The sequence below is a fragment of the Ochlerotatus camptorhynchus genome, unplaced genomic scaffold, assembly GCF_037179485.1.
Source record: "Ochlerotatus camptorhynchus isolate MF236.1 unplaced genomic scaffold, CSIRO-AGI_Acam_v1.1 ptg000853l, whole genome shotgun sequence".
NCBI classification, from domain to species: Eukaryota; Metazoa; Arthropoda; class Insecta; order Diptera; family Culicidae; genus Ochlerotatus; species Ochlerotatus camptorhynchus.
The window spans coordinates 19,847-91,935 of record NW_027041312.1 but is presented as its reverse complement, the minus strand read 5'-3'; the positions used below and the strand labels follow the sequence as shown (position 1 = coordinate 91,935).

At 37.7% G+C, this 72,089-nt stretch overlaps 1 protein-coding gene across 1 annotated transcript; it reads left to right on the top strand.

The window, feature by feature from the left end:
• Nucleotides 1–55,761: 55,761 nt before the first annotated feature.
• On the top strand, nucleotides 55,762–56,403 carry LOC135715325 (putative autophagy-related protein 11; the record flags this gene model as incomplete). The annotated part of the gene is made up of 3 exons (XM_065238641.1): nucleotides 55,762–55,770; nucleotides 55,813–56,016; nucleotides 56,144–56,403. Coding segments are annotated over exons 1-3 (473 nt in total), but the record flags the coding sequence as incomplete, so codon positions are not given.
• Between the last annotated feature and the right edge of the window lie 15,686 nt (nucleotides 56,404–72,089).

Sequence of the window (72,089 nt, the reverse complement as noted above, 5' to 3'; positions counted from 1 at the left end):
ATTCGACAGTCAACATGGTTTGAACGTCTTGTTAACATCTTTTTCTGGATATTTGTGAACCTCAATTTTCATAAACTGATCAATTTGTTTATACTGGTTAACGGCAATGTAACAAGCGTGAGCCGTACTCAGGATATTTTGTAGGTGGTGAACTCTCATTTTTTACGGCCTTCCACCCTGGGGAACTGTGACTGTCAAATACGAACAATTATCGCCTACCTCGTATAACTGGTTCCAAACGACAACAAAGGCATAAGCAACGATGGTTTGTTGATGTTTGGAACCAAATTCCCATATGGAAAATCAATGAGCGTAAATAGGTGAGGCCCAGTAAATTTGTCGTCTCTTTCGTTCTCCGGCTCATTAAATGGATGAAGTTAGTTTGACGTCACACTCCTTCAACCGTTTAAACAGCGGGAGAACGAAAGAGATAACAAATTCACTGAGCCTTACACATTTTCATCTCTTTGATGGACTTTCAGTAGGCCGATTTGACAGCACATCCCGCCCCTGCTGCCACCCTGCTCATGCCGTTGATCACATTTCATAAAGAAAGCGTAAAAGAGAAAGAGATATCGCAACAAATTCTCACTATCATACCTGTTTTCTAAGACATGAAGTGGGAGTTGTTCCACCAACGACCCGATGAGACAGCTTAAAGAAGTTAAATACATTCAAATTCATATCCCTGTTCATTTGGGTTTTCCTTGATTTCGTTGAACTTCGATGAAATTCTTCAATTTTTTCTGATATTCTTAGAACTTTTTTTAAGTTCTTAGAACGTCTCTGAGTCTCGTGAGTCGCAGAACTTATCAGAAGGACATTGAATTCCCCTGAAGCTCACAGAACGTCCCTGAAGTTGGCACAATTTTTCTGAAGTTTATAGACCTTCTCTGAAGATCGAAACACATCTTTAAAGTTTGAAGAATTTTCCTGAACTGAGATCAATGAACTTCTCTGAAGGTTGTTAAACTTCTCTGATTCTTTTGAGGAACGTCTTTAACCTTCCTAAAATTCATTACTGTTTCCCATAGTTCCCAAAATTTCCTAGAAAGTCGCTGAGCCTTCCTGAATGTTTCCTTAGACAAAATATAGGAACTGCAATGAAGCTCTAGCAATTCTGTAGTAATTAAAGGTGAAGGCTACCTAAACTAACTGGGCAAGAGTAGCTAACATCATGTGAGTTTCATTCTTGTATTATCGGCATTATCTGTTAACCGATTTTCAAACAACTTCGTCATGGGTTCCAAAAATCCAAACTAATTTTCTATCCCTCAGGGTTGTAAATGCCACCTTCGTCACCAGCTGAGTACGGGACACAAACATTTCAGATACCTACTAATTCCTTTATTGAACTCCGATAAAAAATCTTTCAACGAACGTCGCTACTAAAATGGCGTGATTTTATTTTTTTACAGAATAGCTTTTTCGAAAAACAACAAGCGAACTCTCTATTTTCTTCGAGAGATTAAAAAAACACTCGAAACAGGCAGAAAATCAATGCCTACTATGATTACGTGGCTGTCTTGGACTGTCATGCTCGTTTATTTCTCTTTTACTCTTATGAGGGAAGAGAAATTAAACAAGAAGTTGTTCTAGCAACAAATATTAATTGATTTTGTGCAAAGTCGACGTAATCAATACGCATCTTGCTTGAGAGTCAGAGGGAACTCTTTAATGCCATCTGGGTTAATTCAATCAATTTTGAACCTGATTTAACTGCATTTGTTCAATTCGAAATAGTTTTGTATCGTCAATAGCCCAATATACGCCTTCGTTATCGGCGTTGTAAACTTCAAAACACCTTTTCTAAAAAAAACCCCAGATGAAATATTTTCAAACCATCACAGAGTTGATTGATAGGATCAGTACTAACATCCTGTGGTACATGAATGTTGCAAAAAAAGTGCCTTCAGACATAGCGTGTGTCATGATTTTGTAACTAAAAACAAATATATATATATCTGATACAGGTTGTAAGAAAAAAATCTTTATATATAAATATATAAATGTTGATAAAAGCCAACGAAATTAGATCAGGGGCTGTTCATAAACTGCGTAGGCAGTTTAGATGGGGGGGGGTATTATTATTAGAGGCCCATACAAATTTTAAATTTTTTGTATGGACAATTGTCTACGCAGGAGGATGGGGAGGGGGGGTCAATCATCTCAAAAAACTGTCTACGTAGTTAATGAACAGCCCCTCAATTGTCATAATTCTAAGACTACGATAAAATTGAGATCCTTCCTAGACAGTCATTTCACAAAAAAATCTAGTGCATGAATATTTAAAGCAAATGAAAGATATTTTTTAATTATATTTTTGTATAATTATGTTTAACCTAATCAAAAGTTTCATAAAAACTCCACAACATTAACTACGTTGACAGTATAGGAGGGGGGGGGGGTAGGTAATTATCCACGGCCCATACCAATTTTATGTGCATGGACAATTGCCTACGCAGGTGGTGAGGGGGGGAGCAAGAAACCCAAAAAATTGTCTACGTAGTTAATGAACAGCCCCATAAATATGATTGGAAAAAAAATCGATGAAATTTTTATTAAAATAAATTTTAGGTATTAAAATAAGGTTTTGCTATCATAGGCTTGGACAAGCTTTGAATCTCCTGGACTTCAAAATTTGTAATTCAAGATCTCGGGAAACTTATTTAGATTCTGAGAATTACAATATTTTTCAAGGGAAAAATTCTTGTAGATAAGATAGTAAAAAAAAAAAACTGAAATGCGAAATGCTATTGAAAATTTAGTCGATTGCTGAATTTATATATGGGCCCAAATTAGGGACACTTAGGCCGACATTACAAACATTTCCCCTAATTTCATTTTATAAGGTTTTTAAGATACCAGACTTCGAATGTCATTAGCATTAGATTCAACTAGCTGGAAAACTTTTGAATACTTCCTGAACAATTTACAGTCTTGAAAGAATATTTCAAAAGTTGGAGATCCTCAGAACTTGATCAACCTGAAGTCTTGGAAAAATGTCCAGAAAGCTTTACTAATATCTTCGTCTGTATGGAGATCTTTTCAATATTTCCTGCTGTCTAGGAAGGATGGCTCGAAAAATATCCTGTAACTTATACAACGTTTTCTGAACATCTCCAAAACTCCCTTAAGTTTTATAAGATTTCCTAAGCTTTATATATGAAGAATATTATGAAAATATTTTGTTCTAACGATTAACATACTTTTGGTTTTATTATGTTTTCAAAAAAAGTTCATTTCTAACTAATTTTCTCATCAAGATGGCTCACTTTATAACGTCCTTAAGAGGAATGTTTACTTACATTTTCAAAGTTTTTGTGCAGTAAAATACTACTAAAAGATGCAGCATGCATACATTTTATTCTAAAATTTGAATATTTGACAAAATTCCTAATTTATATTTGTATCATGGTTGGACCTAGTTAATTCCTGCATTGTCCGTCAGGTATGCTTCAGTTTGTGTACAATTTCCTTCGCGCGCAACAACATGATTTTCAGTTTACTTTCCTAGTCACAACTGTCTTAAACAGAGCATAGAGTAAGTAGGTGAATTCTCATGTGATTTGAGGCATCGCATAATGGATTTTGATCCAAGTTTAAAACTGGGTTTCCAGAAATTGATTGGATGCTGGCTATTCCTAATAACTGCCATTGAACTGGTTGTTGAATTTTAATATGATTCAATGGTTTTTTACCATATTCTGAAACTGGCCACTTCTTCAGAAGGATCAAAACATGGCCATGTATGGCCCTGGACCCCCCAAATGACTACCATTTAACTAGTTCTTTTAATTCTAATGTGATTTGAGGTTTCATATTATAAGTTTTATTTGTTTGAGGTCGCAATTAGCCTCATGCCTCATATAAACCGTAGCAAGTTGGGGTCATATTTCCGGAACCGGTTGACCGATTCCTCAAAATATGTGCTCTATGTGATCATAATACCTTTTATTTAGCGGCTATTGATTGGTTTATGACACTCTGCCCTGTGGGTGCTTAAGCATACAATTGTTACCATATATAAAAGGTGCAACCATGATTCAAATTCATTGCTGAATAAAAACGTTCAATAAAATCCTATTATGGGAACATTATTCATCTTTAGTATTATTAGAAACTATAAACGTAGAGTTTTTCACTTAACACACATTTTCATGTTCGTATGTTATATTCATAGAAAAAACACGGTATAAATTTAGACGCAGTGTGAAAATGACATAAACAGGTTCACAAAAATTCATTACCCTACACCGAGGCATGTTGAAACGCGTGGGAAGTTGAAACGGTAGATATATTTCTAAGCGAAAGTGAATAATTACTGAGATTATTTCGAATATAGTAGTTTGCGGTAGTGCACAATGCCTCCCAAAAATAATTACAGTGAATATTCACTTCCACTAAGAAATAAACGTACCATTTCAACTTACTCCGGTGTACCTTAACTATGATGCTTACTATCAAAACATTGAACAGGTGGAGAAACTGTATACGAGCTTTTGCTCTGAATTTGAAATTTGATAACTGAATCCCCCTTATTTTCAATTAATGTTGTACTAAGTACCTACTTGTTGGATACCAAACGTTTGATTTGAGAAAAGTCACAGTAATCTATTTTGCATCCTTCTACGAACACGCTACATAATGATGATGCATGATAATTGTATGTCAGGGTTGTTCTCCAAATTGGAGAACAAAAAGGTGCTTTTGCCTCGTATGATTTTTAAACCCGTTCCTCCCCTTCTTCGATGGCATATGAACCGACATTTTGTTCAATATTGTTTTATACTAATGATGGAGCTACTGAAAAAAAAAAGTATTTTTTCGCAATTGTTTTATCCCACAACATGCATGGCGTCTTTGTGGACTATACTGGTATGCTACTCCTGCATTTTGAATTTTCATAACTTATTATATTCCTGGAAAAATACTTGAACCTACATTGAACCATAACCGAAACATTGAAATACTTGAAAAATTAAAAATACAGTATTATAGCCAAAAATGCATGACAAACATCAATTGTGCGTAGTTCTACGTCATACTGCGGTCGTGTTTACACTGAAAATGTATTTTAGTTACTTCTCTGAAACCAGTTTCGTAGAAATGAAGTACATACAACACATTCTTTCATACAAAACAATGGTACGAAACATCCGTTTTTCCTGTCATCTGGCGAAATCTCAATATTACGCCTTATTCGTATAATATACAAATACATCTTCATACAACCAAACCAACAACTGCGCTTATTGGTGCTGATTGTGTATTGGAAATGGGATTTTTTTTTTAGAAATATTGTCGGTTTGACCAATACATGCAAGCTACCACAATAAATCAAATTATTCAACGTGGTGGTTTTATGTTAGAGAAAAAAATTCATGCAAGCAGCAGAAAAAGCAAGCGAAATCGAACTACCGTTCCATGAGAGCTTTTTATTTGCCTTTAGCTTTATCATTTGTCATAGCACAGATAGAGCGATGGATAAAGTTCAGCTCTGACGATCACAAGGTTCATGAGTTAAGTCCGGTCTGAAGGCTATTTTTATTTTTTGTCATATTTATTCCTTCCAATGATGAAGTTATTTTTACCCATCCTCACTAACACACTCCACATTTTTCGGTTTCCACAACCAACACTTGTGGCCCGCTGGTTGGGTGTAGCGATAGCGAGTGTGGCAGTTCTAACGAAACTAGCTTCATACAATGTACAAATCCATTTCGTTGCAGAAAACAACGAATAAATTCGTAGAACAAACGAGCGATTTTGTTGTATAAAAGAAATTTTATTTTCAGTGTAGGACACAACTCTTTTTTCTGCTACTTTACAGCACAACGCTGGAAAAGTTAGCCTATAAAGCTGAAAATGCTAGTTGGGCAGTCAATTCCCTTGCGTTTGACGTTTACACACTACCGCCATCTGTTCAGCGTACTGAACACCACTGTGTACTCAGCAGATGGCGGTAATGTTTTGGCGATGATTTTAACAGTGGGAAATATTAAATGCGTCATGTCTGTTTGTCTGTGGTTATAGGGTTTTATTTTTCTCTGTTCGGGACCTAACACCACTACGACAAGCAATTTGATCTATTGCAGTATATCCTGTGTCCTCAGTTTAGTGCATGTCGTATTACTCATGAGAAATGATGAAGTATTCGTTTATGATACAGATGTCATTCTTGCATTTATCGCCCAGAGGCACATCACCCCTTTGTCAGTCAAAATTGGATTCCTTAGCGACAACATTAAGAAATGACACTGATAAAACTGTGAACTGCAAAGCTTAAGGAATTTAATTGGGCTTTTCGTTAAATATATTTTCAAGATTGGACATTCACGAATAACATCTCAAAGGGTGAAAATTGCTCAAAATATACGATTAGTGAATTTTAACCTTTTAACGAGAATCTCGAAAATAAAAACTTTGGTAAATTTCCCAACCCGTAAAAAAAATCCAATAAAAATACAATGATATTTGCGGTCAAAACATTGGACATTTTTGTCCATTACCATAAAATCACAACGAAATTCATGGTTAACAACAATGAAAATCATGGTATTTGAGAAATTTACAGCAAAAAAGGGGGGTTGTTAAACATCTTAACAATATAAAAAAGTGATTTTTTTCCGAACAAATTTGATCTCATCACACTTATTTTCGTTGTTTGAGGATTGTATCGTTAAAAATCTAAATTTATTTTTTCTCCCGTACAATAATTTAACAACAAATTTTAAAGTACTCAAAATTCAACAGTAAAAATCATTGTAATTTCGTTGTTTTATTATAATTATTTTTTTTCGGGAAGAGCTTTTTAGTTGTAAATTAAATGTGATTTAATAATAACGCAATTTAAAAAATATTCGATAATTGTAGGTAGTATTTTGGAAAACAGTACTTTTTTCAATAATTCCCAACTTTCTTCTTTATGAATTGCCCAGCAAATACACATTGTCAATAGGTATCACCTAATATAAACTATAAAACAACTATAAAAAAAAAATATAAAAAAAAATGCAGTTTGGGTAATTTTATTTTTTTTTCATAATGTTGATTTTTTCGCAAATAATAAACTTTGCAACTTCACCCAAGACACCATCTCGATCAAACACATCGTTCGCGAGATATATGCTTTTCTATTGAAGTAATGGAATTGGGTAGTTAGGGGATGAGTACTTAAGGGGGTTAGATTTTGAATAGTTCTTTAGTGGGAATGACACTTTTTTTTTTTTTTTTTTAACTCTTTATTTGTTCCAAATTCAAAATAAATTACATTTCATTTTAACCTAGGTGCTCCAGTTACTGCAGTAACGTACCAGCCTTAATTGTTATGATATATATCTAAGTGTTTTTACATTGTTCATGTCTTGGCAATTCAGTATTTTAAACAGGTTTTTTAACCTGCATGTCAGTATAACAATTGATATCTTAAAACTAAAAACTAAAACTAATCTTATCTAAGTATAAAGGGAATTAATCGTTGCAATTGAGGATTGCAACGACTTTTGCCTGAAATTATTAATTATTTTGTTGGACATTTGTTCTAAAGTCTCAACATTCGAAATTCTATGTACTTCGGTAGTACTGTACCAGGGAGGCAACTTCAAAATCATTTTCAGAATTTTGTTCTGAATCCTTTGAAGTGCTTTTTTCCTGGTAATGCAGCAACTAGACCATATTGGCACAGCGTAAAGCATGGCCGGTCTAAAAACTTGTTTAAATACTAGAAGTTTATTCGTCAGGCAAAGTTTGGATTTCCTGTTTATAAGAGGATACAAACATTTTATATATTTGTTACATTTGGCTTGAATGCCCTCAATGTGATCTTTACAAGTTAATTTATGGTCAAGTATTAATCCAAGATATTTCACTTGGTTTGACCAGGAAATTGGAACTCCGTTCATAGTGACTATGTGACTACTACTAGGTTTCAAAAAGGAAGCCCTGGGCTTATGTGGAAATATTATAAGTTGAGTTTTGGAAGTGTTGGGAGAAATCTTCCATTTTTGTAAATAAGAAGAGAAAATATCTAAACTTTTCTGAAGTCTGCTGCAAATAACACGAAGACTTCTTCCTTTAGCGGAAATGCCTGTGTCATCAGCGAACAAAGATTTGTGGCAACCCTGAGGCAAATCAGGGAGGTCCGAAGTGAAAATGTTATACAATATAGGCCCAAGAATGCTACCCTGAGGAACTCCTGCTCTAACAGGTAGTCGATTAGATTTGGAATTTTGATAATTTACCTGTAGAGTTCTGTCAGTTAAATAATTCTGAACTAATTTCATAATGTAAAGTGGAAAATTAAACTTTTTCAATTTAGCAATCAAAGCTTCATGCCAAACACTGTCGAATGCTTTTTCTATGTCTAGAAGAGCAACTCCAGTTGAGTGGCCTTCAGATTTGTTTAAACGAATTAAATTGGTAACTCTTAAGAGTTGATGAGTAGTTGAATGCCCATGGCGAAATCCAAACTGCTCATCTGCAAAAATTGAGTTCGTATTGATGTGAAGCATCATTCTATTCAAAATTATCTTTTCAAAAAGTTTACTTATTGAAGAAAGCAAACTTATTGGACGGTAGCTAGAAGCTTCAGCTGGATTTTTATCCGGCTTCAAAATTGGAACAACTTTTGCATTTTTCCATTTATCAGGAAAGTATGTCAAATGGAAACATCTGTTAAATAATTTTACCAAGAAAGACAAGGTACTCTCTGGGAGTTTTTTGATGAGGATATAGAAAATTCCATCATCACCTGGAGCTTTCATATTTTGAAATTTTTTAGTTATAGACCTTACTTCGTCCAAATCAGTCCCCCAGGAATCATCAAAAATATTTTCCCGAGAGAAAATATTCAGAAAATCCCGAGCAACCTGATTCTCAATAGGACTCGTAAGACCCAAACTGAAATTATGGGAACTCTCGAATTGCTTAGCAAGTTTCTGAGCTTTTTCCAAATTTGTGATCAAAATTTTACCACCTTCTTTAAGCGCTGGAATAGGCTTTTGAGGTTTTTTCAAAATTTTTGTGAGTTTCCAAAAGGGTTTGGAACTCGGGTCTAATTTAGAAATATTATTTTCAAAAGTTTTGTTCCTCAGGGCAGAGAATCGCTTTTTAATTTGTTTTTGCAAATCCCGCCAGATAACTTTCATGGCAGGATCGCGTGTTCTTTGATATTGTCTCCTACGGACATTTTTAAGACGGATCAAGAGCTGAAGATCATCGTCTATTATAATTGAATCGAATTTAACCTCGCATTTTGGTACTGAGGCAGCTCTTGCTTCAACTATAGAAGTAGTCAGAGATTCAAGAGCATAATTAATTTCATCTTTGGTTTGCAAAGGAATGTTTGGATCGAAGTTATATTCCATAAATGTTCGATACTGCTCCCAATCAGCTCTATGGTAATTGAAAGTAGAGCTGTTGGGATTACAAATTATTTCTTGGGATATTTCAAAAGTTACTGGAAGGTGATCAGAACCGAAGTCAGCATGGGTAACCAATTGGCTACAAAGTTGACATGAATCAGTTAAGACCAAATCAATAGTGGAGGGATTTCTTGCAGAAGAAAAGCATGTTGGGCTGTTTGGATATTGAATAGTGTAATACCTGCAGAACAATCATCAAACAGAATATTACCATTGGAATTACTTTGAGCATTATTCCATGAGCGGTGTTTTGCATTAAAATCACCAATAATGAAGAATTTAGACCTATGACGGGTAAGTTTCTGGAGGTCACCCTTGAGAAAATTCTTTTTCTGGCCTACGCATTGGAATGGCAAATAGGCAGCTATAAACGTAAGTTGTCCAAATTTTGTTTCAACAGAAACTCCCAAAGTTTCAAAAACTTTGGTTTCAAATGAAGAAAGAATTTTATGTTTGATTCGTCTATGAATAATGATGGCAACGCCACCACAGGGTCCATCAAGACGATCATTTCTATAAATCAAGTAATTTGCGTCCTTCTTAACCTTATGGTCAGGTTTAAGGAACGTTTCAGTTATAACGGCAATATGGACGTTATGAACTCTCAAAAAATTAAATAGCTCGTCTTCATTATCTTTAAGAGATCGAGCATTCCAATTTACAATATTGAATGCTTTAAAATCCATTACTGAATTTTAAAGTCATGACAATATTATTTGCAATTTTTACTCCAGTTTGAATAGCATCAAACATGGAGTTAGATTTAAGCATATCAGAAATCATGTCAATTAATGAATTCTGTAAAAATTCCATTTTGGGGGCAGTAATGCTTCCTAAGTCAAAATTGTCAAAATTTCCGTTAGAACGTTGGTTAGTATTTTGATTTCTACCCGTTGCAATAGCAGCATAGGTAGCTCCATTAACTCGCTGAACATTGTTAGCAGCGAGGGGAGTAGGTACAGATGAAACATTTGAAGCAGGGGAGATATTTGTACCTACGGGTACGAATGTAGAATTTGTTCCTCGCTGACCGTTGTTAACAGCAGAGGAATTTGTACCTGGTCGGAAACGTGGAGCGTTTCCTACCTGACGGTTAGAACGAGATTGTTGGATCGCTTTGCGAGTCTTACATTCCCAAAAATTGGATTTGTGGTTTTCACCACAATTTGAACATTTAAATTTCTTAGGATCTTCCTTCACAGGACAGTCGTCCTTTGCGTGCGAGGAATCACCACAATTCATGCATTTAGCTGGCATGTAGCAATTTTTAGTTCCGTGACCCCATCCCTGGCACTTACGGCACTGGGTGAGGTTTTGGAAATTTCCTCCAGTCTTCCTGAAGTGTTCCCACTTCACTCGGACATGGAGCATAAGGCTAGCTTTTTCTAAGGCCTTAAGGTTGTTTAGTTCACTAGACTTGAAGTGAACTAAATAAAAATCATTAGAAATCCCGTTGCGCGAATCGCCAGGACGGGATTTCATTTTCATTTTGATTACTTGGAGTGGCACAACTCCAAGTAATTTTGCCAGTTCATCTTTGATCTGATCCAGGGATTCACCACTGGGCAGTCCTTTCATGACAACCTTGAACACACGTTCAGTTTTGGTGTCGTAAGTAAAAAATTTGTGCTTCTTCTCAGTAAGATACTTGAGAAGACATTTAAATCCGTCCAAGGTTTCAGCCAATACACGGCATTCACCCCGACGTCCAATTTGTAGTGAAAACTTAACTTTCACGAAATTCAAAAGTTCCATGCGAAGAGCATGGAAATCGGTAGTGGTTATCACAATAGGGGGAATCTTTTCCTTCTTGGCATTAAGCCGGGAAAGTTTACTAGAATTTTTCTTGGATGATGGATCATTCTCATCATCCGTGAGCAAATCAAATTGATTACTCAAATTAATTTCTTCAGAAGGGGGGTCAAGAGTTTGCCCCTTTCTTTTGCGTTTAGGCGCCATGGCGGCAGTAAATTTTTTATCCAAATCGAATTCCATGCAGATTACTATAAGAATCTGAAGGATCGAAGAGGAATTTTCCAAATCGATATCCAAGAAGGATTACGTCGGGTAGGGTCCAAACAAGGATCGAAGAGGAATAAGAGTTGAACAAGGTAGAAAATTTTTACAGGTTGAGCACTGAAAAGTGCTGTTTAAATTTGTTGTAGCTTTAGGTAGTAGTAACACTTCCTTAAGCAAAAAGCAAATAGATCCGCACGGCAAGAGAGCACGATGCGGACTGGATCTAAAATCATTAATTTACTGCATTTCATATAGTTGCAGAGAATAATCAAGGCCTACTTTGATCAAAAATATATAATCCAGATTAAGGTTGATCCAGGTCATCGGAAGGCCTTCCGGTGGACGCTCAGTATTTAGAACCAGGTTATGGGTTGATTTTGTTAAAATATTAATCAGCACTACCCATATATGCCTGTTGCTGGGGATTTCCAGCACCACTTTGTTCTAGACGACTGGTACCTTTTCTCCCCCCGATGGCCTCTCGAAAACCCGGAATAAAACCGGAACCACTTGGCCAATCTGTTCCAATTTTTAGTAGACCATAATTTCGAACATTTTTCTACTTACTGTGAAAATTTCAACCAATTTCATGGTTAAACAAAAAAGTTATACCTATGCAAACATTGCTATTCGTATACCTGTTCGTAAAAATAAAAACTGCACAAGCGCGTTAGGCCCTCCCCAGTAGTAAAGCAGGTGGTGTTCGTTTGAAACGCTAATAACTTTTCGGAGGTAACTCGGATTCACATCCGGTCTTGAGCCAAGATGTTTCCAATACTTCAAAGGTGCTACATTTTGTACACGAAGAAAATCGACCCACTACAGCGCCACCTTGAGCCGCGAATGTGAAAGTGGCTCGCTCCCCCATACATTTTGTCGATTTTCCCCATACAAACTTCAAGCCGTTTGAGCGAGGGGTTCCCGTGAACCAAATGACTTCAAATTTTGGCAGGGTGTTTCTAACCCCCAAAACTACCATTCGAGAGGATAGCGTTTGATATTCCAGACTTTGACTTTTTTCCATATAACGCTGAAACACTCTAATGAGCATTTATATTTGAGTAATTGATAGTACGATTGTGTCTGTCTCATAGGAGTCGTATGAGAAAACGGGATTGTTGTCTTTTTAATATGTTGCTTTGACTTTTGGTTTTGAAAATGGTAAGGTTTAAACTGCACACTAAGGTTCCTAAGGTTCCAATTGAGGTAATAAAATCACTTAAATTTGATCTCATCTCTTAGAACTTCATCTAAATATTCTGAAGTTTGCATCTATACTCAATGTGGGTTCACTGAAGTTATCTGTATATACGGTGATAAATTTCTTCAAATGTGTTTTTTTTCTTGATTTGTTGTCCGTCGATCTTGTTTTCCGTACTGAGTACCAATGCTACGTGGAAACTGCGTTTGTGTAAAATAAAAATCAAAGTGAATAATGGGGGATATTTTGGAGCAGCTGCAACACCAAGATGAGAAATTCGTAGATATTCTCCGAAAGTAATGAATTTTTGTTATCTAAATAACTACGTTATAATAGGCGTAGCCAGAGGGGAGCGGGGGGGGGGGGGAGGGGCGAGTGCCCAAATAAACTCAGCAACACAAAGGCTTTCGGGAAAAGACGTTCGGTGAAATGGCAATCGGCCAAATTTTCCATAATAAATTTTGTTTCACCCCTCCCTAGCTCGAAACCTGGCTAAGCCCTTGTACGGTATAGATTGCCGATGCTATTGGTTATTTTTTTCTGTCAGGCACGATATCCAGGTTATGTTACTGAACTGCATCGATACACCTACTAGTCTTAGAGTTACCTCTACACAGATAAATATTCTGAATTTTAATTGTGATGTAAACATTCATTCACGTAAACTTAAATTTAATTTCACACAACCGAGCAACTTGTAAACAATGTTGTTTACAAAGATGGGTATTTGTATACAATATTTGCTACATTGCATGAATTGTGCTAGAACTTTACATGATATATAATGTAAACTTATATGATATATGACGCTCCATTTGTGTGCATCATATTGAACAGAAATTTACACTACTTTTCGAACTGTGTATGATCGATATATCAATAACCACATAAAAAAGAGGTTTTTTTTTCTTACTGTATTTAGGAGATTTTTAGCCGTAGGCTAGTTCATCTCCGTAAAGGGTGGGAAGCCTTAGAAAGAGGTCCCCCAGCCACATTGCTTGAGTATCATGCTACTTTAACCTTTGATGATCTACTTAGCTAAAACATTTAAACAACTAGTACAGTAAACAGCATACGAAAAAGACAGACTAAAAGGATACAAAAAAAGAAGAACAAAATATAAAATGAACAAAACAAAACCAATAACAAAACATAGGTCCACTGTAGGAGGTCCTTGGGGGCCCCGTCCAGTAGGGGGATGTCCGGACGGCCGAAAGAATCGATGGTGCTAAATCTTGCGGTATAGCTTCGCCGCCTTCAAAAAGCGCAGTACCGCTGCTTGAGTTGAGAGCACGTCTGCTAGCGTGTCCCGTACGTTGGCAGGCAGACCGTGGAGGCAACGAAGGTGCTCGAATTGTGGACATACGCATAACACGTGCTCCACCGTCGAAGGAATATGGCAGAACTCACAGGTCTTCCTGAAGGATCCCCCGCTGAAATCTTGTGAGATTAGGGAGTGTTCTGTCCGGAGTCTGGAAAAAATCCTCTGATCTCGCAGGTTTGCAAGGTCCGTCCACTTTCCGATGTCACCTTTAATTTTTCTAATAAACGGAAGTCTGGCACTGAACCATTCCGTTGCCCACGCTGTCCGCACTGTGCAAGTGATATATCTCTTTACGTCCTGCAACGGTACCTTGTGCGAGTACCGAGGACCTGATGGGCCTGACCCGGCTAGGTTGTACACCTCGATGTTCCCTGGAATCCCGCAGTGTCCGGGAATCCATGCGTATGTAGTGTTTGGTGGCGCAACCTTCAAGATGCCCTGGATCCGGGTCCTCCGACGAAAGGGCCTGAATAACACTGTGGGAGTCCGACAGAATCAAGATTGGGCGATCCGCAGGAACCGTGATGGCATGAAGAATAGCCACTGCTTCTGCCGAGAACATCGAACATTGTTTTGGCAGACTTCTACTCGTTGGAGAAATGTCACCAGCGATTCCCATTCCGACTCCAGCTCTAGATCTTGACCCGTCCGTGTAACGATGCATGTAGTTTGGGTACGATCCGGTCAGCTCTGCTATCGATCTCCTAAGGGCTACGAAATTGTCCTCCGGAATTCTCCTTTATCCGGAGAAGTTCAGAGCCGGGGACAGAGGGATTTTATACCGGCAAACACAAATTTTGATTGTACATATCGAAAAATGTGATGCAAGATATGGAAACTTCTATTCTCTCAAACGCCACATCATAAAAAGCATCCAGCCGGTAGTACTACGAAGGAAAACGGTGGAAATTTTGCATCCGCCATGAAATGTTAACTCAATGCGACGAAGCAAGTTCTACCCGTTTTTTTCTCCTCTGTTCGGGACATACTGCGACCAGTAATTTGATCTATTGTAGTATATCCTGTGTCCTTAGTTTAGTGCATGTCGTATTACTTCATCACTATTGAGAAATGATGAAGTATTCGGTTTTGATACAGTTGTCATTCTTGCTATTTATACCCTTCGGAGTGTTGAAACACCCTCTAAAGGCGCGCCCCTTTGTCAACCAAAATTGGATTCCTTAAAAACAAAATTATAGAATGACACCGATAGTGACCATGCATCAGAACCCTAGTCTTAACCACTTCAAACTAGGGAACAACGAATAGAAGATTAGGAATCACATAGATGAAGACTAACTAACTCATTTTTTCCTTGTTTCAAGATCATCCTCGGTCCAGGCAACCCGAGGACTTATCACTATCAACAAGGCATAAAAAGTAACAAGGACTAAGATGTGTTTTTTTTGATTACTGAAAAATCGTGTTCCCCTAGTTTGAAGTAGTCAAGACTAGGAATCGGTGGTAGATCTTACATCCCGTAACGTACCACGTAAAGTTGATCTACCCACGTTACAGGGCAAAGTTCTACCCGTTTCTGTGAATCATAAATGTCAATGGGTGCAGATGTACGTTAGAGTTACATAAAATAACGATTATGAAAAAAAAATAATTTTATTTCATTGTTAAAACTGAGAAAATACCTGGAAACAATAAATAACAAAATCTCGAATAAAATTACAGTACTGTCGGTGAACTTTTAAAAAAATTGTAGATCTTTCGGTTATTTTTGATTTTAAAATTACAGTTCTCCGGTAAAGCCGACTACAAATCAAGCTTGCTTTTTCGGTAAACGTTACCGATCGTTCAATAAATAAAGTCTGTTCCAGTTAGTATTTAGCCGCTTCTTTTTAATTACTGTAGCGCCTCTAGTTGTCGTAGCAAGAAACTGTTGACAGCGTTTTAATCCGGAAGTATTGTTAATAGTAGCGAAAATTTCATCAGGTTTTCATCACTTTGAATGGACAACATTACAGAATAATGTCGATTTTATTGAGAAAAGTATCGATCCAGAATTGTTCAGATTTTCGTCCCATTGAAAAATTTTGGGCAATTATCAAGCACAAACTGTATAAATGTGGCAAAACAATAAAAACACCATCTTATTTGGAGAAGTGGTGGAAAAGGATGGTAGATGAGGTTGACAGTACTACTGTGCATGATGATGATGAGAGAGGTATTCCGCGAAAAGTTCAAAAATTCATCCGTTCATTCATTCATATTTTTTGTTGTATCTTTCCCTTAAAGCTTAATGAAAATCCTACAAAATGATACCTTTAGCGTTTTTTTACTTTATTTCCCATTGGATAAATGACCTAATTTGTGCGGTCAAATTCTTAATGGAACAGACTTTATAACAACTAATTTGACTGATTCAATTTACAGATTTTTTGGCAATGTTATCGATTACCGAAGCCATTACCGACCGTTGAAAATTAGTTAAATAAATTACCGAAGTCGGTAATTTTTTCCAGGTGTGTATATTACGTAATATAGACTGTAGTGTAAACACAGAATTATAGTTTATGAATAAACGTGTATTAACTTGTAGTAGTATAAAATACTCCTTATCGTAGATTTTCACATAGAATTGTGTTTAAAGTACGAAAATGTGCGTTTAAAAGAATTTTCAGCTTCATATTTAACGATCCAATATTAATTAGAATAAGATATTTTGCCGAACATTGTATCATTTGTTTGTAATACTTCATTTGTCAGGGTTGTCTTAATGAAGTTTGACAGGGAAAAGTCGAGGGAAGCTGAAATTGGTTTAAAATCCCTGTTTACTTTCTGCAATTTAACGCAGATAACCAAAAACTAATAATTAACATTAACACAGCAAATATAAAACAAAATACAACAATTAATACAACATAAATTACGGTCAGGATGGTTAAAGTATATCAGCAAAAAGTTTGTCAAGAAAGAAAAATTGAACGGTGTCTTGGTAAACTTCGCGTCGTTTCACAGGACCATTAAAAACAAACCATTTTTGTTGCAGATTAGATTATACCGGTAATAAATAGCTGTAAATACATTTGGGTTTCCTAAATCCAAATCAAATGTTGGAAGCGTTGTGTGAAGTGAATTTCAGCAAAATTACCAAAATATATTTATTAAAATATGTACACAGTTACGACTAAATGTAGGCAATTTATTTATAAATCTTACAAAATTTGACGAAAACCCTCTTATTTCTTGATATTGGAAACATATCTTTCAAACTAATAACAACAGTCGATGCAGCGCTATAATCGTTTATTTGAATGATGACATTGAAAGCTTTTTAATGCCAATGAAATAAAATTGAAATGTATGCAGTAAAATATTATTTTACGTTGACAAAAACTCATCAAAACAATCATTAGCGTCCCTTGATGAAATATTATCAAGATTTCTCTTGATATCTATTATGGAAGAAGCATAAATTGTGTAGCATTTTAGGATGACCAGCCATGTGGAAAAATACACTACAAGGGGGTGGGGGTCCACATGTAATAAGTTTTTTTTCAGGCGAAAACAAGAATTTTTTTATATGTTTGAAAACATGTAAAACAGACTAATAAAAACTCTATGCGATAGAAGCTACAAAATGGAACCCTGTTTACAATTCAGAAATAGTGCATTATATTCAGTAGAATATAATAATTTTTGTAATCAAAAGTACGCTGTTTAACGGTACTTCGCTTCGCTTCGGCATATAAAATGCATCTTCCGTCAGTCTCGTATGGAATTTGTTTAACATCAGTCGTAATGTAAGTCATGAGCAGATAATTTGATGCATACATTTTGGATGTAGCTGTATTCATTGAATTTAATGCGAGTGATCGAAATGGGATCCATATGCTACACTCTATCACTATTTCCCACTTGTTTATACTTTTTTGACCTAGACTACGTCTTACGGGAAGGTACTGGGAGTAAATCAAAAATCTAAAATTGCGACCACCACAAAAAGGTATAAGATTTCGAACGCTTACCGTGGCAAACCGAAATCCGTACACCTAAGAAATTAATCAAAATCCGTACATTTCATACAAAACGCCTACTTTTTGTATGAGGTGTACGGATTTCGATGCTGTATGGATTTCGGTCCCCCACGGTACTTTAACCATCCTGACCGTATAATACTGTCATTTATAAATGAAATTAAAATCCAAATACATCAATCAATAGGAAATAACTCTTGTAAGCTGTTACAATAAACGCTTATTCAATTTTTCATAAAAACTGTTTTAAAAATGTACAAATAAATAGTGATAATGTTATCTCTGTTTTCATGAAATAAACGTTCTCCTCAAACCCAGTCGTGATAATCGAGTACCATTTGGTTGCACATCGTACTGCTTGCCTTGTTAATGTGCCTCAACTCATTTTCGCTTCGGACGGCGGGTAACCAGGTAAAATCAGCAGCAGCAATAGCAGTAGCAGTAGCAGTAGCAGTAACAGTAGCAGTAGCAGTAGCAGTAGCAGTAGCAGTAGCAGTAGCAATAGCAATAGCAATAGCAGTAGTAGTAGCAGTAGCAGTAGCAGTAGCAGTAGCAGTAGCAGTAGCAGTAGCAGTAGCAGTAGCAGTAGCAGTAGCAGTAGCAGTAGCAGTAGCAGTAGCAGTAGCAGTAGCAGTAGCAGTAGCAGTAGCAGTAGCAGTAGCAGTAGCAGTAGCAGTAGCAGTAGCAGTAGCAGTAGCAGTAGCAGTAGCAGTAGCAGTAGCAGTAGCAGTAGCAGTAGCAGTAGCAGTAGCAGTAGCAGTAGCAGTAGCAGTAGCAGTAGCAGTAGCAGTAGCAGTAGCAGTAGCAGTAGCAGTAGCAGTAGCAGTAGCAGTAGCAGTAGCAGTAGCAGTAGCAGTAGCAGTAGCAGTAGCAGTAGCAGTAGCAGTAGCAGTAGCAGTAGCAGTAGCAGTAGCAGTAGCAGTAGCAGTAGCAGTAGCAGTAGCAGTAGCAGTAGCAGTAGCAGTAGCAGTAGCAGTAGCAGTAGCAGTAGCAGTAGCAGTAGCAGAAGCAGTAGCAGTAGCAGTAGCAGTAGCAGTAGCAGTAGCAGTAGCAGTAGCAGTAGCAGTAGCAGTAGCAGTAGCAGTAGCAGTAGCAGTAGCAGTAGCAGTAGCAGTAGCAGTAGCAGTAGCAGTAGCAGTAGCAGTAGCAGTAGCAGTAGCAGTAGCAGTAGCAGTAGCAGTAGCAGTAGCAGTAGCAGTAGCAGTAGCAGTAGCAGTAGCAGTAGCAGTAGCAGTAGCAGTAGCAGTAGCAGTAGCAGTAGCAGTAGCAGTAGCAGTAGCAGTAGCAGTAGCAGTAGCAGTAGCAGTAGCAGTAGCAGTAGTAGGAAGGCGGTTCCTGTGCACCTCGAACTTTGCGCGTCGTTCCCGTTGAGATTACTGGCGGTGGTAGCGGCGTCACCTCGACGGCGCAAGCGCTCCTTGCCTGAATGATAACTACAAATCTCGATTACTTTTTCGAAAGGACATATCAGCTTTTGTAAACAACGCATTTTATCGTCGGTTTGGCATAACTGATAGCTCGCCCCACATACTAACACCACTATATCAGGAAGGGGAAAATTTTCTCTATCTGATAGTATTGTTAGCATGTGTAGGTTAGCTACCAGTTATGCCAAATCGACGATCAAATGCGTTGTTTACAAAAGCTGATGCGTCCCTTCGAAAAAGTAATCAAGAAATACTTCTTGGGCTGCGTACCAATTGCCGAGTTAAATTTAACTCGTGGCTAAACGTGACGTTTCGAAAGCTATTTTCAATGTTCGAACATGCCGGAAATTGATCAATTTTCAAACAGAACTCATCCACGGTTATCAAAATTTAAGTTCTAGTCGGCCATCCATAAATTACGTATATTTTTGACAAATAAACCCCCCTTCCCCCTCGGAGCGTGTTTTGCAATACACCTAATACATGGCCGAGCCCAACTTCTGCAACTCCTCTTCTCCCTCAACTACTACGTTCCCTAATTATTGGGCAACACTGAAAATCAGGAACACACCACACAAAACGGGCTGGACATTTTTGCTTAATTTCGGTATTGATCGTCAATATTTCGCGATCAGAAAATTTTAGCTTGAAATCCCTCGATTTAATTCTCGGTACATCTTTAATCTATTGATTGAATTAAAAATAATCTTAATATGGTTTTTTTAGATTTCGTGCGTTTTGTGAACGCACATTCATTATTTTGCATAAGAAAACGGGAACAGCATGTGATGAAAAGGATTTTCCTACACAGATTACAGTTTTCTGTACCAAGCACTGAAATTATCAGACGGTACCTCTATTTATGCTTTTAGATTAGCTATGAAAGTCCCTCCTACTTGGAAAATTATGCAATAGAACGATTTATACAACCCCATTTTTTTTTGCTGATGGAGGCGAGGCGTAGCAAGCCGTTTGATTGCATAATTCTTCAAGTAGGAGGGACTTGCAATGCTTATCACTTAGCATAAATAGAGGTACCATCGAGTTTCTTTCAGTGCTAGGTTCCTGAAATTCGACAGTGAGCGTTCAAAAGGGCCTACTTGTAATGTTCGATTCTCTTCATCGATTTTCTGTTTACATACACAGTGGTCCAAACGGAAAAATACATGGAAATTGGGTTTTGCGTGAAATCTACTGGTTTTATATATTTTATCTACCAATTGAAAAAAAAAAAAAAAAAAAAAAAAAAAAAACGGAGGCTGTGTTCCACTTGGAAAATTTTCAAATCTGTGCTGAAAATACCTGGAGAAAGTCGACGAAGAGAATCTTGTCAGTGTTACTTAAGATCTAATGCAATTTTCAGCTTGAATTGTTTCGCTTAGCTGTAGCAATGCACAGAGCGGAAAAATACATGGACAATGGGTTTTGCGCAAAATCTACTGGTTTTAGCGTTTTGATGTGTTGAAAAGAGTTTTTGGTAATAAAAAAGCGTATCTTTTCATTGAATCAGTCATTAGGGTGATTCACTTTTAGGGTGACTTCAAAAATCTAACTCTTCAGGGAAATTTTTGGTAACCAGGAGTTTCAATTTCAAAAACCAAGTTTTACTAAGTAGGAAATGCAAAATATGTACATCGGACCGAAATCATAGGTTACTTCTACTGTATTTTATTGATTTAAATCTAGAAAAAAAATGCACGAGAATTTCACTACACAGCTTAACGCAGTCTACGTCAACCATGCGGTCGTATCTTGTACACAACACCACCAATTTTTTTTTCCTTGATTTCTTTTCCGTCGATCTTGTTTTCCGTACTGCGTAAGAGCATACCAATGCTACCGACGCCAGGAAGGCAGCTTCCACACCTGGACCCTACCTATCGTTGCATCACTCATGGACCAGGAACCAATGGCTTTATGCCACAGAAAATGGTGCCGGCTGGGATCGAACCCAATAAATTGGAGTGAGAGGCAGTCACGCTTACCACTGCACCACCACCGACGCTAACCTTGCTCCTACTTAATAATTAATTGCAAATGGATTTTTAAATATGTAGACTATATTCAGAGAAGGTAATCAAATGCTAGGCGATAAGAATGTATAAAAAACCAGCATGACGTTAACTCTTTTTCCATTCCAACAAGTTGACACCTTAGCATACACAACTGTTCCAACCCAACAAACAATTTTAGCAGCAGACTAACTTATGCTGGCAAAAATTTATTAATTTTTAGCAGTATAAGCTAATCTACTGCTAAATTGTTAGTTGGGAGCGACAATCCACCATAATGTCGAGAAATGTAGTGTCCGGGAATCCATGCGTATGTAGTGTTTGGTGGCGCAACCTTCAAGATGCCCTGGATCCGGGTCCTCCGACGAAAGGGCCTGAATAACACTGTGGGAGTCCGACAGAATCAAGATTGGGCGATCCGCAGGAACCGTGATGGCATGAAGAATAGCCACTGCTTCTGCCGAGAACATCGAACATTGTTTTGGCAGACTTCTACTCGTTGGAGAAATGTCACCAGCGATTCCCATTCCGACTCCAGCTCTAGATCTTGACCCGTCCGTGTAACGATGCATGTAGTTTGGGTACGATCCGGTCAGCTCTGCTATCGATCTCCTAAGGGCTACGAAATTGTCCTCCGAGCATTTCCAGCCCAAAACGCAAACCGGTTGGTCATGAGTGTTTCCGATTTGAATGAAACATTTCTCACGTGTTCGCTGCTACTAATGGTTGCATTTTTCATTTAAATATGATTTTTTCCTCCAGAGTAACTTTTGAAAAGGGCGTATAAAAAAATGGATTATTTTTTTTTTCAAAAAATCATAACTTGAAAACTATTGATCTGATCAAAATGGCATATGAGAAGAAGTTTTAGGTAGTTAAATTATCTTTGCGGAAAAAAATACACTGAAAGAAAAACTTAGTAAATTAGTATCTAAAAAACGTAAAACGATGATTATCTCAAAACACCCCCCCTTCGATCTTTATAATTTTTTTTTTCAAGAAAACTGAAAAAATGCCCTAATATTTGGTGAAGATTGTATACTGGTAACTTTCTTTAAAAAAAAATTATAATTTTTGAAATTTTTGTTGGTTTTTACAAGTTGGTGAAATTGCATATTTTTTAGTAAAATAGTAATTTATTTGGATTCTACGCATAATTTTCAAAAACATTGCACATAGAAACTTTTTTTCTAAATCCAGCCGTTCTCAAGTTAGTGCAATTAAAAAAAATAATTATAATAATTTTCTACATTTTGGGCCATTTTCAAATGTTAGTCGTGATGTCCAGCAACGAGATGTTTTTCCATGAATATATATTAAAAAACAGACAATTCATTCTCAAATATGGTAGCTGTCAGACTTACCCGTTTCTATTTAGACGCAGCGGAAAAGAAACAAGTTTATAAGTAAATACTCTCAAATATACCCAAATAATCAACAAACCCACTCATGTGCCTTTTTTCTGTCCTCTATTAGTTGTATACCTGGATAGAATTGTGTATGTCATAACAGAGGCTCAAAACATAAACAGGTAAACAAATATGTTATTAAACCTGTAATTGAGATAAATTCTCTAGGTACTTCTCTGACGTATACCATATTGTGCCTTAAGAGCTCATCTCGCGATATCACAACTACATAAAAAGGCACTCCGTGGAGGCTTCTTACACTCACACTTAAAAAAGTTTGCTATAATCAATTGTACCTAATGAAGATAGGTATAATGTCAACATTGTAATTATTCTGCTACATATATATATATATTGGGACGATCTTCACCTGTTCCATTCAGTTCATCTCTCTTAGCGTTTCAAGTTAAAAAGCAAGTAGTTTTTTACGATGGATAACAATTTCAAGTGTTGTAAACCTCCACCTAAATCAATTTCAAAGCATGACACAGTAGCAGTTCAGTTGTTTATCTCAAAATTATTAGAATTTTTAAAGTTGCAAATAACAGTCCAAAAGTGTATTTTTATGTCAGATGGAGCAGCATCACAATACAAAAACATAAAAATTTTTGCTAGCATTTGTGGATTTAAAGATAAGCATAATGTAGAAATTGAATGGCATTTTTTTGCAACTTCACACGGCAAAGGTCATTGTTATGTGATTGGCGGTACCCTTAAGAGAATGGCAACCAGAGCAAGTTTAGCTAAGCAACACGAGCACCCTATAACGAACCATTAACAACTGTACGACTGGGCAAATAGTCGTAAAGAAGATCTTCAAACAAAAATGTCATTTTGTTATGTTTCTACGGAAGAATACAAAAAGGCTGACACGGAATTTGATCCAATTTTTAAGAAAGTGAAACCAATTCCTGGAACTCGAAAATATCATTGCTATATTCCAGTTTCAAACAACCAAATTTCAGTAAAAATATTCTCTAATTCAAACGATACACCCAAATTATTCAATGTATTCAAATAATATGAGTTGTAAAATAAAATAATAAATATATACTGTTTTTTATCTCAACAAATCTTTCATTTGACCATATCAACGTGCTTCTCTTCCGCTGCCTCTAGATAGAAACGGGTAAGTCTGACAGCTACCATATCTGAGAATGAATTGTTTGTTTTTTAATATACAATCAAGAAATAAAATCTCGTTGCTGGACATCTCGACAAACATTTGAAAATGGCCAATAATGTTGAAAATTGTTATAATTATATTTTTTTTAATTTGCATTAACTTGAGAACGGCTGGACTAAGGAAAAAAATTTCTATATGCAAAGTTATCGAAAATTATGCGTAGAATCCAAATAAATTGTTATTTTTCAAAAAAATATGCATTTTCATCAACTTGTAAAAATCAACAAAAATTTAAAAAATTATAGATTTCTTTTTAAGGAAGTTACCAGCATACACTTTTCACGAAATTCAAGGGTATTCCATCAATTTTCTTGAAAAAAAATTTTATAAAGATCGAAGGGGGGGTGTTTTGAGATAATCATCGTTTTACGTTTTTAAATACTAATTTACGAAGTTTTTTCTTTCAGTGTATTTTTTCCGCAAAAATAATTTAACTACCTAAAACTTCTTCTCATATGCCGTTTTGATCAGATCAATAGTTTTCAAGTTATGATTTTTTGAATAAAAAATAATCCATTTTTTTATACGCCCTTTTCAAAAGTTACTCTGGAGGAAAAAATGATATTTAAATGAAAAATGCAACCATTAGTAGCAGCGAACACGTGAGCAATGTTTCATTCAAATCAGAAGGGGTCGAGACAAAATTGACATTTTTTTTAACGATTTGAGCTAGAAATGCTCCTCCGGAATTCTCCTTTATCCGGAGAAGTTCAGAGCCGGGGACAGAGGGATTTTATACCGGCAAACACAAATTTTGATTGTACATATCGAAAAATGTGATGCAAGATATGGAAACTTCTATTCTCTCAAACGCCACATCATAAAAAGCATCCAGCCGGTAGTACTACGAAGGAAAACGGTGGAAATTTTGCATCCGCCATGAAATGTTAACTCAATGCGACGAAGCAAGTTCTACCCGTTTTTTTCTCCTCTGTTCGGGACATACTGCGACCAGTAATTTGATCTATTGTAGTATATCCTGTGTCCTTAGTTTAGTGCATGTCGTATTACTTCATCACTATTGAGAAATGATGAAGTATTCGGTTTTGATACAGTTGTCATTCTTGCTATTTATACCCTTCGGAGTGTTGAAACACCCTCTAAAGGCGCGCCCCTTTGTCAACCAAAATTGGATTCCTTAAAAACAAAATTATAGAATGACACCGATAGTGACCATGCATCAGAACCCTAGTCTTAACCACTTCAAACTAGGGAACAACGAATAGAAGATTAGGAATCACATAGATGAAGACTAACTAACTCATTTTTTCCTTGTTTCAAGATCATCCTCGGTCCAGGCAACCCGAGGACTTATCACTATCAACAAGGCATAAAAAGTAACAAGGACTAAGATGTGTTTTTTTTGATTACTGAAAAATCGTGTTCCCCTAGTTTGAAGTAGTCAAGACTAGGAATCGGTGGTAGATCTTACATCCCGTAACGTACCACGTAAAGGTGATCTACCGACGTTACAGGGCAAAGTTCTACCCGTTTCTGTGAATCATAAATGTCAATGGGTGCAGATGTACGTTAGAGTTACATAAAATAACGATTATGAAAAAAAAATAATTTTATTTCATTGTTAAAACTGAGAAAATACCTGGAAACAATAAATAACAAAATCTCGAATAAAATTACAGTACTGTCGGTGAACTTTTAAAAAAATTGTAGATCTTTCGGTTATTTTTGATTTTAAAATTACAGTTCTCCGGTAAAGCCGACTACAAATCAAGCTTGCTTTTTCGGTAAACGTTACCGATCGTTCAATAAATAAAGTCTGTTCCAGTTAGTATTTAGCCGCTTCTTTTTAATTACTGTAGCGCCTCTAGTTGTCGTAGCAAGAAACTGTTGACAGCGTTTTAATCCGGAAGTATTGTTAATAGTAGCGAAAATTTCATCAGGTTTTCATCACTTTGAATGGACAACATTACAGAATAATGTCGATTTTATTGAGAAAAGTATCGATCCAGAATTGTTCAGATTTTCGTCCCATTGAAAAATTTTGGGCAATTATCAAGCACAAACTGTATAAATGTGGCAAAACAATAAAAACACCATCTTATTTGGAGAAGTGGTGGAAAAGGATGGTAGATGAGGTTGACAGTACTACTGTGCATGATGATGATGAGAGAGGTATTCCGCGAAAAGTTCAAAAATTCATCCGTTCATTCATTCATATTTTTTGTTGTATCTTTCCCTTAAAGCTTAATGAAAATCCTACAAAATGATACCTTTAGCGTTTTTTTACTTTATTTCCCATTGGATAAATGACCTAATTTGTGCGGTCAAATTCTTAATGGAACAGACTTTATAACAACTAATTTGACTGATTCAATTTACAGATTTTTTGGCAATGTTATCGATTACCGAAGCCATTACCGACCGTTGAAAATTAGTTAAATAAATTACCGAAGTCGGTAATTTTTTCCAGGTGTGTATATTACGTAATATAGACTGTAGTGTAAACACAGAAATATAGTTTATGAATAAACGTGTATTAACTTGTAGTAGTATAAAATACTCCTTATCGTAGATTTTCACATAGAATTGTGTTTAAAGTACGAAAATGTGCGTTTAAAAGAATTTTCAGCTTCATATTTAACGATCCAATATTAATTAGAATAAGATATTTTGCCGAACATTGTATCATTTGTTTGTAATACTTCATTTGTCAGGGTTGTCTTAATGAAGTTTGACAGGGAAAAGTCGAGGGAAGCTGAAATTGGTTTAAAATCCCTGTTTACTTTCTGCAATTTAACGCAGATAACCAAAAACTAATAATTAACATTAACACAGCAAATATAAAACAAAATACAACAATTAATACAACATAAATTACGGTCAGGATGGTTAAAGTATATCAGCAAAAAGTTTGTCAAGAAAGAAAAATTGAACGGTGTCTTGGTAAACTTCGCGTCGTTTCACAGGACCATTAAAAACAAACCATTTTTGTTGCAGATTAGATTATACCGGTAATAAATAGCTGTAAATACATTTGGGTTTCCTAAATCCAAATCAAATGTTGGAAGCGTTGTGTGAAGTGAATTTCAGCAAAATTACCAAAATATATTTATTAAAATATGTACACAGTTACGACTAAATGTAGGCAATTTATTTATAAATCTTACAAAATTTGACGAAAACCCTCTTATTTCTTGATATTGGAAACATATCTTTCAAACTAATAACAACAGTCGATGCAGCGCTATAATCGTTTATTTGAATGATGACATTGAAAGCTTTTTAATGCCAATGAAATAAAATTGAAATGTATGCAGTAAAATATTATTTTACGTTGAGAAAAACTCATCAAAACAATCATTAGCGTCCCTTGATGAAATATTATCAAGATTTCTCTTGATATCTATTATGGAAGAAGCATAAATTGTGTAGCATTTTAGGATGACCAGCCATGTGGAAAAATACACTACAAGGGGGTGGGGGTCCACATGTAATAAGTTTTTTTTCAGGCGAAAACAAGAATTTTTTTATATGTTTGAAAACATGTAAAACAGACTAATAAAAACTCTATGCGATAGAAGCTACAAAATGGAACCCTGTTTACAATTCAGAAATAGTGCATTATATTCAGTAGAATATAATAATTTTTGTAATCAAAAGTACGCTGTTTAACGGTACTTCGCTTCGCTTCGGCATATAAAATGCATCTTCCGTCAGTCTCGTATGGAATTTGTTTAACATCAGTCGTAATGTAAGTCATGAGCAGATAATTTGATGCATACATTTTGGATGTAGCTGTATTCATTGAATTTAATGCGAGTGATCGAAATGGGATCCATATGCTACACTCTATCACTATTTCCCACTTGTTTATACTTTTTTGACCTAGACTACGTCTTACGGGAAGGTACTGGGAGTAAATCAAAAATCTAAAATTGCGACCACCACAAAAAGGTATAAGATTTCGAACGCTTACCGTGGCAAACCGAAATCCGTACACCTAAGAAATTAATCAAAATCCGTACATTTCATACAAAACGCCTACTTTTTGTATGAGGTGTACGGATTTCGATGCTGTATGGATTTCGGTCCCCCACGGTACTTTAACCATCCTGACCGTATAATACTGTCATTTATAAATGAAATTAAAATCCAAATACATCAATCAATAGGAAATAACTCTTGTAAGCTGTTACAATAAACGCTTATTCAATTTTTCATAAAAACTGTTTTAAAAATGTACAAATAAATAGTGATAATGTTATCTCTGTTTTCATGAAATAAACGTTCTCCTCAAACCCAGTCGTGATAATCGAGTACCATTTGGTTGCACATCGTACTGCTTGCCTTGTTAATGTGCCTCAACTCATTTTCGCTTCGGACGGCGGGTAACCAGGTAAAATCAGCAGCAGCAATAGCAGTAGCAGTAGCAGTAGCAGTAACAGTAGCAGTAGCAGTAGCAGTAGCAGTAGCAGTAGCAGTAGCAGTAGCAGTAGCAGTAGCAGTAGCAGTAGCAGTAGCAGTAGCAGTAGCAGTAGCAGTAGCAATAGCAATAGCAATAGCAGTAGTAGTAGCAGTAGCAGTAGCAGTAGCAGTAGCAGTAGCAGTAGCAGTAGCAGTAGCAGTAGCAGTAGCAGTAGCAGTAGCAGTAGCAGTAGCAGTAGCAGTAGCAGTAGCAGTAGCAGTAGCAGTAGCAGTAGCAGTAGCAGTAGCAGTAGCAGTAGCAGTAGCAGTAGCAGTAGCAGTAGCAGTAGCAGTAGCAGTAGCAGTAGCAGTAGCAGTAGCAGTAGCAGTAGCAGTAGCAGTAGCAGTAGCAGTAGCAGTAGCAGTAGCAGTAGCAGTAGCAGTAGCAGTAGCAGTAGCAGTAGCAGTAGCAGTAGCAGTAGCAGTAGCAGTAGCAGTAGCAGTAGCAGTAGCAGTAGCAGTAGCAGTAGCAGTAGCAGTAGCAGTAGCAGTAGCAGTAGCAGTAGCAGTAGCAGTAGCAGTAGCAGTAGCAGTAGCAGTAGCAGTAGCAGTAGCAGTAGCAGTAGCAGTAGCAGTAGCAGTAGCAGTAGCAGTAGCAGTAGCAGTAGCAGTAGCAGTAGCAGTAGCAGTAGCAGTAGCAGTAGCAGTAGCAGTAGCAGTAGCAGTAGCAGTAGCAGTAGCAGTAGCAGTAGCAATAGCAATAGCAATAGCAGTAGTAGTAGCAGTAGCAGTAGCAGTAGCAGTAGCAGTAGCAGTAGCAGTAGCAGTAGCAGTAGCAGTAGCAGTAGCAGTAGCAGTAGCAGTAGCAGTAGCAGTAGCAGTAGCAGTAGCAGTAGCAGTAGCAGTAGCAGTAGCAGTAGCAGTAGCAGTAGCAGTAGCAGTAGCAGTAGCAGTAGCAGTAGCAGTAGCAGTAGCAGTAGCAGTAGCAGTAGCAGTAGCAGTAGCAGTAGCAGTAGCAGTAGCAGTAGCAGTAGCAGTAGCAGTAGCAGTAGCAGTAGCAGTAGCAGTAGCAGTAGCAGTAGCAGTAGCAGTAGCAGTAGCAGTAGCAGTAGCAGTAGCAGTAGCAGTAGCAGTAGCAGTAGCAGTAGCAGTAGCAGTAGCAGTAGCAGTAGCAGTAGTAGTAGCAGTAGCAGTAGCAGTAGCAATAGCAGTAGTAGTAGCAGTAGCAGTAGCAGTAGCAGTAGCAGTAGCAGTAACAGTAGCAGTAGCAGTAGCAGTAGCAGTAGCAGTAGCAGTAGCAGTAGTAGGAAGGCGGTTCCTGTGCACCTCGAACTTTGCGCGTCGTTCCCGTTGAGATTACTGGCGGTGGTAGCGGCGTCACCTCGACGGCGCAAGCGCTCCTTGCCTGAATGATAACTACAAATCTCGATTACTTTTTCGAAAGGACATATCAGCTTTTGTAAACAACGCATTTTATCGTCGGTTTGGCATAACTGATAGCTCGCCCCACATACTAACACCACTATATCAGGAAGGGGAAAATTTTCTCTATCTGATAGTATTGTTAGCATGTGTAGGTTAGCTACCAGTTATGCCAAATCGACGATCAAATGCGTTGTTTACAAAAGCTGATGCGTCCCTTCGAAAAAGTAATCAAGAAATACTTCTTGGGCTGCGTACCAATTGCCGAGTTAAATTTAACTCGTGGCTAAACGTGACGTTTCGAAAGCTATTTTCAATGTTCGAACATGCCGGAAATTGATCAATTTTCAAACAGAACTCATCCACGGTTATCAAAATTTAAGTTCTAGTCGGCCATCCATAAATTACGTATATTTTTGACAAATAAACCCCCCTTCCCCCTCGGAGCGTGTTTTGCAATACACCTAATACATGGCCGAGCCCAACTTCTGCAACTCCTCTTCTCCCTCAACTACTACGTTCCCTAATTATTGGGCAACACTGAAAATCAGGAACACACCACACAAAACGGGCTGGACATTTTTGCTTAATTTCGGTATTGATCGTCAATATTTCGCGATCAGAAAATTTTAGCTTGAAATCCCTCGATTTAATTCTCGGTACATCTTTAATCTATTGATTGAATTAAAAATAATCTTAATATGGTTTTTTTAGATTTCGTGCGTTTTGTGAACGCACATTCATTATTTTGCATAAGAAAACGGGAACAGCATGTGATGAAAAGGATTTTCCTACACAGATTACAGTTTTCTGTACCAAGCACTGAAATTATCAGACGGTACCTCTATTTATGCTTTTAGATTAGCTATGAAAGTCCCTCCTACTTGGAAAATTATGCAATAGAACGATTTATACAACCCCATTTTTTTTTGCTGATGGAGGCGAGGCGTAGCAAGCCGTTTGATTGCATAATTCTTCAAGTAGGAGGGACTTGCAATGCTTATCACTTAGCATAAATAGAGGTACCATCGAGTTTCTTTCAGTGCTAGGTTCCTGAAATTCGACAGTGAGCGTTCAAAAGGGCCTACTTGTAATGTTCGATTCTCTTCATCGATTTTCTGTTTACATACACAGTGGTCCAAACGGAAAAATACATGGAAATTGGGTTTTGCGTGAAATCTACTGGTTTTATATATTTTATCTACCAATTGAAAAAAAAAAAAAAAAAAAAAAAAACGGAGGCTGTGTTCCACTTGGAAAATTTTCAAATCTGTGCTGAAAATACCTGGAGAAAGTCGACGAAGAGAATCTTGTCAGTGTTACTTAAGATCTAATGCAATTTTCAGCTTGAATTGTTTCGCTTAGCTGTAGCAATGCACAGAGCGGAAAAATACATGGACAATGGGTTTTGCGCAAAATCTACTGGTTTTAGCGTTTTGATGTGTTGAAAAGAGTTTTTGGTAATAAAAAAGCGTATCTTTTCATTGAATCAGTCATTAGGGTGATTCACTTTTAGGGTGACTTCAAAAATCTAACTCTTCAGGGAAATTTTTGGTATTTTTTTTACTTCTTCAAAGTTGTAGAAGATGCAAAACCAAGCAACTTTGTTAAAGACGTCAAATTTTTATCTCATCATCTACGCATTCTACGAACTGAAACCACTAGAAGGTTAGGGTGATTCATGAAAAAACAATGTTTTGACCCTAGCCTTTTTTGCTTAGTATTTAGAGAAAACTGTTCTTGAAATTACTTTTGAAACTTTAAAAAACACACATTTTGATTACCTAAGTATGACGTTTGGTCCAACGAATCAAAAGATACAGTTGTTTTATGGTAAGAAACAAGTATTTTTTAAACTAATATAACTTTAAAACGCGCAAGTCAATTTCAAATTTATTGAAAGTAATGGAAAGAAAAATTTGGTTCTATATTTGCTGAAAGAAATGGCAGAGGTATCATTTTTTCAACTCGAGATATTTGAATAAGAAAACTGTCATTTTTTAAGGAAAAAATCCATAGAACATGAATAAAAGTGGCAATAACCGTTCATTCACCGAAGTCAGTAGAGTTTTACCGGGTTTTTGAACAGCAGATCAAGTCGATAAAATTTTCCAATGACCTTTAAACGTGATAAATCCATAAATTTGACAAATTTTATTTTTTATGGTATAATGGGGTAAATTAAACAAAATATGTACAGGTTCGGAATACATTTACTAATTATTGGATTTTTAAAAGGTTTTCAAACTTTTACCGAACAGTTCTGTATTCCAAAATTTACCGATCGGCAGTTGATTGTTGATATTTTATGTAGCTAGTTTGTCAAATTTTGTGAAAACAAGCTTACCGAAGACTTAAATGTTCAATGAAGCAATTTCTTCTACATTTTTGTATAATTTTATTCATAAATATAGGGGTGGTACTCTTGTCCCGTGTGAGTTTTTTAGAAAATTAGTTTTGACCAATTATATGGAATAGTTATATATTCTTTGCTATTGGTGTTTCTAATATTCATTATTAGTGATGCCTCAATGCAGGAATTGTAGAAAACAATATTGGGAAATTCCAAAATCCTTATTTTATGATGTCTAATTATTTATATTTATAATAATTTCTACTTTTGGCATATCAGCACTAAATGTTGTTTTGTAATTTTTGTAATACTTCATTTTGGACAGAACTTTCTATAATGCTGCAACGCCATTCATAGTTTCATGAGTGAATTAGCATTGAAAACATGTTTATTTTCAAAATTGTAGGGGAATGTTGACAATTTTCTTATTCAAATATCTTGAGTTGAAAAAATGATACCTCTGCCATTTTTTCCAACAAAAATAGAACAAAATTTCTTCTTTCCATTACTTTCAATAGATTTGAAATTGGCTTGCGCGTTTTAAAGTTATATTAGTTTGAAAAATACTTGTTTCTTACCTTAAAACGACTATATCTTTTGATTCAATGGCCCTAACTTCATACTTAGGTAATCAAAGTGTGTGTTTTTTAAAGCTATAAAAGTGTTTTCAAGCACAGTTTTCTCTAAATACAAAGCAAAAAAGGTTATGGTCAAAAAACTGTTTTTTTCATGAATCACCCTAACCTTCTAGTTGTTTCAGTTCGTAGAATGCGTAGATGATGAGATAAAAATTTGACGTTTTTAACAAAGTTGCTTGGTTTTGCATCTTCTACAACTTTGAAGAAGTAAAAAAAAATCCCAAAAATTTCCCTGAAGAGTTAGATTTTTGAAGTCACCCTAAAACTGTATCACCCCAATGACTGATTCAATGAAAATATGCGATTTTTTATTACCAAAAACTCTTTTCAAGACATCAAAACACTAAAACCAGTAGATTTTGCGCAAAACCCAATGTCCATGTATTTCCGCTCTGGACCACTGTGCATTGCTACAGCTAAGCGAAACAATTCAAGCTGAACATTGCATTAGGTCCTAAGTAACACTGACAAGATTCTCTTCGTCGACTTTCTCCAGGTATTTTCAGCACACATTTGAAAATTTTCCAAGTGGAACATAGCTTTCGTATTTTTTTTTAATTGTTTCAATCGGTAGATAAAATATATACCGAGAACTTATTGGAGGGATTCATGAGTAATTGGTATCATCTCGATGAACTATGAAATGTTGCATAACATTGATGCAAAATTGTGCACTCCGTTTTTGTGTGTGCATTTATTTTTAGCGTTTTGAAGTTGAATCGCTGAGGATCAATCTCATTACCACATAAAAATTTTAAGAGTACAGATATCAGCTCTCACAAAACTTAAAACAAAGAAACTGGAACTTCACGTTTGTTGCAGTTCAGTACACCAGGAGTTTCAATTTCATGAGTGATGTCACAACCGTCCAAGATTTGTGTCCTAGAAATCTTGAAGTGATAGGGAATATCAGCAATCATGACGGTCATTGTTGGACGCTTCAATGAATCACCTGAAGAAAGCCTTACTCATATCTGATTGTAATATAGGAACCAAATGTAATAGAATATGTATTCGCATTTCTATGAGGTCCTGAATTTAACCAAGTTTTACTAAGTAGGAAATGCAAAATATGTACATCGGACCGAAATCATAGGTTACTTCTACTGTATTTTATTGATTTAAATCTAGAAAAAAAATGCACGAGAATTTCACTACACAGCTTAACGCAGTCTACGTCAACCATGCGGTCGTGTCTTGTACACAACACCACCAATTTTTTTTTCCTTGATTTCTTTTCCGTCGATCTTGTTTTCCGTACTGCGTAAGAGCATACCAATGCTACCGACGCCAGGAAGGCAGCTTCCACACCTGGACCCTACCTATCGTTGCATCACTCATGGACCAGGAACCAATGGCTTTATGCCACAGAAAATCCCGACGGTGCCGGCTGGGATCGAACCCAATAAATTGGAGTGAGAGGCAGTCACGCTTACCACTGCACCACCACCGACGCTAACCTTGCTCCTACTTAATAATTAATTGCAAATGGATTTTTAAATATGTAGACTATATTCAGAGAAGGTAATCAAATGCTAGGCGATAAGAATGTATAAAAAACCAGCATGACGTTAACTCTTTTTCCATTCCAACAAGTTGACACCTTAGCATACACAACTGTTCCAACCCAACAAACAATTTTAGCAGCAGACTAACTTATGCTGGCAAAAATTTATTAATTTTTAGCAGTATAAGCTAATCTACTGCTAAATTGTTAGTTGGGAGCGACAATCCACCATAATGTCGAGAAATGTAGGGAAATTTGTTCATACCCCTACAATCAGAAATCGGTAACAGCTGTGCAGTTTACTGAATGCAACATAATCCCACAACGGAATAGTAATGCCGTCCGAAAAGGAAATGAGTCCATTCATTCCACCGGCGACCCATGGACAAACTTCGAATCTGAAATTCAATATTTTATTCTTTCAACTACCTACAGTTATGCCACAAAATGGGTTTTGCCTCTTTTTTTTTCTCGAACATCCTAGGTGTAGAGGTCCAAAGCTACCATATCTATATCAGAGATCATGATCAGATTGTATAGCTGTTCTTTAAGTGTTCTCATTGTTAAAAAGCAGGGTTCCTCTTGACATATTTCTGTATTCCTTTGCTTTTTGCTGGCGTTCTCAAGTGAACAGTAAAACTACGTGATAACTCAATTATGTGCTTGGAGGCTTTTGGCTCGACAGGTATTACCAAAAAGAAGAAATCATAAAACACATAAAAGTTTGTACAATCGGCACACCGTAACAAGTTTAAGAGCGAGAGACTCAAATCATTAATTTTAATAATTCTCTTCCATCTTCTGGCTTGGACCTTTGCGTTCTTTTGTGCTCTTGATAATTCTCTCACGAAATCCAGAGGAATGTACCGAAACTATGTGTATTGTGTATGTGACCATGCGTGGCGGGAGGTCTCCTTTTAACATTTTTATTCGTCATCACAAAATTCTCTGCTACTTTTTTTGTGGATGATTAGTAATATTAGCAGCAATGTCGACTGAAATTGTTTCGCTTTTACTACAACGCGTATCAAATTGGATAGGTGGACAATCACTTGGAAACTTATTTCCCGATTTCGTAATGAATAAATCAATACACTCAAGTCCGTTAGTGCGATATTTTTTTGTCATTAATGATTAGAACATAAATTTAAACACAAACATATTTTTTGATCTTATTTTTTCAAGTTGCACTAAATTTGATTGCAGCTTGAGATCACAGAGTCAAAATTTCGGACTTAAAATAAATCGCGTAAAATCAGAATTGAGTTTATAAATGTTTTAACAAGCATAATTTTGACTATGACCCTGCGAAGTCATAGAACATAAGTCCTAATGTTAATATGAAGTCTATGATTCGCAAATAAATCCATGATTTCAGAGTTAACAAGTCATAATGCGTTTGGTACGATATTTTAGTTAATAAGCTACCCAACGAAGTCAATGAGAACGCTTTATATGAAAGTTTGCACCTATAATTCCCAAAAAAAAAAGAAGCGCTCCGAACGCTCAATTTTTATCTTTATCCGACAGGCCGAAGTGAATTCATTGGCCTTTCAATGGCGTTTCAATGCGTTAGGCCGAGTTTAGAATCCGTAGGCCGAGTTTGGCGTCAAGAAGCAGTGTTAGACTTTTGAAAATATCTCAACGATTGGTTTCTCTTTAGCAAATCTTACGGTACGTACGGAAAGGTAAATAAATTTGGAAGCCATCATTAATAATAACATTTCGTTTGGTGCTAAACTGCGCTAGATTAAGAAAGACTAAGTGCGAGTTGTGCTTAACAGGCCAGAAATGGGGTAGTCACCATCCGACAAAAATTTGATGGGAGTATTCGTATTCACAAAGCGTATCGTAAAAGTGGAAACCCTCGCAAATGCATAAATTCAATCACACTCAAATGACTTTGATATTTTAGCGATATTGAATGGTTTACGATGCGCTATGTGAATACCCCTGTATTTCGTTCATGCGTAAACTAGCATATTTGTAGTTCTGTCGCAAACATTTAAGCTCCATCGGTTATAAGAGAACAAAGTTACAACATGTCAAATTCGACCTTTTTGTGTGAAAATATTGTTGATTTTTGTAACATGCCTCTAGCACCTACGATGTATAGAGTTCTCCAGATGCACAAAAGTATGCATGAGACCCAGGGATGCTGAATGATTTTTTTTTTTCAAAAGTCGGAGTGTTAAAAAATATGTCTGTATTTGTATGATGATGATGATGATGGTCCCACCTCTTACCCCTACAAAGGTTTGAGCTGGACGATTTATCTTTAAGATAATTAAATATGACATTTTAACCAGGTTGGCAAACAAAATCGAACTGGTTTCAGTTACAGATATAAATTCCCTCTAGAGTATACAGTTGCTTCACAGCGATATAAATGTTGAAAAGCTCAGGCGTCCACCTCTTAGTTCGCCTTTTTGTCCACCTAAAATATTCATAAGTATTACAAGCAATCAAGAGTTAATGAACAATCAACAAAGCATCCTATTACACTAGTAACCCCGCAATCTGATGCTATTATAATTTTCAGCAATGTCAGGAATGCTCACGAACCCCCAACATTTGCCAGAAAACTTACTACTAACTCAAGGTATCTTCCAAATAAGCTTCAAAATTGCATTTTTTTTTTATCAAATGTTAAATTCAGTCCTCTATATCCGTAATACGCGCGCGAGGCTCAAACGTTTGTAGACTACTATTTTTTTTTTACTACTACTATTAAATCATATATCAAAAATCCATCATCACCATCGTGGCGAACAAAATAGTTTTTGCAGTGCTACAATAATTATTAAAAAGTCGTTATGACAGCTATCCATACAAAGTAATCCGTTAAAAATAACTTCGTCAAGATACATAATTTGTCAATTCATAAAAAAAAAATCACTGGATAACCGTTCAAAAGACAGTTTTAACGTGTGAAATGCAATGTCTCTTAAATTCTGCTAATGTTGTTGAACGTTTAATGTGTCTAGGCATCGAATTGAAAACATTTATTCCTTTAAAAAATAATGAATTCTGTGAAGCACAAGTCAAGAAATGTGGTGTTCTTATTTCATCCGCGTTTCTAGTATTATATCTATGAAAGTCACTTCCTCTTTCAATTCAATCACACAAATATCGAGGCAGCAAACCGTTAACTACTTTAAAAATGAACACCATAGTCAAATATACAATTCTTTGCTTCACCGACAACCATTGTAAGGCGTCTAGCATCAAAGTTGAGGAAGTGAATCTATTACATCTCAAAATCAAACGCATTATTTTATTCTGCAAGCGCTGTAATCTCGATATTTGTGTTGCATTAGACAGAAATAAAATGGATGGGCAAAAGTCTAGATGAGGAGAGATGATTGATTTGTATAGCTGTATTTTACTGGCAATAGTTAAATCGTTTTTCAATCGACATAGAATTCCATACTTCTTGGCAATTTTCTTGATGACATTGTCAATGTGAGAGTTGAACTTAAGTTTGTCATCAATAATCACGCCAAGATATTTAATCTCCTGAACGCGATCAATAGTCTCATCATCAATTACAACAGAGACGTTCTCATTTAATCGATTCCGCGAAATTACCATAAATTTAGTTTTACTTGTATTCAATTTTAACTGCTTACACTTCAACCATCTACTTAGATACTGCAAATCTTCATTCAAGTGTGAGACGGCAACTTCTAAATCCTTAGCTGCAATGAATAACACAGTATCATCTGCAAAAAGGTTAATGTCGCAAAACCGTAAAACACGTCGCAAGTCATTAATATACATAATAAATAAAAGGGGCCCTAATACACTTCCCTGGGGCACTCCAAGGTTGTTCCCCACGGGACTGGAAACAGAATCATTAAAAACAGTCCGTTGAGTTCTGTCAGACAAATAGCTTTCAAACCATTTATATGCAGTACTCGTAATTCCAAAGCGCTTGATTGTACTTAACAGTAAGGGCCTAGAAATTGTTTCAAAAGCGCGTTTCAGATCCAAAAAAACAGCAACAATCGCATCTTTACGCTCCAAGTTGTCTTTCCACTTTGCTAACACCAAATTCAATGCAGTTTCACAAGAATGACCTTCCCGATATCCCGATTGTTCTGGTATCAACAAAGAGTTGCTATTCAAATACTCCAACAGCTGGCCTTTAACAACAAGTTCTAAGATTTTCTCTAATGTGTGCAACATGTTGATGGGACGAAACTCTTCGGCTTTAATCGTTCCAGCAACTTTTTGAATAGGAATCACTAAGGATTCCTTCCAAATTTGTGGCACATGTCCATTCTGCAATGATTCATTAATAAGGTCCAGAAAGATGTGGCCAATGACATGAAAGCAATCTTGAATAACTCTAGCATTAACATTATCTACTCCAGCCGATTTTCCTAATGAAAAACAAATAACTCTAAGTTCATTTAATGTAATTGGGTGAAAAACTTCAAATCTGCAGCTACTATTAACTGGCTGTTTTATTTCTGTATGTACACTAGAAAAAATCGCCTTATTGCTGATTACGTATTTCCCACCGGTATTTTGGCAATTAAATTTCTCGCTACACACTAAACTTAATAAATAGGTGGTTTTGAACTTAAAAAAGTGCGTTTTCGTGTTTTTTTTGCAATTTTTATATTTAATAGTATATGAAGTCAAAACTTAAAAAGCATTTTGCTGTTTAAAATCAACAGATTTAAAAAGACTTTTTGAATTTTCGGTGCGCACAATCTAAATCTAAGATGCGCGAGCAAGAGGGTAGTAGATTATAGTGATGAACAAATCTTTCTTCGCCGTCGTCGTGTGCTAGAAAAGAAAAGACGATTAAGCGTCAAAAAGTCAGGTCCGTAATCAGTAAAACAAAATCTGTCAGATGCATGCACCCTTTTGAAACGTACCATAATCATAACAAGATGCACACACTCGATAATAGTTTAGTTTATTTTATGGTAAGTTTCAGGAACCAATTCAGGCATAACATTTGATAATGGCACAAAAGCATTTGTAAATAAACTTTCTAAGGCCCTTTACACGCTAACCAAAGTACGCCCTCGCAAACCAATACCACTTTCGGAAAGGTGATAGTTGCCCTTATCCGATCATGTTATTCGTTTTGCATGGGCTTACTTTGGTTCGCATGTAAAGGGCCTTAGAAAATTTGTTTACAAAATTCTTTTATGCCGTTATCAAATGTTATGCCTGAATTGGTATTAATTTTAATGTATTAAGTTTCAAATATCTGTATAATGTCTGTAGTCTGTATTGGGTCTGTGCGAGACTTCAAAAATCTGTATAAATATAGACATATCTGTATATCTGGCACCGCTGGTGAGACCGCGTTCTACCTTTTTAAGTAGTTGTGATATCACGATACCTTTTTTATTCTTCATTTTTATATCAGGCATAACATTTGATAACGGCACAAAAGCATTTGTAAACAAACTTTCTAAGGCCCTTTATACGCGAACCAAAGTACGCCCACGCAAACCAATAACATCATCGGATAGGGGCAACTATCCCCGGGCTGTCATAAAGGTAGTTATACCTCGAGATTCCGGATGCAGTTCCACATGATAAAATGCGGAGCTAATATCCAAACGGGAAAAGTATGTGGACCCCTTCAGTCTATTGAGAAATGTTTCGATTACTGGCAAAGGGTAGTGCTCACGTTATATGGCTTCGTTTGGATATTTCATATTGATGCACAGACGCACATCATTGGTTCCCTTTGGGACTAAAACCATTGGTGAAATCCATTCTGGGACGCCTTCGACAGGCTCGATGATGTCGCAGCGTAGCATCTCTACGATCTTCTCATCTACTTTCTTTGCCATTGGTTCAGGCACGCGAAGATAAGATACCTTTCTCGGAGGTATCTCTTGGTTGATTGAGAGTTTAACCTGCACACCAGGAAATTAAGGGAATGGTTGCCACTCTGTATCTACGCTTTGTACGTCCCACTTTCAATACTTTGAGATCCTCTGCCGTTCATTTACTCAATAAGCATTTGTTTGCACCATCGATTACGAAGAATTCTGCATAGCTCTTTGGTTTTGTTACGTTGATAGAGATCCAAGCTTCGAATACGCATTGCTGTTGCTTGGGTTTGGTTATGTATGTGCTTCGGCTTTAATTAACGTTGCAACCGAACTTTTTTTTTTTCGTATTATTGCTCTACTCTTCAGCCTTTGCTGGTCTAGCTGAGTGTGTTTGTGTACGTCTGCGCTACGGTGTGTACCGGGCTCTAGGATCAGTTTCACAGTATGATAAATTTACGGATGTTCCGGATCTTTTGGAGGACAGTCTCATGGCCATCCGGATCCATGTTTATGTCACGACCCTAAATTCTATCTTAAATCGCAGTTCCAAGAGTTTTCGAAAAAAAACCATGGGTTTTTCACAGTTTCATCGATGATCCACTTTTAAGGATGATCAGGATCTTCTGGAGGAAGTTCGAATGGCCATCCAGGTTCATGTTGATGTCTAGACCCTAAATTCTTTCATATATCACAGTTAGAAGTGTTTTCGACAAAACTACGGAGCTCTAGAAACAGTAGAAGTCGTATCCACTCTACTCGATCCATGGCCAGACTTTGCCAGTCTCGTAGTCTGCGGAGGGTCCGCAGGTCGCCTTCTACTTGGTCGATCCACCTTGCCCGCTGCGCGCCTCTTCTTCTTGTTCCTGTTGGGGCGCTTTCAAGAACCATTTTCGCTGCGTCGTCGTGCGACATTCTTACGACATGCCCAGCCTACCGTAGTCGCCCAATTTTCGTAATGTGAACGATGGATGGTTCTCCCAACAGCTGGTGCAATTCTTAGTTCATTCGCTTCCTCCACGTTCCGTCATCCAAGGGCGCGTTTGTCCTCCACGATCATAGTCACGGTCTCTTGGCTGTAGACGACCACCGGTCTAATCTGCGTCTTTTAGATAGTCATATTCGTGGCGAATTTTATTCGACCGGAGCGTCCTCCGGAGTCCAAAGTAGGCACGATTCCCTGCCATAATGCGTCTTTTAAAATTCCCTGCTGGTATCATTTCGACGGTCACCAGTGAGCCCAAATACACGAACTCATCGACCACCTCGATTTCGTCACCGTCAATCTGAACTCGGGGTGGGAGGCTAACATTGTCTTCCCTAGAACCTCTTCCTTTCATGTATTTTGTGTTTAATGCGTTGATGGCAAGTCCAATCCACCTAGCTTCAGCCTTCAGTCTGATGTACGTTTCCACCTTCGTCTCAAAGTTCCGTGCCATGATGTCGATGTCATCGGCGAAGCCAAGAAGCTGGATGGACTTCCTGAAAATCGTGCCACTCGTGTTTATCTCTGCTTTTCTGATCACACATTCTAACGCAATTTTGAATAGCAGACACGGAAGTCCTATCACCTTGCCGTAACCCCCTTCGAGATTCAAAGGGACTCGAGAGTGTCCCCGATACTCGAACAACGCACATCACTCGATCCATCGTTGCCTTGACCAATCGCGTCAGTTTATCTGGAAATCCGTACTCGTGCATAATCAGCCATAGCTGATCACGAGCCATTTTTACGGATGTTCCGGATTTTTCGAGAACCGTTTCTTTGTCTCCAGGATCCATATATAGGAACCATGACTGTATTCTGGCTAATTGTGAACATTTGTGCCCATTAATCTAAATTACAGATCTTGCGCCATTTGCTAAGCCCTACAAACACACCTTTCAAAAAAACGTGTAACAACTCTTTTTGCTTTTTAAAAAAGTAGACGATTCTATTTTTAAGTTTTTTGCGATCAAAATCATCTAGAAACCCTAAGAATTCTAAAGGTACCAAATTTTTTGAAATTCATTAAGAAATGGCTAAGTTGTGCCATTGCAAACTTACCGTTACACGTTTTTCGGAGGCAACGTATTCGGAGTGTTAAGCAATGTTGATGAATTATGTTTAAATATTTCTAAACTTTCAGCTACGTCTAGTTTCCAAGGCGAAGATACAGTCCGCAGGATATTAATGTTTTCCTTAGTCAAATTGTGCCCCTTTGTAACGATATGTTCTGCAACCTTGGATTTAAATTCATAATGAAGTCCTTTATCCATCTCTTTGTTAGCCTTTTTTACCTCTGCGATGTGTTCCTTAAACCTTGTTTCCAAAGTCCTTTTCGTCTGACCAATGTAGATTTTATTGCAATCTGGACAAGAGATTTTGTAGACTCCGGCTTTCCCTAAGACATTTATTGAATCTTTAGTTGATCCTAACAGTGACTTCAGCTGATTTGTCCTACTGCTGAATACTAAATCTAGGCCAAAACTTCTAAACTTTGAAATCAATGGTTTGGTAATGTTTTTGTCGAAACTCACCGCTACCCGTTTTAAACCCTCAGTTACTGGTGTAAGAGTTGTCGAAATACGCCTAAAATGATCCCTTGTTCTTTTATCGATTACTACTTGAATTGTTTTTTTCTTGATACCCATTAAGTCTAGCGATTTCAAAAATGTGAGCTATTTCCTTTGATTTGCCTGTATCGCTAAGAGGAAGAGTTTGCATCCTGTGAACCATGTGGTGAAAAGCGGCCATTTTGTGTTGATGGGAATGGTTTGAAGTGCTTGGTATTACTCTCTTTGTGTTTGTTGGTTTCCAATAGATTTCGAAATTGAACGAAGACGTTTCCCTGATGATGAGAAGATCTAAAAAGGGGAGTTTGCCGTCTCTCTCTTCTTCGTGAGTAAATTTGATGTCCTTGTGAACGTTGCTTATGGCCTCCAAAGTTTTTGATAAATCTTCCCTTTTGACAATGCTAAAGATGTCATCCACGTACCTATACCAACATTTGGGCAACAAATTCTTATCCTCCAGAGTATTTTCTAGGTTAGCCATGAACAATTCACATAAAAATGGAGAAAGCGGATTGCCCATAGGAGCGCCTTTAGGTTGTTTATAGAAATTTCCTCTGAAAATGAAATAATTTTCCTCCATACAAAGACGAGTAAGCTTGAGATATGCCGAACTTTGTTTTTCCAAGTAGAATCCTCACGTTGCTTCAGAAGCCAGTCCTCTAAAAGGCTGATGGCTTCCTTTACTGGTACACTTGGAAAAAGTGCTGTGACATCAAATGAAACCATGGCTTTATCTTCCCGAATCTCTCCTGATGCCTGAAGCTGACTTGCAAATTCCTGTGTGCTGTTAACTGAGCGAGTGGAAAAGGGTTTAGGCATATTTTTAAATTCCTTTACTAGCCATTTGGCAAGCTTATGAGTGGGGGATCCTTCAGCCGAGATAATCTCCCTCATTTCGTTTCCTGGTTTGTGAATCTTTGGTAAACCTTTGATCCTAGGTAGAATAAGGTTTGAAACTTTCAATAAACGCCTTGCACTCTTTCAACGTTTTATCCACATGTTTAACTATAGATGGGAGGGGGTCAATCCTCAACTGTCTGTATGGGCCATTAGTAATTTTTTCCGTCATCCGATTGTCATAGTCCTCTTTGTCCAAAATCACTACTGCATTGCCTTTGTCCGCTTTTGTATAGAATACCGGCTTTGTTTTTAGTTCTTTGAGAATTCGAATTTCCTCTTTTTCGGTTTTACTAAGTGAATGTCCCTTTCCGTTTTGTATTGTCTCTGAAATTATATTCCTGGCAGTCTCGTGTAATTGAATAGGAAGTGTGTGAGTGATTGCAGTCTCCATGTCAACGATGGTCTCTTCCACGTCAGGTTTTGAGGAGATCGCATATCCTAATCCCTTGTTGAGAAGTGTCAATTGTTCTTCTGAGAACTGCTGCGTCGAGCGATTTACCACAAAACCTTCGACGGATTGAACCACAGCTGTGTTAACTGAACTGTGTGATTTCTGGTCTCTCTGTTGTGTTGTGTAATTCAAATAGTATTGTAGTGACCTCAGTTTGTTGTTATGTAACTTTCTTTTCCTTTTTTCCTCGCAGTCCTCCAATACTAGATTGAAGTTGAAGAAAGCTCCCGGTCCGGATGGAATCCCCAACGTAGCGTAGAAAGTGGCGATCCAGGCATCCCCGGACATGTTCAGGATAGTGCTGCAGAAATGCCTGGTCGAGGGTCACTTCCCTGACAGATGGAAGATACAGAAGCTAGTGTTGCTGCCGAAACCAGGAAAACCACCGGAGGATCCTGCATCGTATAGGTCTATATGCCTGCTGGATACACTCGGAAAACTCTTGGAGAGGATCATCCTAAACAGGCTGACGAAATGCACGGAGAATGAGTACGGATTGTCGGAGAGGCAGTTCGGACTACGGAAGGGGAGATCGACGGTGGATGCAATTCTGACAGTGGTCGAGAGAGCCGAGAAGACGTCCAAACAGAAGCGGAGAGGAGATCGACGTCAAGAATGCGTTCATCAGCGCCAGCTCGGAGACCATCGTGAAGCGCTGCATAGAATTAGGGTACCTGACTAACTATGCAGGATCCTGAGGAGTTATTTCCAGAACCGGGTTCTGGTCTACGAGACAGACATGGGACAGAGATCGATTAAGATCAAAGCAGGAGTTCCACAAGTCTCCTTGGTCCAACGCTCTGGAACGGGATGTACAACAGCGTGCTAACGCTAAAGCTGCCTAAAGGAGTTGAAATCGTTGACTTTGCGGACGACGTCGTCTTGACGGTAACAGGCGAGGCACTGGAAGAGGTGGAAGTGTTGTCAACCGAGACGATCGACATAATTGGTAACTGAATGCAAGTAGCGGACGACGTCGTCTTGACGGTAACAGGCGAGGCACTGGAAGAGGTGGAAGTGTTGTCAACCGAGACGATCGACATGATTGGTAACTGAATGCAAGTAGCGAAGCTGCAGATAACCCACCACAAAACGGAAGTGTTATTGGTCAGTAACGCCATAGCGTGTGTTTAAATACCTGGGAGTGATGATCGATGACTGGCTAAACTTCAACAGCCACGTCGAATATGCCTGTGAGAAGGCTTCGAAGGCCATCAACGCGTTAGCTAGAATAATGCCGAACAACGCTGGTCCCAGCAGTAGCACGAGGCGTCTTCTGGACAGTGTGTCGTACAATCTTAAAAATCCTTACAATTAGACTCAACATTATAGATTATTCCGAGAAAATATCTATGACAGGGTTCAATGTAAATAAAACAGAAACTATGGGTCTCAGTAGTACTAATATTACTAATAAGAAATTCTAGTTATAAGATTAAATTCTATATTGTTAAAAACTTATGTGTTCCGGGAATAATCGGAACAGAATTTCTGAAACAATATACACTATATGTAAGTCAGAGTTTTTCTTACATTGTGAATTGATGAATTACCAAATGAAGGGGAATTAATGAAGAAAAACGTGTGCAATAATGCCATATGTTAAAGGGAATCAAAAAATAGGGAATGCCAAACGAATACGAGATATTATGAAGCCAAAAAGGGCACACAAAATTTAAACGTATAAGTAATAATACGATTTTTGCTGAAAAAGCATGCCAAACATACTTTAATGATGCTAACATTAGCTTTGAGACAATAAATGATAAGGGATGCCAAACGGAATCCTTTACGCCAAATAATAAACATGGGAACAAACATTCAAGAGGTATATATATTGGAGCGTCAATGCGCAATGATAAACCATACATAGACAGCATGGTTCCGGTACATGGATCTGAAAACTTGAGTGAAAATGCATATTTTGAAGGTGATCACATAAACACGGAATGGGAGGACGAATTTATAAAAGAATCATCTATGGAATTGATTAATGAAGAAATCTTCACTACTTGGGAGGAAGATTTCGCAGAAGAACCATTTCATGAACAAGAAGCAGTCACAGAGGATTTGGGCTCCAACCAAGATTGCAGTTTAATTGAAAATAAAAGTTCCAGCCAATTAAAAGGAAATGACCGAGTGCAACAATTATTTGAAACACTCAATTTGAGTCATTTAAGAAAACCAAACTTTGACGCAATGGAAACTATAATGAAAGAATATAGTGACATATTTTATGTAAAAGGTGATCAACTAACAATTACAGATGCAGCTGAGCACGAAATAGAAACTACAACTAACGTGCCGATCAATAAACGGCAATACAGATTCCCAGAAGCTACGAAGAAACATATTAATGAAGAAATAGATGAAATGCATAGGCAAGGCATCATCAGACCAAGCAAAAGTCAATGGAATGCACCAGTCTGGTGTATACCTAAAAAGGATTTAGGTGTAGATGGCAACAAGAAATACCGAATCGTGGTGGATTTTAGGGCATTAAATTTAATAACTAAACCTTTTGTATATCCAATACCACTTATTAACGAGATCCTTGATAATCTTGGAGATAATAGATATTTTTCGACATTTGATTTGAAATCGGGATTTTATCAAGTCCCAATCCATCCAAGAGATGCCAGCAAAACAGCTTTTCAACCCCAAAAGGACACTTTGAGTTTACAAGAATGCCTATGGGATTAAGAAATAGCCCTTCAACGTTTCAAAAATTAATGAACACTGTGCTATACGAACTTAGGGATGTCAAAGCCATAGTATACTTGGATGACATCATAATCTTTGGCTGAACCATCGAGGAGCATAATGAGAATTTACGTAGAGTTTTGGAAGCTATGCGTTGTCACAATTTAAAGATTGAGCCTTCAAAGTGCCAAATTCTGAAATCGGAAATAAAATACTTAGGACATACAATAGATAAAAACAGGAATTCGTCCTACAAATGATAATATAAAAGCTATCAGAGAAATGTCTGTGCCGAAAATAGTCAAAGGGGTCCGCTCTTTTCTAGGAACAGTGAATTTCTACGGGAAATTCGTTCCAAAGATTGCGGAAACACGTAAACCACTAAATGACTTATTAAAAAAGAACAATGCATTCATATGGACACACGCATGCCAGAAGGCTTTCGAAAATCTGAAAAACTTTTTGACTTCAGACTCTTTATTGGTAAGACCAAATTATAAGGACACATTTGTCATTACAACAGACGCTATTGGAGCAGTACTCTCAAATGAAAAATCGACCGATAAGCCCATAGCTTTTGCTAGCAGGGGACTTATAAGAGCAGAGCGAAGATACCATACGATTGAAAAAGAGCAGCAGTGGGCAGTGAATTATTTTAAACATTACATTTACAATCAAAGATTCATTGTCTACACAGATCATAGACCTTTGATCTCGATCTGGCATCTGAAAAAGACTTCGCCTACGCTTACAAGGTTGCGATTAAAACAACAGGGACTAGAATGCGACATACGCTACAAACAAGGTAGCTGATTTTTTGTCACGACTAAACCCTAAAAACAATACAAATAATGAATCAAACTAAGTTTCATTCGTTACACGTCAGCAAAGACGTATGTTAGAACAACAGCAACAGCAAAATGATGAATCAACTGACAAGGAACCAACTATGGACGTTTTACTTTTTTTTTAAACCAAGCAAAAATCAGAATGAAATCCACATATGGATGGGTTAGAAAACATTGATTTTAGTATCGACGAGTTTAACGAAGAAAAAGATAATCTTTCTTACAAAGATTATAAAGACGCAGTGATAAACGGTCAAATTTGCTTTTACCGTTTAAAATTTACAAAAACTAAGATTGAAGAAGATAAGGTAGAAGCTACCCTTATATTTCTTAATAGTAGATCAGCCTATAAAGAACTATGCGAGTTTGTGGATCTATCACATGGATTGAAATATTATCTAAACGGAAGGGTATTTACCATCCCAAACCGAAAAATATGGGGCTTTATTTTAAACGGTACCAGCCATTCAAGAACAAGTTCTACACAGCTATTAGAAGGGCTAGTGGATGCATTTTCCAACGGCCCAGAATACAAAAGTACGCGAAAAATATTTACGTAGTGCCATTCAGAAACATACAATCAACATTAAAAACAAACATTTTGAAGATCGTAGCAGAAAAGTTGGACAAGTTTTTCACACTGTATGCGCCGGAAAAGGATCGAATATGGGTCCCACCAGAAAAGCGAGACACAGTACTGAAAGAAGTCCATGACTCTCCATTAGGAGGTCATGTAGGGGGAAAACGCATGATGAAACGCATAAGCCCTCTATTTAAGTGAGATAACATGCGAAGAGACGTAGAAAACTACGTTAAGCAATGTGATTCATGTCAGAAGAACAAAGTTTGGTCTTCAAAAAGAATTCCAATGAAAATAACGACTACATCATCTGAACCATTTGAAAAAATATTCATGGATTAGTCTTACTTCCTGAATCAAATAATGGGAACAAGTACGGACTGGTGATCCAAGATGATGTAACGAGATATTTGACTGCTGCACCTATGTAAAATCAAGAAAGCTACACAGTAGCTAGATGTTTCCTTGAGAATTTTATCTTCCAATTTGGAACTCTTTTGGAGGTTGTAACAGACCAAGGTGCCAATTTTGTCAGCAATTTAATGAAGAACGTTTGCAAAATCCACAGGCAAAATCCACAGGCAAATTTAGTGGAGAGATCAAACAGAGAATTAAAAGTGTATCTACGGCAATTTGTGGGGAACAATCCAAAATTGTGGGATCAGTTGCTCCCGTTTTTTACGTTCGAATATAACACAACAGTCAACTCATCCACGGGTTTCACACCGTTTGAGTTGCTGTATGGAAAAGCAGCTAGAATTCCGAATTCCATATACAAATTAAAAGATATGGAATTTAATTACGGTGACTGTGCCAATGAAATGAAAGCATCGATTAAAAGACTACACGAAAGCGCGCGTGAAAATCTGATACTCTAGAAACAAAAAAGAAAAGAAATATATGATAAAACTTTTGATTTTACGGTTTAGCGACTTTGCAGTCAATTTAATTGTTTATATGATAAAAATACTAATGAATGGCAACCAATGTAGTCCTAGTGAAGGCAGTCCTAATAAAAATAACAATAAAAGAGAGCTTAACGACGTGTTCGGGGTATCATCCAAACCATTTGTGGGATAGTTTACCCATCCGGGATACAGTTCGTTTATGGTATTTGTTTATTAGAGAGTCCCCACAGGTACAGGCCAAAATCTTCAAACACTATGGAGAGGACCATATGAAGTGGTTGAACTCCCAAGCGAACAAACAATTGTGATAAAAAATGGCAAACGATTAGGTAAGGTTCACAATAACCGTCTACGAAAATATAATGACTAGAATTCCAAATCTGGAAACATATATATATATATTGTACATAAAATATGTTGCTTGAAACCATCTCTTAAAAAATCAAAAAAAAAATTAGCATAGAAATACTACCAATACATACATAACTGTACATGTAACATTTTGGGTTAACATGCATTTATGTTGCAACAAAGAATTATTTCTACGTAAAATTACGAAAATTCAATAATAAATTTTACAATCAAAGTTTAAACATTATTGTACAGATAATCATTAACGTTAGTTCAAGGATTTTTTTTTAATTCGGTTAAAATACATTATTTGTACATTATTTTAATATTTCAGACTAATAGTCAACTGGCCGATATACGATGCTAACGCAACTGGGATTGTTATGGAACTCCTCGCGGACACTTCAGTAGCCCAGGGTAATTATGAATTTAAAATAATCGAAACAATCTGATGAGGAAATAAATTATTTAAAATCAACTACAAAGAATTGGTATACAACGTATAGTAGATTAGCAACATTGTTGACAAAAACATGGTGTATGCCAATTTATGAAAATCTAGAGGCCAACAGAATTACTCTTGTTAATACACAAAATTATATCAAATCATTTTTTGGAATTCAAAGATCCAAAAGATCGTGGACATTTTAGAGCGATATGGATAACGAAGACAAAGTTAGAATTGATAAAGATCTAGATAAACTTAGATATAACGAGGAAGAAATAAAGAATACATTGAGTTATCAAACAGCGGCAATAGATAAGATGTACGATTTAGTAAACAAATCGGTATTATCAATCGACGAGGAAACAGTATCGTTTATTGAAAAAATTGAGATGCTCAAAGACGAAGTTGGTAAAGATTCCAAATATGTGAACAATATTACTCAAAGATGTATTTAGAATCAGGATTAATAGAACTGGGTTTCTGGATCAAAAACTTATCATCTAATATTGGATCAGAACAAAAGAAAATTTTGAATATATTATTAGAAAAAGACAAAAATCAGGTGACACTAGAAACATTAGGGCCAAACTTCATTAATGAATATTTAAATGAGGAAAGTTTAAATTTACCGGATGAGCTAACAATCCCGAAACGCACAAATGGCCGCATTGATGCAGCAATCATTAATCTTATTGGTTTTGAGTCTACATTAGAACAAAAATTCCAGATAAAATTACTTTTCAAAGTGCCTATAGTAAAAGGGGAAGCACTCACAACCAGAAAATTATCTATTACACCACAGATAAATGGTTCGATCGTCACAACGATTCATTTACAGGAAGATATAATTATGCACATAAAAGATACTAATTGGGGTTACATATTGAATACAAAAGAATTAAGTAAATGCAAACAATTGGGAGGCATAACAATATGAAACCTACCAGAAATGAAAGAAAATCTATTAAACAGTGAATTATGCATTGCAAATATAATTTACAGAAATAATACCAAAAATTGCACAGTAAAACATTTTAGAATCAATCAAGATCAGGGTTGCTTCCACTCACTTGCTATAAAAACATATTTTTCGGAATTATGCAATCATTAAATGTTATAATGATATGATGTACTAGTAAGTAGCAAGAAGAGGGTGTAAAGTATGTGTTTGACTCATAAAACCTGTCAATTTCGCTTTCAGAGCATCACAATCAACGATCTTATGATTCGTGAGCGTTCACTCAGAGTGAGCGCTCACGAGTCGTAAATTCGTTGATTGTGACGCACTGAAAGCAATATTGACAGATTTTATGTATCAAACATATACTTCATGACCTCTTCTTGTAACTTACAAGTACTAATTAGCATTATACTATTTCATGATTTCATAATTCCGAAAAACATTTGTTTATAGCAAGTGAGTGGAAGTAACCCTGATCAAGATTTATGGTTCTCGACATCAGAACGAAATATATGGAGATACATGACTCCAAAAACGATATCAGTAAATATTACACACAGGAAAAGCATGACAAGACTAAATGTAATTGAAACAGGTGAATTCAGACTACAACCAAATATCCCAAGCAACACGGCTTGTCAGAAAGAAGTTGAAAATACTTTTTAATGACTAACGTAATGAATCATTAATACTTTAATGTAAATCATTTAATACATTTATACAACCTAAAAAGCGCAAGACGTGGAGCTTATACAACTAAATACTAGTCTTATAACATGTTTTGGAAACATCATAAAAACCAGCGGCAAAAACAAAATAATAAAAAAAAAAACTTGAGCATGGGATTCGATCACTGGTCCTTGGCGTGGTAGACTTATTACTTCCTAACTAGACCAACTCCGCTTGATGAGAGGTTTGTCATAAGTATCTATCATTTTCTTGCCAATGGCATGAACATTATTTTCTCGTTCATAAAAATGTTGTGTTAGTAGCAAAGCGTTCATCTAATTGCCAGAATGTTATGTAAAAGTATTTTCAACTCCTTATAAGGCAACCTGCACATTTTTAGTTTTATTAATTTATGAGATGTCATAAAAAAGTGTTTGCAACTTTCTTTATAACATACCTCAGAATACCTCATAAGAAACTGTCAATCACTGGATGAAGAGACAGCCCGGCTCAATGGCGCCGTCAATGTTTACGTCAATCTGGAATGTACAGAATCTCTTCAAGAACTTTATAAATTCAACTAAGATTTATTTTGTATACGACAAGCTTTATAGTGGTATTAAAACTGTAAGATGAACCTTTAAATAACATTTAAAGATAAAAGCAAAAGAAAACTATTTTTTGAAAATGTTGAATCTAGAAAGTATGAAGAAAACATCTTTAAACCTCATATAAAACGTGGGATGTTTTCTGCATCACTTATAATACATTTATACAAAAGCCGTTCTATTTCTTTTTCAAAAAGATGTTTTATGTGTTACTTGGGATGAGTATAGAAACAGAAAACGTAAAAATACAGTATTTCGAAGAAGTTAAGAATTCGAAAATATTCACCAAATATGAGACAAACATAAATTTGACGAATATAACCATGGAAGATTGGAATATTAAACTACTTCCATTATTTAACACAACAGAGAAAGTTTATTCAATAGTAAACAGGAAGAAATTATTTGAACTTGGAGTAGATATAACTCAACATAAAGCGCAGAGAACGTTTCTAAAGAATTAAGCATATGCATCTTATAAATATCCGTGGTGTTTTTCATCAGGAACATTTATAGCAGGTGTTATAATGGTTGGAGTGTTAGCATGTTGTTTTAAAGTAAAGATCACATGTTGTGGTAGAAAATATATAATAGATGAAGAAGCGAGTGTGCAGAAAGATTTGAAAGCACACAGAACGAAAAAAGCGCAAAAAGGAAAAACACAGCAAAGGGAAAAAAGTATCAGAATCATAAATAAAACTACCGGTATAGACATGAATGAGCTATCGAATACAATATTCTACGAAAATCATGCGATCAAAACAGATACAAAAACAGAAATAACAAATGAAATCACATATGAAGATGAATACAATGGGGTAAGAAAAAAAGAGATAAAAAAGTGAAAATAGATGAACTACAAGCATGTAAAGAACAAAATACAGACACAAAGACAGTGCATGAAGGATACACAACAAACAATGTAAATGAAGCCATAAAATCAGAGAATATGGCTGAAATAAAAAGGAACCGTAAAAAGAATACTTCAAATATTTCAATAGTGTGAAAGAGACAGATGGAAGGGGAGTCGACACCCAGAATGTTGGAATATTATGAATATGAGTTTAGGAATAACTGGATTACAAGAATTACGGAGGTACTACGGCATAAAAACGATCAGTGATTGATTAAAGAAGGAATGTCATTGTGATATTGATACCTACAGCTAATTAATAACAAAAGAATGTGTCCATCAATACGGCAAGCGTAAATACCATTGAATATTGCACATTGCAAAAACGTTTTGAATGGACCGAAGAGCTGGAAAACCCAGTATAGCTCTGCTATGCCTGTAAAGGGTATCAACGACACACAGATAAAATTAAGAGAGAAATGGATCAAAATACATGCGAAACGATGAATATTAAGACATAAACCAGTACATTGAAAATACCAGCAGAAATGAATATAGGTAGGAAGGTAGGTGGAAAGTAACAGAGCAATTTTTTTTTTATATGGTTCTTAAGTACGGCGTTACACTCCGCCTAAAATTCTACGATGGATGAATTTATTTTTCAGAGATAAAATCAGATATAATAGTATATTTGAGTCTAATTACAGAACCCACCGTTAAACCTCAAAAGCGAAAGGGGAGTTTTGCAGCAATTTCAAGACAGGACGCGCCAGGAAAAAGGATAGGTGAGTGAAACATTCGTGACTATCAGACTTGACAAAGACTATGACACAAAGAAAACTAGGGAAAGACTCACAAAGTGAAAAAAAAACAAGAAAATTACTTAGCATAAATTGCTGCAAATAGGGATAGATACAATTTTTACATCAAATATATGAAAAAAAAAACGTTGATTAGCAAACGAACATAAAAGAGATCGAATAGGGAGCTAGGAGATTCTCCGAGAGTACCGAGAGATGACAAGATCGGGCAGCATCCGATGGCATGGCATGACATAAGAAGTATCAGCAATGACACAAGAAGTACCAACATTCCGCTGAGGTGAAAAACGGGAACAACATTCCATAGTTACACGAGAGACAGACAAATCATGAAGAAGATCAAAGATAAAAGGTATTGAGGAACATTGGTCGGACGGAAGACAACACGGATGCGGCACGAAGATACAGCGAGACAAAAAGGAAACGGGTCGAAACGAGGGGCGAAAGACAATATTCCAAATAAGGGACGAGACGAAATACAATGAGAAGAGCCAGAAATCACAATTCCGGAGTGATTTGAGATTTGGGCGTAAATCGCCGATTTCTCGTGAGTAAAACCTCAATCTCATAAATAAGAGGATTAATTCCTTCACCTCGTAGTGTTATTAGTTTTTGAAATTGAGCTTTCATCCGCGAGAAATCGGCGATTGACGTGTTTGTTTACAAATGCAATTACGCGCAAATCTCAAATCCCTCCGGAATTCAAGTTACGTGACATGATAAGGAGACAACGACGATAATTATCAAAAAGTGCGTGAGGTCAAGACGCAACAGCTAGGTACACTGGGTACTCAACAAACGAGCGAGGGTTCATAATCTAAAAACCCAGGAACGCGAAATTCCAACAAGAAACACACAAAAAAGTCCATCTACGGCAGACAATGAGAAAACACCACAACAACATTTAACAAGAATCGGCAATCAAATATGAACGCGACAGAAAGCCAAATTTCAAAACTCAAAACTAGGAATTCAACTAGACACGTCAAACGGAATCCAACGGACCCGGGGAACGGCAGGCGAAGACGAATTGCACATGAGGCGAAATAGAGGAGACAGAAACACAGTCACCAATAACCCATACCTGACATCTGTGATTAACGGATTGATGAGTCAACAACGAGGAGCGAATGAAAGCATCGGCAATGGGACAGAAGTAGCTGAAAAAAGCAGAGGCACTCTCGGGGAAGCAGGAAGATAGGGACAAGAAATTTAGGAAAGAATTCATAGAACTAATACTTTGGTTTCCCGCGCATTCACTTGAGATTACTCTTTTCAATGGTAATCTCAAGCTGAGTAAGTATAGGGGCATGCAGAGCCACGAGGGCCAACGTCCCGGGAGAGGGTGGATAGACGCAGCAAATTTATGTCATCAAGGGGAAAACAGAACACATTCGACTTTGGACTACAAACAGCTGACTGGACATACGAGACGAATAATGCCCTGGATGCGAAGTGCAATTATCGGTAAAAACAACAAATTCATTTTTATGCAAGGTTGCACTTCGGATCTAGGTGGCGATGGTATGACGGGTTAGAGTCATGGGATATATGAAGTAAATGAAGAAAAAACAAAACGATCGGTGAACGACCGGTGATAATAACATTGCGAAAAAATATGCTCGCGACGCGCGCAACTAGGGAGCAAAGAGAATGAGAGTAGAGAGGGTAAGAATGCCCAAAGAATTATGTACTTAGTAAATAGGTTTTGGGATAGTATAAAAGAGATTGATTAATTAATAAACGGAGAAGTATTCTCCAACTCGAAAAAGGTTTTGGTAGTCGCGTAGGTTCGGACGTGAATTATTTCCGACTTCGAAATCCTAGTAGGGAAGGGGATTAGACTTCAGTAGTTGTTCCCCGGTAAGGGTAACACACAGCGAGTTCCAGTAGTAGCATACCCCAAGTGGAACAGCATGGAGCTCAAGGAGAGCAGCTAGGTGCGGTGCCATGCCAAATATTCACACCGAAATCCAGCAGTGGCAAACAGCAAGAATTGCAGCTTGGGAGAACCGAAATGACGGAGGTTAGGAGGAAAATCGATGAACTCTGAGCATTATATTGCAAGTATGAGAACAAAATACACAAGGAGGTCAAGCTACTAGCGACGGTTATCAAATCCAGCATAGCTCTGGCAGATCGAGAACTGCAAGAATGGAGAAGAAGAGCCGAAGCGGCCGAAAAGGCTCTGCTTAAGGCCAAGGAGAATGCAATGCTGGCTGAAGCGCAGGAGACGCCGAAGGGACCAACGAATCCACGTCCGGAGAAAAGAGTTAGACGCCAGGAGACGAGGAGGACGCCAAAAAACACAAGGACGACGAATACGGGGACAACGAGCAAGAAGATGGAGAAGACAGTGATTGGCATAAAGTCGAAGGAGAAGGAGGAAAAAACTGAAGGAAGAGGAACAAAGGAAGAAGGAACAGGAGAAGAAGAAGGAGAAGGAAAATAAGAATGAAGAGGAAGAGAAGAAGAAGACGGAAGACAGGAAGAAGGAATTAAAGAAGAAGAAAAACCTCAGGCATCGTAGGAAGAGAAGTAAGGGCTACGCTCTGGTTATCAAGGTGAAAGACAAAACGACATACGATAGTTCAGCCTTCAAGGAACTCGTCGAAAAATTTCTTGGCGAGGACGTGAACTTAAGAGCCTTATCGCAGGAGTAAGTGGTCTAGTGCAAGGATCTGGATGAGATCACAACTCAAGACGAGGTACACGGACAGAAAATTGTTTGCATTGAACCAAAAAAAAAACTTCATTTGTATTTAAACAAACAAATCCGGTTGAAATTATATTGCATTTTATTGTTTCGATAATACTTATTCAAATAAATTCAAAATAAGATTCGTTTAGTTTTAATAAGCCCCTCTTCAACTGCAACTCATTGTAAAAATAACAATATTCTTTTATTAAGCCAACAATAGTTAATTTGAATTTTGCCCTGTAACGTGGGTAGATCACCTTTTCGTGGTACGTTACGGGATGTAAGATCTACCACCGATTCCTAGTCCTGACTACTTCAAACTAGGGGAACAGGTTTTTTCAGTAATCAAAGGAACACATCTTAGTCCTTGTTACTTTTTATGCCTTGTTGATAGTGATAAGTCCTCGGGTTGCCTGGACCGAGGATGATCTTGAAACAAGAAAAAATGAGTTAGTTAGTCTTCACCTATGTATGTGATTCCTAATCTTCTATTCGTTGTTCCCTAGTTTGAAGTGGTTAAGACTAGGGTTCTGATGCATGGTCATTATCGGTTTCATAGCTTGTTTTTGTTGTTAAGGAATCCAATTTTGACTGACAAAGGGGCGCGCCTTTGGAGGGTGTTTCAACACTCCGAAGGGTATAAATAGCGGAACCTTTCAGTGAGAATCGATTCCGTGCGATGAAGGCAAGAATGACAACTGTATCAAAACCGAATACTTCATCATTTATCAATAGTGATGGAGTAATACGACATGCACTAAACTAAGGATACGGGATGTACTACAATAGATCAAATTACTGGTCGCAGTGGTGTTATGTCCCGAACAGAGGAAAAAAAAGCCAACAATAGTTAATTTGAATTTAGGCCATGAATGCAAAAATAACTACCAACCATTCCCTCGTTCCCGAAAAGAAATGTTAACAATAACACAAAACTGTTCTCGTTTGATTCTGTGATATTGTTTTTAATAGTGAATTTCGGGAAAAAAGTGCAAGATTTCCGAAAATTAGTAATTAAGTATGCTGCAGTTGCTTAATATAAACAGTTTTCTTTTTTTTCCTTGATTTGTTTTCGTCGATCTTGTTTTCAGTACTAAGTACCAATGCTCCCAACGCCAGGAAGGCCGCTCCCACACCTGGATCCTACCTATCGACCCATCAACTCATGAACCGGAGAGATTTATGCCTCAGAAAGGTTTTTTTTAAATTCACAACATATTTTTTTTTCTAATGCGCGTATATTTTCAGGCTTGATAAAATAAATATGATTGAATCAACAAGAAATCTCTTTTAAAAACAAACATATTTTGTTGTTGACCAAGCTACCAAATTTGACAGCTTACGTCAAAACCATGAAAGCTCTTGTAAATTTGAAAAGATTTTCTTTTTGATTTAACAATCCATGGGTTTTTAGAAACAAAGATACTAGATTATTTAAGGTGACTTACCGGATACCGGAAAGTTTAAGGTGACTTACAAAAAGGCAATAGCGGGCCAATAGTAATGGAGATAACCCAAATATATTTCAATCATTGTGACACAGCACAGCAACTGTTGTGAAAGTCGACAACGGAAACAAAGTGCGACGATGCGATGATTGCGGAGCCGTATCGAGTCCCTCCCGATAACGATAACTGGGTAACCGATAGAGCAGGGATGGCGGCAATACAAGTTATGGGCCGGTATCCCATACAAGAAGTGGTGACGAGGTCTTACGAAGGTTTTGTGATCGCCAAAATTAATGGAACTTTCATATGTAGTTGCTGTGCACCCCCGAGATGGACAATGGAGCAGTTTCACCAGATGCTAGATGGACTCACCGGACGGAGACGGAGACCAATCGTCATTGGAGGAGATTTCAGTGCTTGGCCAGTGGACTGAGGAAGTAGATGTACCAACACAAGAGGGTAGCCAACAGATACCTACGGCAATGTGGAAAACGAAAGTAAGCAAGCGGAGGTGGAAGACGAAGGCATTTGACAAGGATCTTTTTGTAGAAGCTCTCCGGGTAGACAGCAGCGTCCCAGACCAAAGCACGGATGAGTTGACCGAATCGTTAGCGAGGGCATGCGACACAAACATGCCGAGGAAATCTGAGCCAAGGAACAGACGGTGCCCAGCTTACTGGTGGAACGAGGCACTTAGCACCCTCCACGCTAGTTGTCTCCACACCAGAAGGCGCGTTCAGAGAGCCAGAACTGATGCAGACAGAGCAGAGCGAAGGGTGGTGCCAGCCAGGGCCGCTCTAAAACGGGAGATAAAGCTGAGCAAGTCAAATTGCCTCAAGGAGCTGTGCCGAGAGATGATCATCGAGTTAGCAACGCCGGCTAGCTGAGCTAAAGAGAAGTGCTTGAACTTTGCACTATCCCTTCACTCCACCGAGAAATCTCATAAGAAACTGTCAATCTTTTCTAGAAAAGAAGATTGTTCGACGGTGCCGTCAACGCCAATTGATTGAATTTAGCAGAAATGATCCGTAGGACAGAAGATCGGTCTATTTTTAGGGCATTTATATCTGTATTTTACCGAGCTAGATTAAGTGTGTAACCAGTGCGTTTTTGTCTGCTAATCTTATTAAATGTTATGGGATAGACCATAACTAGGTAGGTCATGACTTTTCATACACATTTCCTTACAGTTGGTGAAAGGTCATTTTGGATTCAACCTGCTGCACGGGTAAGTTGAACATTGATTAGCTGCGTCGTGGGTGATTTGCCCATTATTAAAATCGGTGGATTATCACATTTCTGGTGACCTTGCACGGAGCCGAACCTGGAATCTTGGAGAGGGGGATAGGTAATAAAGGGCAGCTCACCCACTTGCAAGGAAAATTGGAAATGCGAGTGAGGACGGATTTGCAAAAATCGTCTCCTCGTGGTGACACTGCCACAGGATAAGAATACGACCGTCGGCCGTTCTGAATGCGAGTGAGGACAGGCATACGAACAGCAGAATCTCATGTCCATCGCGTTGAGGCTTTGCTGCAGAAATTGTCCGAGTCGACCATCAGACCACAAACGAAGTGACAGACGGAGCGGCTCGAAAACTTTGGTGACTAACCTGCTATTTCAATTTTTCAGTGTACCAGATGGCAACACCACTACTACTAGATTGTACCACATGACAACACTACTACTGGATTGTACTAGCATTTTCACCAAATGTATTAGAATGTTTTGGTTATATCTCTTTCACTCTACTCAAAACTGAAATGCATAAAAAAATGACAAAATGATACACTCTTTGCACACTGTCAAAGAATCATTGTACACAAAATCAACTTTGTTCAAATCAAAACAAAAAAAAAACTAACCCATCTAGTGGATGATGGCACAAGCTTCCAAGAAAATTCTATTACAGTGAACCACATTATTTAAATGGATTTCTTCGCCAGTTAGTCGTCTGTCACTTCGTTTGTGATCAGACACTGCACAGCTAAAAAAAAGTAGTGTAAATTTCCGTTACTATGATGCACATAAATGGAGCGTCATATATCATACAAGTTTAGATTATAGATCGTGTAAATTTATGAGACATGTCACGCAATATTCCATATATTGTATGCAACTGTCCACTTTTGTTTACAACATTTCTTGCAAGCTGCTAGTTTACGTGAAAAGGAAGTTTACATGTATGAATGTTTGCATGCCGGCGCCGGTGGTGTAGTGGTAAGCGTGACTGCTTTCTAACACCAAGATGGGTCTGGGTTCAATCCCAGCCGAGGTCGGTGGGATTTTTCTGAGGCATAAAAATCTCTGGTCACGTCTTCCTTCGGAAGGGAAGTAAAGCCGTTGGTCCCGGCCCATGTGTGTTGAATGGGTGCGATATCCTACGCAGATGTGGAAGATGCCTTCCTGCACATTCGATTGCCGTCAGTGGATGGCAATCGATGTCCGTCGGAGATTGGCACTAGATTGCGGAACAGAGACCGACGTTAAATAAAGGAAAGAAGAAGAATGTTTGCATGCATGGATGTTTACATCGCACGTAAACTTTTTTGGTGTGTGTGATCTGGTTCCAGACTACTGTGAAAATCACCAGTCGATTAACGTTGTCAAAGTGAGTTTTGATTCTAGACGCAGCCGATGCCGCCGATGTCGCTAGAAAAAGAAACGGCGATTTGTTTTTGCTTATATGAAAAAAAAGAATGGGAAATACTGGTTTTAATGTAAAAATTGACACTGGTGGTTCAGCAAATTTTTGCGGAACACAACTACAAAATATTATTTTACCTAATTACGCTAAAAAAATAAATAAAATAAAATCAACTCTCTATACATTTTTTTAATAACATTATGCCTATAGAAAGGTGGGTGGCGCCATGAGGTTAGTGAAATTAAAACTGACAGCATTCAGTAATTCATTATGATTAATTATTGCTTAAAAAAACTTGTATAACTTGTATACCGAAGGAGAGGGAAGATATGAGATGGATAATAACTAGGTAGGACATGACTTTTCATACACAGGTTATTTTGGATTCAAGCTGCTGCACGGGAAAGTTGAACATTGATTTGCTGCGTCGTGGGTGATTTGCCCATAATTAATATATTAATGTTATACATAAGTATTTTAAAGACAAATTTTCCAGCTCAAATCTTTGTAGGGGTAAGCGGTCATCATCACCTTCAATAACTTGTTTTTTTCTGTATTCGTCGATTAGTATGTGGGATGCTTTCCCACATGTGCTTTCACTATATCGGGGAAAAATTCCCCCCTCCCTATCGTCAAGTTTTTCCAATACCTAATGCATTGCTTGTCACAAAATCTTAGACCCCCCTCCCCCCCTTAGAGCGTGACATAATATATGCATTAACCCCTATAGGAAGACAGCGAGTGATACATACGAAGAGAAGCCGGAAGAGTACGGAAAGCGGTGAGAGCGGAGTCGTTGGCTAAGTGGCAACAGGTGTGGAACATGGCGGAGAACGGTAGATGGACACATAGACTAATACCATAGAGGTAACTCTAAGACCAGTAGGTCCCGAAAAAACGTGCTCAACTTTTTGGCTCAGCTCTGGTACTCCCTTTGGTCCCAAGCTAATCGATGCTCCCCTCGAAACATAGGGAAATCCACTTACTTTAGCCCGCTTCAATAATCTTCAAATGAATTTTGCAATGACTCTTGAGGTTCTTTGTCTTGATGTTCTTCGTAATGGTCCATGAAGTCGTTGTCGATGCGATATTCAATGCGCATATTATGTAGAACGATCCATGCATTCATGATTTCTTTCAAAGCATTCAGGTCACCCAATCGGGCAGGGTGTGCCAGAATGTGCCAATATTTTTGCAAAATACCAAATGCACACTCGACGTCTTTCCTTAAGGATTCTTGTGCTTTGCTTAAAAGCTTTTCTTTCGCATTTTTGGGATGCGAGATAGTTTTAATAAATATACCCCAAACTGAATACATCCCATCCGCCAAGAAATATCTCTGATCGCGTGATTTTCCATTTAGTGTGTTGGAAGCTGTCAGCATTCTACCCTGAAAATAAATGTATATCTTTATCAGCCTAAGTTACATTGATCATTTTACTTTTTTGATCTTTATCTTAGATTTAGGTAACCAAAATGTATCGACAGATGTTAAACAGCTCACATTGATGACGTTGTTGAGCAACGGTGAACGATCTAGAATATTGATATCGTTGAGGCTACCAGGAGAACCAAAGAAGCTGTGCCAAATATGTGTGTCGTAGGAGGCAATCGCTTCCAACACAATAGTGGATTTACATTCTTTTCCTGTGAATTGGCCTGAATGGAAATAAGAATCATTTAGATAATATCTTATTGAGTTGATTGATGAATTTATGTACGGGCCCAAATTAGGGGCATTTAGGCCGACATTACATCCATTTCCCTTACATAATATATACATAATATTATTTACTTCTTTCACATCTTATAGGCTTCTCCGTTTTTGATTAGCGTCCCCTAGCATCGTTTTCATTCAACAGCCTCTTTACGTCATCATTATTTGGTGAACGTAAATAACGTTCACCAAAAGCGGCCACGAGGATGCGGCAAAACTCCTTCAAACACATCATCGCTGTTGAGTCACCCATTTTCAAATACTCATCCATGGAATCCGCAGCAGTTCCGTAGGTCAGCATTCTTACTTCGGCAGAAAATTTCTGAATACTTGAAAATCCGGGTTTTCCCAACGCATCCGGTTTCAGTTTAAAAAAATCGCTTTTTCGCTGTAGCTTTTCAACAATGAGTAGAAACATTTCTTTACTCATTCTATACCTTCTTTCGAACATTTTCTCCGTGTATCGCGGGGTATCGTTAAAGTAGTCAGCTATCAACTGTTCGTGAGCGATCACAAAGTCATGACGGTTGTACGCCCGGCCAGTTCGCTGAGAGCTACACAGCAAAAAAATAATTTTGATATCACATCAAAGTGGATGCACTACAATCATGTCGAAAATTTCATGTAATTTTTATGACCACATAAATAAACAAATGCAGTAAAAGCAGCGTTATGTCAGTTCATGCATTGTATTGATAATTTTGTCCTTTTTAGCAAGTAATATTACACCATATTTTCGACATGTGCATCCACTTTGACGTGATATCAAAATTATTTTTTTGCTGTGTAGGTGTACATGCATCTGAAAAAACGGAAATTATGTCAGTGCAACATTGTAACGTGGTTTTATTCTCAAATTCTTGCCTTCCATCTCTTTTTTTTTCCTCTGTTCAGGGCCTAACACTACTGCGACCAGTAAATTGATCTATTGTAGTATACACCGTGTCCTTAGTTTAGTGCATGTCGTATTACTCCATCACTATTGAGAAATGATGAAGTATTCGATTTTTTTACAGTTGCCACTCTTGCATTTATCGCAAGGATCCGACTCTAATTGAAAGGTTCTGCTATTTATACCCTTCGGAGTGTTGAAACACCCTACAAAGGTGCGCGCCTTTGTCAGTCAAAATTGGATTCCTTAGGAACAAAATTGAGATATGACACCGATAAGGACCATGCATCAGAACCCTAGTCTTAACCACTTCAAACTAGGGAACAACGAATAGAAGATTAAGAATCACATAGATGAAGACTAACTAATTCATTTTTTTCCTTGTTTCAAGATCATCCTCGATAGACAAAGCCGAGTCTTTTCACTATCAACAAGGCATAAAAAGTAACAAGGCCTAAGATGTGTTCCTTGGATTACTGAAAAAATCCTGTTCCCCTAATTTGAAGTAGTCAGGACTAGGAATCGGTGGTAGATCTTACATCCCGTAACGTACCACGAAAAGGAGATCTACCCACGTTACGGGGCTTCCATCTCTTACAGCACAGCCTTTACCTCGCTATCGTCAATAAACTCCTGCAAGATTAACTTGTCGATACTATATTCTTCCATTTTTAAATAAACTTTCCACTTTTGAATTCAATACGCAAATGCTGAAACTCGTGTTTAATTCACCGACGGAAACGATTCAGCAAACTTTGCACACGCACACATATATAGACAGGAATACCAAACGTCTTTTAAACTGCGCGTTGCGTTGACCATGTTGCAGTTTCATTTTTAACAGTTTCAAATTTTAGAACTGCCGAGTAGTTTGCAATAATTTTTCAAACTCAGCATTGCGAAAGGCATTATGAGTAACTGCAGTTTTTTTTTTCCAAATATGAGTAAATTTCGTACACAGCAAAACATAAATTTTAATATTACATCCAAGAGGATGCACTTCAGTCATGTCGAAAATCTTATGTAATTTTTATGACCACAAAAATAAATGCAGAAAAAGCAGCGTAATGTAGCGCTGTATTCATGATAATTTTGTACTGTTTGGCAAGTAATATTACACCATATTTTTTACACAATTGAAGTGATGTGAATGTGAAATTAATTTTTTGCTGTGTATGGAAATAAAATGCTCCGAGTCAATTGAATTTAGTCGCTGAATTGTTCTAGTTGGCCGTGCACATGTTAGCTGCATATTTATTGAAAATGGATAAATCCAGTTCTAGAGAAAAATTCTATTTCGTGGAGTTTGAAAATCTGATGGAGCAGTTACTTGTAACACTGCGATAGTACCTCCCATAAGTGAGCAGCTAGAGCGCTTTTGACAAGTGGAAGAAATACACGGTTCGAAATATTCCGTTGACGAGCAGAAGTGCGAGGATTACTACCGGGAAACCGTTTTCTGTAGCCCGACTGGTCGATACGTCGTCCGAATGCCAAAGCATTTCGAATGCCAAAGCATTCTGAACGCCATTCCGAACATGATCAGATGTTTGAAAGAAGCGATCAAATCTAAAGCTTGTTACCTACATCACTATCCCGTCATAAAGGAATCCAGCTCTACAACCAAAGTAAGAGTTGTCTGATGGGTCATCGAAATCAAGTTCTGGCCATTCCCTGAACAATTCCCTGCTGGTCGGAGTGGTACAGGATGAACTCCTTAGCCTCATCCTTCCGAATTTACCCAATAGCACTGGTGACGGACATCGAGAAGAATCAAGTAGACCGTCTTTTTGTGAGAATATTGTGGCGCTTTAACATTCCGAACACGATGCCTCCGGTAAAATGTGTAATGGCAAACTTGCAATGTTTGAAAAATCATAGCTCAGCCATTCATTGATGAATTTCAAATCTATTGACGTCATTTGAAACTACATTCTTTAACGTAGCCACAATTGAACCAGCAGTCGAAATTAATAACACAGATGATGTAAATTTTCCAACGGTCTCAGACTCCACACAAGAAACATAGGAAGTCATATTTTTTTACCGTATGTACAAGTGCATACAGAATTCGGAGATCTAAAGCTTCTTGTTGACACCGGGGCAAATAAAAATTACATTGACCCCTCTTTAATTGACCCTTCACGAGTGGAATACACAAACCCTTGCGTGGTTAGAAGTGTTAATGGTTCTCACTCCGTTGTGCCCTGAACCGTCTCACCTTCAATAGCAGTTGATTTTCAGGGGTCCAACACAGAAGCATGCAGCAGCAGGAACGATCATTTGTCCGGCAATCAGCCGAAAGGAAATTAACGGCGAGTGTGTGCACTTGTCCTTCCGAATCTTCTTTGATAGTTGGAATTCTTCACTTGATTCCAGAAAACTCACTCACATAATCACAATATCAAAACGCATGATTTATTATAAACACAAACTAACGGACACTACATTTATTAATTGACTTAACTAACTAGACTACACAAAGGAATACAAATATGCGGTTTACCGCGACCGTATGACCGTAACCAGTGGTCCGTCCGATGACCTGTTCGCAACTGCTGATCGGTTTTGATTTAGAGCAATGCAACAGATCCAGAGAAGCTGATCTGTTGCGAGAGACGTGACGTCACGGATCCCGATGGTCGATGGTCTGGCAAGCCAGGTCGACACTCTCGTCGGTCGTGATCGTCCGCTCTTCTACTCCGTTTAGATCACATTGAATCTTTCTACTACCTAACCCTAGCCTTACAGAAATACATGAGAACAATAAGTTTGCTTGTCGATCGATATCGTCTATCCTCATGGTGTGGTACATAAGGGTCCAGAACAATAGCCCAGACGTAAACAACTCCGCCGGCGGTTGCACAGACAGACTATTGTGGTGGCTAGCTGCGGATAGTGATGACCAGGGTTGTAGCTGAGTGGGGATCTCGCTACCGAACACACTCAGTTAATAAATTAGTGAAGTTTTCCCCATTCAAAGGAAGACCAGCACTCACATTCTACTTGCATAAATTTCACCCATTTTTCGATATGCTAATCACTGACCCATCTGAACATTAGTATAATTACTTCATCAAACAAATTACAGTTACCAAATTGCACAATACCGATGAAAAAGAAATACCCCGACTCATACACAGTTAGCATTAATGCTAACGAACAAATTGGCTTAACCCTACCCACCGATATCACAAATGGAGACTTTTTTGTGGAAAGTGAATTGCCGCTTACCGAAGAAATTTTCGTACTTCCACGAATTTATCATGCAGAAAATAATAAAGCAACAGTGATGGTTGAAAATAGAAGCCAAGATGTTGCGAAAATTAACCCAAATAGACCTGTGTTCGGTGAATTAAACACTTTTGAAATACAACCAGATAATAAAAGAACATTTGAAGGAAAATATAACCAAAAATTATTGAAACAACTCCGGCTTGATCACCTTAATGACGAAGAATGGAAAAAACTTTGCAAAATTACATCCCAATTCGAAGACATATTCCACCAAGAAGAATAAGGCTTTGACCTTCACAAATGGAATAAAACATAATATTAAAACAAAGGATGTCATACCCGTTCATTCAAAATCATCCCGGTACCCCTTTTGCCATAAGGAGGAGGTACAACGGCAGGTTTTAAAAATGCTCGAACAAGGCATTATCAGACACTGAAACACTCCCTGGTCATTCCCAGTGTGGGTAGTGCCAAAGAAAATCTACGCATCCGGACAACGAAAGTGGCGCTTAGTTATCGATTATCGAAAACTAAACGAGAAAACCGTTGAAGATAGGTACCCTATACCCAACTCTCGACCTTGCTTCTGGATTTCATCAAATTGAAGTCCACGAAGATGACATAGCGATAACAGGATTCAGTGTCGACCACGGGCACTATGAGTTTTTACGTATGCCTTTCGGCTTGCGAAATGCTCCATCAACCTTCCAGAGAGTGATGGACAATATACTTAGAGAGCACATTGGCAAAATATGTCTTGTCTATATGGACGACATAATAGTGTTCTCTACAAGTTTGCAAGAACATTTGGTAAATTTGAAAAAAAAATTTAGCTGTCTTCAAAAATATAACATGAAGATCCAGATTGACAAAAGCGAATTTCTCCAAAAAGAGGTCGCTTTCTCGGGCATATTGTTACACCCGAGGGGGTTAAACCAAACCCCAATAAGATAGATGCGATTCAAAAATGGCCGATTCCTAAGAACGAGAAGGAATTACGTGGATTCCTGGGCGTTCTAGGGTATTACCGGAAATTTATTAGAGACTTTGCAAAAATTGCAAAGGCCCTAACAAATTGTTTGAGGAAGGGGGAGAGCATAAGGCATACCCCTGAATTTGTGAACGCATTTGATGAATTTAAAAGTATTCTGACCAGTAGCACAATTCTGCAATATCCCGACTTCTGTAAAAAAATTATTTTGACGACTGGTGCATCAAATTACGCAATAGGTGCGGTCATATCTCAAGGCACGATTGGTAATGATAAACCAATCGCGTTTGCTTCGCGTACTCTAACTAAATCAGAGGAGAACCTCTCCACCATTGAAAAAGAATTGTTGGCCATCTGGTGGGGATGCAAATATTTCAGGCCATACTTGTTTGGAAGAAAGTTTGTTTTATACACAGACCATCAACCACTAACGTATGGCTTAAATTTGAAAACTCCGAATAGCAAGCTTATAAGATGGAGGCTTGATTTGGAGGAGTACGATTATGAGATAAAGTACAGACCGGGCAAACAAAACACGGTCACGGATGCTTTATCACGGATTCCTCATGAATTGAATATTAATCAAAACGAAGGTACAGATGATGCCACTGTACATTCGGCTGACACAGATGATAGCGAGTTCGTACCAATGACAATTCGGCCGCTTAATGTCCATTCGAATCAAATTATTCTAAAAATAAGTGAACAACTAGAGGAAATTTTTCCTCGTGTGTTTAGACGAACGATTTCGAGATTAGTATTTGGCGTACCCGCCATAATTAAAATTTTCAAAGAATCAATTGCATTATGTGTCCGAAATCACTTATACCGACAATACAAGTAGTTTACAAAAATTACTTTAGCAGAAATAAAATTTTGAAAATTAGAATTTCTCAAACCTTGCTGGAAGACGTCAGAACTCCAGAGGAGCAAAACGTTCTTATAAGGAAAACGCATGAGTTATGTCACAGAGGAATTTGGGAGAACTATAAGGAATTAGCAGGAAAGTACTACTTTCCGAAAATGAAAAGAAAGATAAGACAATTTATCATCCATTGCGAAGTATGTAACAAAAATAAGTATGAGTGGTCACCATATAAAATCAAACACGGAGAAACACCAATTCCAAAAGCACCATTAGAAATTGTACACCTAAAGGGTGATACGGTCAAAATTTGGTCAATATCAACTTGACGTATTTCTTTCAATTTTGCATTTAAAAAACCTGAACACCCCTCATTTTGAAGGTGTGTGTGTGTAGAATGTTGCTCCTATTTTGATTTTGGAATTCACTCTTCAGTTGTCAAAATGCCGTCCAAGCAAGAAGAGCAGCGTATCAAAATTTTGCTCGCGCATCGCGAAAATCCGAGCTACTCGCACGCAAAGTTGGCAAAATCGCTAAAAGTTGCCAAATCAACCGTTACAAATGTAATTCAAGTGTTTGGGGAACGTTTGTCGACAGCCAGGAAGTCTGGATCGGGGGGAAATCGAAAACCGGAAGCCGCTGAGACGACAAAGAGAGTTGCCGGTAGTTTCAAGCGAAACCCTAACCTCTCTCTCCGAGATGCCGCAAATAAGCTGGGTGTATCGTCTACAACCGTACATCGAGCCAAAAAACGAGCCGCACTATCGACTTACAAGAAGGTAGTGACTCCAAATCGCGATGATAAACAAAATACGACGGCCAAAGCGCGATCCCGGAGGCTGTACACGACTATGCTGACGAAGTTTGACTGCGTGGTAATGGACGACGAAACCTACGTCAAAGCCGACTACAAGCAGCTTCCGGGACAGGAGTTTTATACGGCAAAAGGAAGGGGAAAGGTAGCAGATGTTTTCAAGCACATAAAACTGTCAAAGTTCGCAAAGAAATATCTGGTTTGGCAAGCCATCTGTACCTGTGGCTTGAAAAGCAGCATTTTCATAGCTTCCGGGACTGTCAACCAAGAAATTTACGTGAAAGAGTGTTTGAATAAACGTCTGCTGCCTTTCCTGAAGAAACACGGTTGTTCCGTACTGTTTTGGCCGGATTTGGCATCTTGCCATTACGGCAAAAGGCCATGGAGTGGTACGCCGCCAACAACGTGCAGGTGGTTCCCAAGGACAAGAACCCTCCCAACACGCCAGAGCTCCGCCCAATTGAGAAATACTGGGCTATTGTCAAGCGGAACCTAAAGAAGACCAAAAAACTGCTAAGGGCGAGCAGCAGTTCAAGGCAAACTGGCTTTCTGCGGCGAAGAAGGTGGACAAGGTGGCTGTACAAAATCTGATGGCAGGGGTCAAGCGTAAGGCCCAGCAATTCGGATTTGGAAAAGCGGAAGCCTAACTGAATATTTTTCCTGAATTTTATACTAATTGAACTTGAAAAAGAAATTTAATTTGATTTTTTAAACAAACGATTTCACCGATTTACACGCGTTTTCCCTTGACCAAATTTTGACCGTATCACCCTTTAGACATATTCATATCACAGCCAGATATGTTTATGGCATTCGTTGATAAGTTCTCGAGGTTTGCTGTTATTCTGCCAATAAAGAGCAGGAGTATTCAAGATATCAGAAAAACTCCATTGAAATTTTTTAGTGTCCATGGTAAACCACAACTCATTATCTCAGATAATGAACCAGTAATGAAATCAATCGAGGTAAGAGGACTATTGGAGGATCTACGAGTCCAAATTTATTTCACACCAGTAAATCACAGCGAGACGAACGGAATAGTTGAAAGATTCCACAGTACCCTCGATGAGATTTTTCGGTGCATCAATGATAAGTATAACGATCTAAGTAATAAGGAAGTTTATAAAATCGCTTGCACTTTGTACATGGAACAATTCATACGGCAACAAAACTTAAACCTAGGGAAATCTTCTTTGGTATAAAAGATGGAATGGAAAGGCCACTAGAAATGGAACAAATATTGGCCAATCGTAATAAAATTTACGATGATGTTGTTCTTGAACTCGAACGAACTCGGAAGAGAGATTTAGAACAACATAACAAGAACCGGGAAGATGAACCTACGTTACAGGGAAATCAAAATGTGTACCATAAACATAAATCATGTTGCAAAACAGATTACATATATCTTTTGAATTAAAGGGTGTCCACGATGAAATTGCCACACACAAAATTGATTCGCAAAATTCGAGTTTTCATCCGATTGCCATCAAATTTTCAGGGATTGAGAAATAACTATTAAAATTCATTTTACCATTTACTCGTATTTTATTTACAGTCCATACGCAAATGCCCGCACCTTGGCCTTAACCCCGGCCATAAGATTCTGCACAACCTGTGAATCAACCGTTTTTTGCATGTAAACCCATACTTTCTTCAGTTCCTCGACTGTCTTCACTACCTTAGGTCGTTTAAGAAGGTGCTGCTTCATAATCGCCCAGTACTTCTCAATGGGGCGGAGCTCCGGAGTGTTGGGAGGGTTGAACATTTTCGGCACGAAATTGACCTTATTGTCCGCATACCACTTCAGCACGTCCTTGGAGTAGTGGCATGAGGCCAAATCCGGCCAGAAGATTGTTGGGACGTTGTGGGCCTTCAGGAGAGGAAGCAGCCGCTTCTGGAGGAACTCTTTAATGTACACCTGTCCGTTCATCGTGTCCTGGGTCACGAAAGGTGCACTCCGCTTCCCACACGTGCAGATTGCTTGCCAAACCAGGAATTTCTTCGCAAATTTGGACATCTTCTGAGTGCGGACATGCTCCGGAACGCTGAACTTATCCTTGGCCGTGAAAAACAGGTTGCCGGGGATCTGTTTGAAGTCGGCCTTCACATATGTTTCGTCGTCCATGATGCAGCATTCAACTTTCGTCAGCATGTTGAGGTACAACTTCCTGGCACGGGTTTTGGCGGACTTGTTCTGCTTCTCGTCGCGATTAGGGGACTTTTGTACCTTGAACGTTCGAAGCCCAGCCTTAGTTTTGGCCTTCTGGACAAAACTTCGGCTAAGGTGCAGCTTCTAGGCCACATCCCTAACGGAGGCGTTCGGATTTCGGTTGAAGGCCCCAACTACGCGGTTGTGATTTTTGGTGTTGTACGGAATACTTTTTCCTTCACTTCTGGGCTTCCGATCGGTGGTCAACCGTTCTTCGAACCGCTTAATCACTCGCGACACCGTGGAATTCGTGATTCCCAACGTTTTAGCGATGGAACGACGCGAGAGATCCTTGTTCTCGTGATGAATGCGCAAGATTTTATCACGCACGAGCTGTTCTTTCGACTCCATTTCCGCGAGTTTTGATCACAGGACTTTAAATGTAAATAATGCACTATGAACTAAATCCACCCAAATTTTCATTAAATTCTACCCAACGGTTAAAAAGTTAGAGCAATTTCATAGTGTGGCAATTTCATCGTGGACACCCTTTATTTCCTACTTTTTCGTCTGAAGTCATTTTTGATGGAAAGTTGCACGAATTAATTTTAGTTTTAACGCAATTAAAGAAGTTTCTTGGACATGATTTAATTTAATTTTCAGTTTTTATGTTGTACTCATTAAGTGCAGCAGAAACAGCAAAGTAAAGCTGGTCACAAATATTCAAATACTCTTCCAAATTACCCTGATTATTCTGTTTTCTATATATGTTGTGAGCCTTTTGTTTCCGATTCTTCAAATTAATGATTTGATTATTGAACCAAACCGGTTTTTTGGAGCGATAACTACGTCGTCTTCTTCTAAAAGAAATTTTCTCTTGT